Source organism: Haemaphysalis longicornis, unplaced genomic scaffold, assembly GCF_048455015.1.
Source record: "Haemaphysalis longicornis isolate Haplotype H1 unplaced genomic scaffold, Haemaphysalis longicornis Haplotype H1 scaffold_2, whole genome shotgun sequence".
NCBI classification, from domain to species: Eukaryota; Metazoa; Arthropoda; class Arachnida; order Ixodida; family Ixodidae; genus Haemaphysalis; species Haemaphysalis longicornis.
This window is the reverse complement of record NW_027526295.1, coordinates 230,989,971-231,058,829: the sequence shown is the minus strand read 5'-3', so window position 1 is coordinate 231,058,829 and position 68,859 is coordinate 230,989,971. Positions and strand designations below refer to the sequence as shown.

The 68,859-nt window shown below is 46.2% G+C and overlaps 3 protein-coding genes and 1 long non-coding RNA gene across 5 annotated transcripts; 1 reads left to right on the top strand and 3 right to left on the bottom strand.

The window, feature by feature from the left end:
* Nucleotides 1-11,091: 11,091 nt before the first annotated feature.
* Nucleotides 11,092-26,865, bottom strand: LOC144170087 (DNA polymerase kappa-like). 2 transcript variants are annotated; one of them, XM_077699647.1, is made up of 12 exons: nt 26,645-26,865; nt 26,332-26,543; nt 24,238-24,390; nt 22,723-22,854; nt 22,025-22,193; nt 21,819-21,943; nt 20,990-21,156; nt 19,995-20,124; nt 19,698-19,872; nt 19,052-19,259; nt 17,273-17,620; nt 11,092-11,687 (listed from the first exon to the last, which is right to left on the bottom strand). In XM_077699647.1, exons 1-12 carry the CDS (start codon nt 26,655-26,657, stop codon nt 11,573-11,575), a joined length of 1,947 nt encoding a protein of 648 aa, XP_077555773.1. In that variant the 5' UTR covers nt 26,658-26,865; the 3' UTR covers nt 11,092-11,572. The 2 variants fall into 2 exon arrangements, with proteins under 2 accessions (XP_077555773.1, XP_077555774.1); XM_077699648.1 differs by having other exon boundaries at nt 17,273-17,617.
* An 85-nt stretch (nt 26,866-26,950) lies between these two features.
* On the top strand, nt 26,951-40,520 carry LOC144170093 (ankyrin repeat family A protein 2-like). Its single transcript, XM_077699659.1, has 7 exons — nt 26,951-27,122; nt 27,581-27,711; nt 33,240-33,306; nt 33,655-33,708; nt 37,069-37,295; nt 39,420-39,567; nt 40,382-40,520. The coding sequence occupies exons 2-7, from the start codon at nt 27,610-27,612 to the stop codon at nt 40,423-40,425; spliced, it is 642 nt and encodes a 213-aa protein (XP_077555785.1). The 5' UTR covers nt 26,951-27,122; nt 27,581-27,609; the 3' UTR covers nt 40,426-40,520.
* On the bottom strand, nt 40,353-47,771 carry LOC144170097 (U6 snRNA-associated Sm-like protein LSm6). The gene is made up of 4 exons (XM_077699663.1): nt 47,665-47,771; nt 47,452-47,561; nt 47,264-47,377; nt 40,353-41,443 (listed from the first exon to the last, which is right to left on the bottom strand). The coding sequence occupies exons 2-4, from the start codon at nt 47,540-47,542 to the stop codon at nt 41,409-41,411; spliced, it is 240 nt and encodes a 79-aa protein (XP_077555789.1). The 5' UTR covers nt 47,543-47,561; nt 47,665-47,771; the 3' UTR covers nt 40,353-41,408.
* A 5,851-nt stretch (nt 47,772-53,622) lies between these two features.
* Nucleotides 53,623-54,930, bottom strand: LOC144167677 (uncharacterized). The gene is made up of 3 exons (XR_013322088.1): nt 54,626-54,930; nt 54,448-54,526; nt 53,623-54,339 (listed from the first exon to the last, which is right to left on the bottom strand). It is a non-coding gene; the product is annotated as an uncharacterized LOC144167677 (long non-coding RNA).
* Nucleotides 54,931-68,859: the final 13,929 nt, after the last annotated feature.

The following is a 68,859-nucleotide window of genomic DNA, read 5'->3' as shown; positions in this document are numbered from 1 at the left end:
AGGGGAAAGAAAATACAAGTTGCCCTACACCGCACTCAAAAAGCATTACACTCACCATTTTACTGGACATTGCAAAAATTGAAGCCAGGTGTGATGATAATTCTAATGGCTAATCTAATTAATCTAATATGAATTTTATCTAATGCTGGCTGCAAAATTTTTTTGTACAAACTAATGACAAAAGAAATTAATTAATCTGTTGAAGTCTAGGCACTCCTGAAATGGCTGCACTGTGCACGAAGAGAATGCCTAGTGCCCTTAGCGGATGCTGCCATACACAATGCCGCTGCAATGTCCCACTGGTTTGCAACACAGCCTCAAAAATTTCAATTTCCACCATGAGAACTGCTGCCTTCTTGCTTGTACAAATGCTCGTTAACTCGTGAAGCTAAGCCTCATAACTAGCAAGTGTGTCATCATGACAAAAGTAAGTGAATCAGCGGGGAGGACGGTGAAAACTTCTGTGCACTTTTTTTTTTCAGAAATCAAAAAATTTATTTAGGTCAGCCGAAAGAACTCACTGGCCTATGCGTCTTTGACTTCAATCTCGTAAGGTCTTTAGACAATGTTTCCAGCTCACTTCAGCATCCCTCTAAGCTCAGTGTGACGGTTGTTTCTATTGTACAAAGAGCACGTTGTGTAAGCCATGTTGTGCAAGCCATTCATCCGCCTGGATGCAGGTGTCCCATGACCCTGCCATCACGGATGATTGACCTGAACAACTCGTGACGACAGCCAGGGTGAACGATAATCGTGCGGGCTGGCAAACATTTTGCCAAACCAGCAGCTTTTGGGACGTGCCCGCTAGGAAATGAAGCAGCGGGCTCAGACCCCCGACTGCAACTATATCTCTTTAAAATTGCACCAGGGCCCGTTTGCCCGTACGCATAAGTTCCTGATAACAAATAAGACGCCAATAAGTTGAATTCGCCACGGCAAATAAGCCGGTTGCCAGAAAACCCAACAGAAACGCTACCTTAACCGAGCGTTTGTATCAGTTTCGGGCAAACGACTTATTACCTATACAGCGGTAAAGTCGTAGTTGAGAACTTATTCCTCCACTTATCGCGTTCGGGCAAACGGGCCCAGGAGTCACAGCTGGAAGTAGAATAAATTTCCTACAATTTTCACCTCAAGTGACATTTATTTGCATCAGGCTAAACACAACCTTTTCACTGAAAATTTCCCAAAAAACAAAAATATTTGACCGCATAATAAGGCTGCAGCATGAAACAACTCTACTCTCTCTGGCTGATTACAAAACGGTTGGCAGTGGTTTCAGGTGCAGAGAAAAAGATGCACCCCTGCATAATTGTTTGATGATTATAATCGGACAATTGTTTGAAACGCTACGAAAATTGGTACAGATGCGAACTACAGCTGCGCATCCATGAAGTTGAACTTGGAGTAAATGAGCAGATGCTTCCACCTCAGCCTACAACAAAGGCCACCGGAATGTCGGCAGGTAAAATGTAAGCCTTAACCTCATTTTTGTGCTGTTGATGGCAAGACAAAGGTTACTTAAAGAAGTACTGACCCGAAATTTTTATGTTACGTTTTTTTCGCTGCTATGCGTGCCTACCAGCCCACTAATCATAGAATGACAGATTAGGCGGTCGAGCGCAGCGTAAACATTCATTTACGGCGTCGTTTATTCGTGCCAGTTTCGGTTTCGACAAAAAAACGCCGAGCGGCCGCCATGACAGCATGTATCACATGGCGTCACCATTCTTGCCGTATCGCTGCCTCTCTGGAAGCGCGCGCGAGCAAGCGCACGCGCGCGCCCAGACCGGCCGAGGTTTTCGCCGTCCCCACAGGCCCGGGCAGCATGACGTCAGTCCCAAAACCATGACGTGTACACACTCCCGAGCAGCGCGCGCCAACCACAGCCAGCGCATCGGCTTCGTCACGGAAGCCCCGACGTCGGCAGTTTGGGGCACGTAGCAGATGATGTCACGTCGGCCCGCTCTGGGCTTTCTCGTGCGGGTGAAGATTAAACTGGATTTTAAATATGTTTCGCTGAACGGTTGCTGTTGAAACTTGCTGGGAGATATCTCCTGATAAAAAGGAAGCGTTTCACATAGTTATCTCAGCTTTGAAATTTCGTGTCAGTACTCCTTTAAGTAAAATGCTTCTTGCATCTCAAACCGTACTAATGCTCCTCATTAGGGGCAAAGCCCCTTAGCGGCTCGGGCAGTTGGAGTCTCCTGTCGTCGTCGTTTCATGTAGCTACGGTACTAAAACACCGAGACACTGGTTTTCCAACGCCTCGCGCTAGAACACTTCGTGATTCAAAGACACGAGACTTTCACAGAAAAGCTGTATACCTCTACCTCCCAACGGTTTCATCTCGGTTGGAAAAAAAACGCCAAGGCGCCATGCTTCGTTCCTACCCAGGTTTCATGTAGTGGAGATGGCCCGGGATTTTTTCTTACAAAAATCAAATCAGACTGACAGCCAAATACGACCCAACTTCACAAATTTACAAGCATGAAATAGGCTATATTCAGTAATTATTTTCATTTCTGTGGGTGGTCTATTCAACTATGCAGACAGTAAAAGAAGTGTTAACTACCAATCAGTCCCAAAAATTTTTTGATAACTGGATACATGTCACATGTTTTTCGAGAAACTGGCCCGTCGTTAGTTGGATAGTAGGCCATGCATAGGACTCCATTTTTCAGTGCGTACCAACACTGAAAGTAACCCTCTGGGTGGTTTTCAGGACTAAGTGAATACTGAAAACCCTGATTTCACTGAAAAAACTGATTCAGTGAAATCAAGCACCTCTTACAGCAGAATTCTGGTAGCAGACGTTCCTTTAGAGCATTTGTAGCACAAAATATTTTCTGCTCAAGTTTGGCTTGGCAGCTTCTGGAGTGGCCAGTCTTGTAAAAAATATTCCCTTTATTTTCTTGCTATTCTCAAAATTACAAAAACCGCCTTTTCTGCCATCAGTTTCCCGCGCGCGCAAGCAGCATGAACGTACAGAACATTCATCGCTAGCAGGTTAAATAATTCCTGCACGCCATTTCGACAGAATTTTTTTCTTGGTATATTACTGAATTAAGAGGTTTATGTGTTCCATAAATCTGCATGACGTCAGTTACGACATGGTTTATGCAATAACTAATTGAAAACGTAGATACGCAGTTCCATTGCACGCAAGGCCGGATGAACGCCGATTTACTTCAGGCGCTGAAATGAGGTACCGAAAAACATCCATTCCATGGGACAGCACAAACACCGAAAACACGGTACCATTCATATATTCTCGCCACACGAACAGTTCAATGATGACTGAGATCATTGAACTTCTCAGTGTTCGTTCCTTCTAAATACCTCGATAGCCGGTTAGGCGATAAATCTCTCGGGTGACAGGGGCACAATCACATCGCTTATCAAACAGCGACCTTTCCGCTGTCTCTCGACAGACGTTCAAAAGTATTTGACTGTTCCCTATCGAACGTTTACCGCCTCCACACGTCACACCGCGCTTCACGCTCAAGCGTCACGCCTTCCAGCTAGTTTCGATATGAGGCAACTCTGAAATGCTCCTCCCACACGACGGCGTTACGTAGCGGCGGAAGCCACGTTGGTTTCATTTCCGGGCCGGCTTTTCCGACTCCTGCCGCCGAAGCGCTGGATCAGCGCTGCCTGAAAGAATGTGCGCGCTGCCCGGAAAGGACTGGACGATGCCCAACGCCCATCCAAGCGTGCCCGCTTCAAAATAGACCGGACGCCAACTGTACGCAGTCAAAACGATACTAAGCGGTTAAAGATGGCGCAGAAACCGACCCACTTGGAGGCATCCCAAAATAACATAATAAAGCACACACAAAAAAAGAGACCACACATGGTCGAGACGCTGAGCGGCAACTTACTTGGCCTGCAATGTCTCGGCTTCGGTCTGCCATTGCTTAGCCTCAAGTTGGAGCTTGGCTTTTTCGCCCGCTGTGAAGTCGACGGCGCGCCGAGCATCGGCCAGCTCCCGCTCGTAGAGGTTCTTGACGCTGGTAATTTCACGCGTCCTCGTCTCCTGGCTCGTCTCGATCTGCTGCGTGAGCCTGCTGTTCTCCGTCTCCAACTCACGCACCCGATCGATGTAGGTGGCAAGCCGGTCGTTCAGGTGTGCCAGCTCGTTCTTCTCCTGAATTCTGGTCACGCGAGACTGACTCAACGGCGAGCGCGAGCGCCTGTCGTGCCGTCCGCTACTGCGGCCACCATCCGGCGGCGTCTGATACCCGGCGCCCGCCGGGTTCTCATCGTTGTCGCCACGGTCTTGCGACGCCGACGAGCTGTGCGATGTAGTCGTGGTGACAATGGTCTTGCGGACGCTTCTCGTCGCCATCTTCGAACGCCGGTGTCACGGCTGGGATTCGTCCGGCTCCGCGTTGTGAAAAGAAACTGTCCACAACGATCTAGCGCCTCGCCCAACAACCGGCACCGCCAAACACAATATGGCGAACTGCCGCCACTGCCGCCACCCGTACACTTTACAGGGTCATGTATTATTTGGCCTTTGCCAGCGAATCCATAGCGGGCGGCATAGTTTCGGATCCATTCACAGGGGGCGCGCCTGGTACACCAAAATTACTAGACGGCTCTGACAAAAAGGCGGCCTTGACAAAATTTAGGTAATGCAATCCTTGTTTTATCGCCTAGAAAATAAAGCTTTATTTGCAAATGTCTTAAGTTTATTAAATTACTGTGACTTAAAGTGATGTAAATTTAGGCAATTTAGGCTTCTGCGTTAGATATGAACACGGTGAATGACCAGCAGACGACGCGTCACGGAGGTAATTTGCAACGCTTGTACAACTTGGCACCGGCTGCCTTCCCTTGTTCTCTGTGTCATACGCATTCCTAAAAATACCGGTATTTTACCGTTTTCGTCGTGCTTATCTTCATACCAAGCGTTTTAAACTGGCCACAAGAATTTGTAACCCGCCATTCCAGCACACCGCTCTCTCTAGAGCAGAAATTTCCTAGGGGCTGCCTGGGGCGCCCTTACGCGGCAGCTTGACTTAGCAGCATTATGGCTGCATTGCGAAAACCATTCTCTGAAATGCAGGCATGGCTGGAGAGTAGGGTGGTAGTGTCACGATTCTGCGGGGGTTCCTCAATCACAGTACGGATACTAGCACAACGTGCGAATTAAAAACCTCGCTGAAGAAATTCAGGGGTTTAGCGCGCTGTTTTATGAGCTACCAGAGAAGGGGAGTAAAATTCGCAAATCCCCTTTTTTGATGCAAACTCGAAGAGAAGCTTTGTTTTACTGTTTGTCATAAATACTGCAATGGGTTGACTTCACATAAGTGCTTTTTAACATGACTACTGCTACGTTTTTGTAGTTGCGTCATTTTGCGCAAATGCGGCGAGGAATGCGGCGGTACAGCACGTGCGGTGCATGTGACCTAGTAAGTTCTCAGCGGGAGCGCCGAATAAAGATGCCGTTTGACCTTACGCACTCAGTTCAACCGTTCAACAGTGTTCGCACCAGGCTGAGACTTCTCGCCCTGACAGTGTGCCCGGGCTATTAGTGTACGCCTACTAATGAGGACATACGCCAACGAACATGCAAATACGTGCTGCTATAAAAGTGTAGCCACGCCACGCTGTCTGCCTTCGTGCGTGATGTCATCTGAATGCATGACATCAGAAACGGCGCTACGATCGATGCAAGCGTAGAGAAAGGAGGCGAGAGAGACAGAGGGAAGCAGAAAGCTGCGGAGGTGTGGCACTCGAAGGTTGCGCTCAACGTCGGCCGCATTGGCTGCGTCGGCATCGTCGGACAAATATAAAGATACAAAGTAATTCCTGCGTGGAGTGGCATAGGGGGAGCAAGGAGGCCAGCGTTTCGCAAGCCGCCGAGACCCGACGTCCCAGGCTGAACCCGGCAAATATTTGTCAAAAAAGTGCTGTAGACCAGCTCCCGGAGCTTACGTTCACAACACTTTGTAGACGTTTGCTTGATTTCGTGGCCGCTGGCAACCGGCTTGTATCTTGAGCAATACGCATACATCTTCGCGCGAGGCGGTTAATGTTTTGTATATCATGCGTTTCTTCTAGCGTGACAAGCCAAGGCCAAGCAGATGGTCGGAAAACGGTGCTTACCACGAGGTCTGCTCGCGGAAGGCTCTGAAGGTTCTAGCGTGCCTAGACACAATACATCGTTATCGCTTCCACGCAGCCGTAGAATAGTCGACTGATTTTAATGAGATAAAATTTATTGGTTTGGGAGGTACATTTAATTGTACAAAAGAAAATGGTCAAAACCGCAGGAGAACGCACACGCTGTCATGCCCCTTCATCTTTAACTCGCTTGTTTCAATGGAAAATGCTCAACTGAAACGGCACATTCCGATAGGGAAGCGAGTTCTAAAAGCAGCGCGATTTCAAGGTTGCCCTCTTGCGCAATCATGCATTCGCACACAGCACGAACGTTCGCGCACTTGCGCAAGAATTAATCAACTGAGCTTTTTCTGCTTCGTAAACCTTTTAAGCAAGAACACTTTATCGATCCGCCGCAAAGGGGTTTGTAATTAACATCACTTACAACGCTGGAGGCAAGGAACATTAATCCGCAAGGAAAACACTATTTCCTGGAACCGTTAAGAGAGAAGGAGAATAGTTGTTCCTTCTGCTCACAGCTTTTCCTGTGCTGACAGAGAGTGCCTGATTTTTTAGGAATCTAATTTATTCCCAGGTACCACAACATAATTAATTTTTACAAGTGATGTAAATTTTTTGCACAATAATTTAAAGAACCTTATAACGGTACGGGACTAGTTGGGGCCCACCATTATAATTTGATAGCATATTCCGCTGTGCACCTGGTTGATCAGTGGTTCACGAAATAAGACCCACACAAGTGCATAAGAACGACACATGCATGCACTCCCTTCCTGACCAAAAAGAGCTTCGATCTCACGGAATCTGTGCTTAACAAGGAACTACATTTCAACTGTTGCTACAACAGGAAAATTAATAGGTGTGACAAAGACAAAGAAATAAAAATGTTTGTTGCATACAAAAGGTTAGGAACTGCAAAGTACTATTTCCAAATTTCTCCATGTAGACCGCATTGAAAATTAGACAGTCCATACAGCAGAGTTGCGAAGGAGAAGCTTCACTATAGGATTCATGGAATGGGGTTTTAAATGGGTCGGATGGACACAAAAATGAGAATACAATCATGAGGGGAACGATCGCTGCTGCGAAGGATGAGCTACAGCCTGACCAAGAAATACTGGACAAAAGTACAAGGGGGGAACAGGTACAAAACAGACATAGGCAAAAAATATCTGCTGACTTTAGTATCAAAACTATGCATGACACTGCCTATAGGCTCCGTGCGCTGGTATGGTGGCGACACCAGCGCCTGAACAACTAGCGCCATCTACAGCCACTGGAGGCATTTATCGGATGTTGTCATCGCTTGCGCCCTTCCCCGCACTGCCCGTGCTACGCTGCGATGACTGCTCAAACCAGCGCGCTCGCTTTAACGGTTTTAGAGAGATGGGATATATTGGCTCGTTTTCTTTTTCATATAAGAAAATTTCAAAACGTGGTCGCCAGCTACACGCCGCAAACGATGTTTACTGCATCCGGGAGGAGCTAGCGAACGCAACGGAGCTGTTCGATGTTCCCAGCATTGGCGTTGGGCACATGACAGACGTGACCCTGGGCTGCGACTTTTAGTTAGAGGCGGCTACAGTGAATGGTTGTGAGTTCTGTTGTAAACACGCAGCTCACGCATCTCTGCACTTTATTATGAGTTCAGTGAGTCTAAGCGGTAGGCGGGAGAAGCTGCACGCGCAAGGCCGGGTGCCACGGCTCGCGTAAACATGCCGATGCAGTTGCTATGTTCGTCAACTCATAACTGTGAGCACCGGACAGCTATTGCCAAATTTTAGCGCCGGTATCAAAGCCGGTGTTCCAGCTCTGTCCGAATCAACGAAATGTTAGTCGTATGGAGTTGGCCGCGATATCTGCGTCAAAGCAGCCGCTGAGGCCGCACGGTCAGAACCTCCGCAAGTACACCTATATAGGAAGGGGTAAGCAGCGATGAGCACCATAATACAGAAGAGGAATAACCGATACAGATTGGTAAAGCATAAGCAACACGTAATGCTAAAATGCCGGGGAAGCATAAGCTCAGCGACAAAAAGAAAACGACCGACACCGTCACTGCTTCAAGATGATTGACGCGCATGTTAATGGCCCATTCGTTTAGCTGCGGTGGTTGCCTGTTGGATCACTGCAGTTTCGTGTTAACCGTTACTGTGCGTCATATTGCGTAGCACTCAGGTGAGATGCTGGCGCGCTGTTTTTGTTCCCGACGAAGCTCGCGTTGCCGATGCAAGTTTCGCCGGCTGTCGCATGAAGTTGATGGCGGGTGTGCACAGGAACAAGGTCCCCCCAGAGCGTAAACCACATTCACACAAAACAGCAAAACGAACGCTTATGGCCAGAAGTCGATCGGTGTTGTTTACATTGCCTGTCGCACTGCGCGGGTTCAGCGCTGTCGCCTTTCCGCTTCATTTCAAGGGAACCGAGATAAACTATTTTTTCGTCAGCCTCCTCGTGATCTTTTAAAAATGTTGCGGAGCCGTAGACCCAGAAATACGTACAGAAATGCGCACTACTAGCTCGACTTTTTCACGACTGCGGAATCTCCGCCCGGTAAGCCGCTCTTTCGGGGTGACCAACATCCGATTTTCGACGGCGCCGCTGTTCGGCAGCGCTGCGGTCGCGCTCGAAACACCAGCGCACGGAGCCTATAGCAGCATACGTACTCATACCGTGAAGTTCCAAAAGAGCGCCACCCAAACTACAGACATATCAAGTGAAAAATACGGGATGGGCCAACTTTCGGGTCTGGTGCGATAAACGACACAGAAGTGGCCTCACCACAAACCAAGCTGCGGAGACATCATGTATAAAGAAGCTGGACAGGCTCTGTTTCTTTCGTACGAAATCAAGACATCTGCGGTGTTCGCGGCCGCTGGACATTTTCCTGGAGGGAGCTCCCAGGGCTTTCGAAGGTGTTGTCACAGGGTGGGCGATCTTTGAGGTCTTGTAGTAAATTGATCATTTCAACCCTAAAAATTGGTGGGCGATGTTTCGGGGGAGGGCGTTCTCTCGGAGCTTTTACGGCAATCGGAAAATGTGGGTAGTACCAATTTCACAAAGCTGCGATGGCTTTGGGGAATATGCTGTTTCTTCAGTTTCAACTGCAGTGATCTTCAGCCTGTGGTAGCACCTGACCGTTTTAGCAAGGATTGATAAATTGGACAAATGTCTACCGAAGTGCGTAAACGCTTTGAACAAATGTTTGCAGCACATGGTGTTGTCAAAGGTTGTGGTCATCTTTCTTCATATTTTTACGAAATTGACAGCACAATAACAGAGGCACAACAAACTACATAATGCACAATTAGGGATTGGCAGAGACACTCCAGAGGACACCAAAGGGACACTAAATGGTTAACAATGCTTTAACTCAAAAATTACAACTTCCGTAGCTCTTTCGTCTTTTGCTTGACAACAAATGATGCCTTGTTTGTCTAGGAATAAATAATTAAAGCTGGAATTTCTCTCTCTCTCATATTTTTTTTTTCATTTCTTTGAGGTGTAAATTCTTCAATTTCTTGAGCTTGCTTGTTTTAATTTCTTTGTGCTGCATGTTCTGTGGCACTTCACTTTTGTAACCCCCCCTTACTTAATGCCCTGCAAAGGTGTCTGTAAAATATTTTAAATAAATAAATAAATATATAAGAGCATTCCACAAGGTGACACTTGTGAGAGGAGGCTTGTCACTCTGTGCTTTAAGAAGGCCCTGGAAGAATCCTGTCCACGCCTTACTAGCTGCCGCTGGCGTGTACAGCTAGGTACAGCAACTGCAGAGCGCTGGCTACTTCACATCTGTGCTTGTCACTGTGGCAGAGGAATTACTTAGAAGATTGTGCGTGAAGGCTCAGCCATGTGCAGAAGCTATGCAGAGCAGGCAGAACGTTGCGGTTATCCCATACATGTACACATTGTACCACAAGCTAAAAGAAGTGGCCCACTGCTCCGAAGTGAAAGTAGTCTTTTCTGCACCGAATAAGCAATCCAGAAACCATTGGGGGAACAAAAACTGTGGTAACAAGCACAGAAAGCGCTTTTGAAAGAAATGTGCGCGGCGAATTTCTTGCCCTACATTGGTGCTCCCCATAAGAGCATTACTAGAACAGCTTCCGCATTCAGAAGCATGCCTCTTTTTGAAAAGACAGCTGCTGTCGGAAGGTGTGCTGACCGTATCACGCAAAAATAACTGAAGCTGAGCTGATAAACAGGCTGCCCCACACACGCGTAAGTTATCCATTCATTGCACAAGCAAAGAACGAATTGAACTTTTTTGCATGTGCCGCTGATTCACAACTGGTAGGCTGTGTTGTGGCTGCTGCTCATTTATACATGTGTTCAGGTACTTCTTTCCAATAAACCACTGGTCAAGCGATCGTATGTGTCAAGTCTTTGTTTAGTCTATGTCCCAGTTGCGCTGTCTTTTTTTTTGGACGCTGGCGGTGTAAGTGACACCAAAAAAGCCAACACTGCTTTTTTTTCTTCAGTTAGTATGTTCACCAGCTTTGTGGTTAGTACCTCTGTAAAGTAACACTCTAACATAAAAAAATAAGGAAAAAGAAAAAGGAAATCAAAATTACATGTCACTACCATTTAACAGTGAAGAAAGCTCAGGTTTACATTTTGTAAACAACGCAATTGTGATGCATCGCGAAATAGAAGTGACGTGAAAACAAGCACAAGGTCTTTTTTTTTCTTTATTGCCTGTACAACGGCAGGCAAAAGGGACATTGTTTATTAAATTTTAGAGCGTGATAAGGTTTGTAAACTCTACGAACATGAATAGAAAAAATAAAAAATAAAAATGGAGGCGTAGATACGTTCAAAGGCGAGGTGAGGAGTTCCACCCTTGGCTTTCAGTCTTATCCCTTGTTGAAAGAATCACAATACTGCACAACTCTTAACGTTCTTTTCCACGACTGCAGGCCAATCACCCCAAAATGTTCACAACACCATTCATTGAGGAAGCCAGAAAGCACACAGTTTTTTTAATCCCTTTAGGTTGATACACATCAATGGGCAAAATAAACTACCATTCACTTGTTACAAAAGCTTTATACATTTTACACTGCGTCTGCACCGCAATGTTCTACTTGTAAAGAAATGCTACAGTACCATTTGGTGCTTTTGAAAATAAAGTCAATTCATTCTAAATTTCCCCTCGGAAAAACCTTCCATACCTTTGCAAAGTTAACTTACCAGTATAATTTCTTGATAAAAGAAAAAATAAACATGCTAGCCGTGCAGTTCACGTGGCTCAGGTTTATGGTTCCAGGTGATAGAAGTGACTGCAAGGGCCTACAAGCAAGTCAGGACAGTCAGGATGATGCAAAGCTGACCACCACTTTTTGAAATTGTAACACGATTACTCTGACATATGATTTACAAATTATGTACACGTATATCATGTGTTTCATATGATGACGTACTGATGCTGGTCTCAGGTTTTTGAGCAAGAAGGAGAAAGGTAGTTTGTAATGGAGTTCTTTTGCTGACGTGGTTGACTGCACTTCAAACGCTTTTGTGATCGCTGGCTCTTGGGTGTTTCAAATTTTCTGGAAAAGGAAAAGAAGAAACATGGCGCGATCACTGTAATTGCTCTAGTGTACAGTTGCGAGCTCATACACACACACACAACTGGACATGTGAATCTGACACTCCTCGACAGTAAACCAACAACAATTTTTGTAGCAACAGTATCTGCAAATGTAGAATTGACAGTTCCCCTATAGAATACAAAGACTCAGAGATGAGGTTAGTGTACAGTTATATGTTTGTAAGGCCTTTCAGATGACCTTTAAAATGAGGGCGAATGCACCATGCATTAGTTATCAATGTAGAAGTCACAATGGCCACACTTATCCATTCTCTAGCAAAAAAAAAAAAAACTTTGTTACCTGAGAGCCTAGAAACTTGTGAAGAAAAATGCAAGTTCAGCAACGTTTCAAGATAACTGAACCAATGCCATTTTCAATGCGCTAATGGCATATATGAAAATATGCAGTTAATACAAAAAGCATTTGTTTCAAACTAGTGAAATATAATGAGTAGTAAAGGCAGAAAGTTGGGCTAGGTGGTAACAATATTAAGACATGATTACTACCGACCTAGAAATAAGGGCAAAAAGAGGGTACGCTGGACGTGTAGTAATTTTTTAAGTTCCTTATTTCTACTGAGCTTCTTAAAGTAAAAGTAGGAACCCAGCCTGTTTTCATAAATATTGTGGCTTCTGTCATTACTAAGGCACTAAGCCACTTGTCCCAGAGAGGAAAGAGTCCTACCCACTCGAACACGGCTATATCAAACCCGTTTACATCGAATTATCCTTTACATCGAACTATTTCTGGACACGGGACATTTACAATGAGAATATATAGCAAAAACTACGCTTATATCGAACAAAAGTACCAGCGACAACCGATGTATCGAATGCCAAATGCCGCAGAAGTACCCCCCCAGGTTGGCTTTCCCTTGGGGTGGAGGAGAAATTCCACTGGCACACCCCTCAAAGTGGTCTAGCCCGGCCGCTCATGGGCAGCAGGTGGTTCTTTTCCCTCCCTCACCTCACTCTCCCTATCGCAACTGTGCCATCGCGTCGTGTAGGGCGAGCCGTCGACACCCCCCATTTTGCAAAAAATGATCCCAGCCCGCCCACCATGCTTTTTTTACCATTCGCTGCGCTTGCATAGTTCCTGCTTTGTGGGCTATTTCGAAAGTGTAGCTGTGGTGGCTAGCCCTTGTGTCGCTAAAGAAAGGCGTATTTAGTGACTCTAGCTAGAGTGAAGTGGCCAAATTTGCCATTCACCGTGAAGCGGGCAATCGTAAATCGAGTTGAACTTGGCGAGAAGTCGACGTCTCCTCAGGCACGAGATTTTCGAGCACACCTTGTCAATGTAGGTTCTGGGCAGACGTTATTAAAGAAACCACACGCTTCAAGTCTACTGGCTTGTGCCTGCCAGTGATGAACATCATAAGGGGTGCAACAAAGTCACTGCCGGTGTTTCTGAAGTGTGGAGCGAGCTGTTGGAATTTCTGGACGCCGTTGCTGGAACGTTCGGCAAGTATGTGTGTGGATGATGGTGTCACAACCATGGGAGAGTTTGGATGACTGCGTTGCCGACACCATACCGAGTGCGTGAAAGCGGGCACAGCGAGGAAAGCAACAACAATCCTTCGCCCACAACCTCCGAAGTGATTGGTGCACTCGCACTAGTCCGGCGCTTCTTTGTAAATGTGAAAGACTGCAGCCTCAGCTGCTCCGACCCTTTAGACAATGTGAAGTGGGTACTGTCTCGGGCAGCGATGTTGTTCAAGCACAAGATACAGGACTACTACGCAAGAAAGTGAGGCAATTTCACCAATAAAATGTTTTTATAAAGCTATGTGCTTTTAGGACGTCCAATTCCTTGGCTTTCTTATATCGGATTATCCCCCATATCGAAGTGATAGGTATTTTTTTGCGAGTTCAATATAACCAGGTTTGATTATTTGTGGCATAATTTCCCCATGTACAGTCGCCAGCAAAAGTTTGCGGGATGTGCAGCGCGTGGCCGAGCGGCGCAAAACTGCATTGTTGCGCCATCTGCAGTAAGCGAGCGCCGAGTCGAGGCTCAAGGAACTGGCATGCTAGGCGTGCTTTGCGCATGCCTGTCCGTTATGTGTTACCGGGCATCTCTGATCACTCACTTGCCCGTGATGTGCTTACGATATTCGCGGCAGCAGCGGTGGCGCCGCGTGACCATCGCCGTCGTTCTGCTATCACTGGTACTAAAAAATACGGAGCCCGCGGCGGCTGTTTGCGCGGCGCGCAACATTGAATAAATCTTATCTTCCAAGTTTTGTAATGGCCCACGACTAAATTTATTTTACAGAAGCTATTTAGGCAACTTGTCGGAAGCTGCGGCCGTCGACGGGGTGCATAGAAAAATGTCGCGACGTCAAATTTATTCTTGCAGCAAAGCAAACTCTCTGGTGAATGATCTAGCGCTGAGTCTAATGTAGGTATCATGTAAAACATCATAGTGAAATTGGCCGCAAGGACGACGTTAGCATTACACCGAATCACATTTACTTGACATAGTTCGTTTTTAGGGAAGCTGTAAACGATACAGAATTCCCGTGTGCTGTACATGACAGTCTAAGGAGGAGGTACGGTTACAGAATAAGGCTACTACTCTTGTTTTGTGGGAACTATCCCATAATGAATTTTGTGATAATTAGCCGCTGAGACGACTACAATGGCAATTGTGGGTCAGCTAACAGTTTATCGGTTCTTAGGTTAAAAATAAAATACAAAATATTTTTTGCTCAATCAGTAGGCCCTCTTGGAAGATGAGGCGTGTTCAAACTGTTGCCCCAACTGTCGCAATAATTATAAAGAATGACAACATTTCACGTCTCAGCCCACCGAATTGCGTGACACGTCGTTTTTTTACGCCCATAGATCACGATATGGCTTTTGCGTCGGTAGTCTGAACATAGCCTAAGATTTATTCAACGTTGCGCGCCGCGCAAACGGCGGCCGCGGGCTGCGTATATTGTAGCCCCAGTGATAGCAGAACGACGGCGATGGTCACCCGCCGCCACCGCGGCTGCCACGAATATCAAAAGCGTGTCACGGGCAAGCGAGTGATCAGAGATGCCTGGTAACAAATAAAGGACAGGCATGCGCAAAGCACGCCTAGCACGCCAGTTACTGAACCTCGACCCGGCGCCCCCTGGCTGCAGATGGCACAGCAATGCAGTTTTGCGCCGCTCGGCCACGCGCTGCACATCCCACAGACTTTTGCTGGCGACTGTACCTAAAGCCAAACTTGCCCAGAGTCTTTGACACCTTACTTTTTGAAGAACTGTTAGGTTCAAATTTCATCTTGCCTTATAAACCATGTACAAGCCGTTTGATCCATATCTCGTGTATAGCTTCGTCTGTGGTTACCTTAGTGCCAGCAATGCTTCCAATAAAAAGTTAGCCCCTTTTCAAGCTTAGCAATGTTCATTCATACGCTGTGTTGCACTTGTGGCCTTGCTTATCATGCTACTTCTCTTTTCATGCAGTTAAAGGGACACTGAAGTGAATTAGTCAAGCTCCTGTTTTTGCTTGCACTGCGTACACTGGCTCAAATAAACACACTTTTCATCGTTTATCCCGTCGATAAGGCGGTATTTATTTTATAAAGCCTGAAAGAAGAAAAACTACCATGTGCGGTTTGTGGTGGCCGTACCAACTAAAGCAGTGACATCCATAGAAGGTGCGACGCGATTGGACAATGCACAAGATTGGAATTCAAACCAGTTTCGGTTTTGGTTCTGTGAAATAACATGCTTGGCATCCGACGTTATCCCTGGCTGGGCATTCTCCTCGATATCTCAGTAATCGGCTTACCGCACTTCTGCCGTGTTAGCTCTAAACCTACCAGCACGGCTTGGAATCATAACAATCACTAGCCGAGGTGTACGCATGGATGAACGCCCCCTGCGTCACCGCAGAAGGTCAAATGAGATGCGCTGTTGGAGCTTGCCTGGAGCTTGCCTGGCTCACGCCTGTATCGTAAAAAGCGTGTTCACACCAGGCCAAGGGTCGGCTGGTTTGGGACTGTGCCCCCAAGCAGTCGGTGCTTATGAAAACACCATGCCAACGAGAACTTGCCAGCGTGTCACTCATGGAGCAATAAACGTTACAGCACAAAAATGGTGAATTCAGTATAGAAAACACTGCTCAAAAACAAATAAATGAACTTCACAAAAAAAAAAAAAGCACTATCAGGGATTCAAACATGTGATATACCTAGTGCTCCAGACCAATCGGCCATAAGCCAGTGTTGCCAGGGGCGGAAACAAAGTATATAATGTACAGTCTGTTTACATTTTTATTTAGTTTTAGCATTTCAAGTGGTTTAGATGACGCTTTTTTGAAGGGCGCTCGTGCAGTAAGCGTCCCCCAAATTCCCACAATATCTAATGCCTAGCGACTGCATTCCTTAAGTGTAAAAGATGTGTAGTCAAGCTGCTGACCACTGTGCTATTTCACCCAGTGCAAAAAGTGCTTCCCGCACCTTTGTTTTACGCTGTGCGATAAAAGTTCCGTATGACTTCTTAGTACGTATATTAACTTCGCTGACCCTTCTCTCGCCTTTAATTGGCCTTAGATCTTTCTGCTAGTGCACCAGTCAGCGAAGCGTCGCATGTGTGTCTGCGTGGAGCTACTTGGACTTAGAACTTGATACAGTCTACAAACTACCAAACTAAAGGCATATTTTTCCAGGCACAAACAATTTGCGGCTTAGTTTCAATTTTAAGCGAACGAACTGCGACAACCCACCGGCAGCCGGCCGACTAAATACTGGGCCGACTGATTCTGTTGGAGGGTCGGCGAGCCGTGCAGTACTGCAGTCAAGCCAAGCCATCTTATTTTGACATCATACGAAATGTCATAGAAAATCTGCAAGGAGGATGCAGAGAGGCGGACAGCAATTTTGAATTGATTTTTCTACTGAACAAAGTCGCATAAACGCAGCAAGAGTGGTCGAAACATGGCCTACAGACTCCAGACTACAATTTGCGCTAGTAATCCGGCAATGTTTACAAACCACTTCAGTGTCCCTTTAACATGACTAATTAGGACTTCGTGACAAGTGCACCAAAAACTGGGAACCATTTTCTGGTGCACCCTCATCCCTCACTATGCTTGTCATGAAAATCCAATGAATCAGTAATTTGCCACAATGTGACGGCTTTTTAAGATTAATCAATGCAACAGCGCCTACAAAGCCAGCATTTGTGCTTTCAAAATGTCAATCCATTCCTCTATTTGTAGCCCCACAGTCTCTCCATGCTGCTTCTAGCACTGCAGCATTTTGTGAGCCACCAAATGGAGTTCTGCAATTTAAACAGAGAATGAGGAGCACCACACTCCTTGCTTAGCACGCATTTCCATAATGCAAAGCATTACAACTTCGGAAAAAAAAAGAGCTAAGTAAACAAATAAATCAAAGCAAAAGGAAGAAAAAGAAGCATCTACATTTTGGTCCCAATGCCGTTCAAGGCCCCCCTCCCCCCCTTTCAATGAATGGACATCCAACCATCTTTCACTAACTACTGCTGCAAATGCAAATCGCTTATGTTGGCAGTGAGACATGCGCACCTCTTTTCCGGTGTGGGGCTGCAGAGAAACTCCTGGGATGAGAGCATCTCCCGGATCACGGGCTTGTTGAGGCACGTGTCAATGTGCTCGTTCACTTTGGACCAATCCGTCTCCCTGATCACACGGCCACACACAGGGCACTCGGCAAACGTCGGCCCCTCCTCCTCCTCCTCCTCCTCCTCCTCCTCCTCATCCTTTTGAATTCCAGATCGCTCATCCTTAGAAGGGATGCTGCTGCTGCCGGCCGCTACTGAGCTGCCTTCCTCCCTGGGAACACAAATGGGTGGCTGGGGCACCGACGACTCATCAGGCGCTCTTGAAGGGCCCGCAGAATCTGCTCTGTGGCTGCTGAAAAAAGAAAGGCACTGTAAGGACACACTGTGGTAACCTCAAAATCCAGTCTATGCACTTCACTGTACTTGCTGACTGGATGTAGCTACTACCATTGTGATAGCAAGGGAAAGATCCAGAGAAGACCTATGGCGGTGCTTCCTAGCAACAGCCCATTACAAAAACGAGGGGAGCTGGGAACAGCTTTACGCTCATTTCACACAGCTGGGCCTAGGGTTTACAATTTTCACAAGACATTTCACGTTATTGATGCATTGCAGGGCATTAGAATTTGAGAAGCACTGACTGCAAGAAGCACAGATGGCTGCAAGCAATCCCAAAACTGCGCAGAAAAAATGCATCGTATTTCGTGTACATACAAAATTTCTGCCACTTGCTGCTTCGACTGAGATTACTGTTGCTAACTTCAGTATATTGATTTCTTGCTGGCAATGTTACGGATAAAGTGCTAGCATAATTACCATACAGATGTCCTGTTTCTTGATGCTTAATTTTGATTTTTTGTAGTTAACAGCGCAACTCTGCCCCATTTTTTTAACGTTAGATTTGCATGCATAGCCACCGAGGCCCCAAACGCAATAACTAAACAAGGGGAAGTCTCAAAATCTTCAGTTCAGACAAAAGGGCTTGGCACCTCTGCTCCATTTTGGAGTTGACTTCCCAAAGAAGCAAAAAAGTGCACGAGACAGACCAATATTGTTGTCACTTTCTTGATAGTTTAATAGCTAGGTACAAAAAACATGTGAGGAACATGACAGAAATGAATAGGGTTAAACAGTGTAAAACTTAACAAGCTTGCTTTGTTCTAGCCTGCTAAGAATAATTTGCCCATAAGAATGCTCACTTCTTTGCTGAACCTTTCCACCCTACGAAAAAAAATCCCGGGCCATCTCCCTTAACGTGAAACCTGGGGAGGGGTGAAGCATGCAGTGAACAAGAGTATCCTTGGCGCCTTGGCATTTTTGCCCACGGAGATGAAACCATTGGGGGGTACAGGTATACAGCTTTGCTGTAAGTCTCGTGTCTGAAGCACCAAGCGCTCCAAAACGAGGTGTTAGAAAACGAGTGTCCTGGTGTGTTCTTTTAGTACGCGTTTTTGCCCACGGGGATGAAACGTTCTAGTGTGAGACGGAAAACGAGTGTCCAGGTGTGTTCTTTTAGTACGCATTATGTTCTAGCGCGAGGCTTTTGAAAACGAGTGTCCCAGTGTTTTAGTACCACGACTACATGACACTACAACGACATGAGATGCCGACAGCTTGAGCCCCTAAGAGGCTTCGCCCCTAAAAATATTGCTTTTTCACTGACTGCGGCGTCACCCCTTGTATGCCCAAGAAAAGACTAGAACATAAGTTGAGTGCTGGCCTGGTCAATTTCGCTTTTGCTGATAATCACAGCACCAGCGTCAATGACAGCAGGGTGCCTTACACTTGGGCCTTGTCCGGAGAGTCCGCGCACACCGCCTGTTCGCCCAGGCAGCTGTCGATGTGCGCGTTCACAACACTGGAGGACATGGTGCCCAGTGCCTTCTGGCAAATGGGGCACTCGGCTGTCTTCTTGCCGGACAAGAACTCCGACAACGTCGGTTGGGATGATGAGAGGGGGGCACCGTCGTCCAAGCCTGACAGCCGCACTCCTAGAAACATGCATATAAGTCTTAAATGCGTATGCCAGCTCTGCATGCTGCATTGCTTTCTCTACATGTAATAGCTCTACATGTGCTAGCTCTACATGCTACATGCCGTCACATGCAAAGAAATTTATACAGAAACACAGATCAAGTCAAACGGGCAGCCAGAAGAAGATGCAAGAAAGGTTACACCTTCAAGGATGCAAGTATCACCTAGTTTTACAGAGAATCCACCACTGAATTCTGCGTGAAACTTGAGGCATGAGGTTGAGTGAGGCCCCAAACACAAATTACCACACGACATACAAATGCCATATGTATGTAACATCAATTTTGCCAAATTTATAATATGCTTGAAAAAGTTTATACATGAGCACTTAATAGTAGTAGCGTCAAACCTGCCACTGGCATTTCTTTCCCTTAGAGAACTAAAGCACAGCCCACCCATGAGTCGCAGCCGGAGGGGCTGGCCCGGCTTGGCTGCGGCTATCTCCTGGTGCAAAAGTCGCAAGGCCGCCTGCTTGATTGTCTCCAGCTTGCAGGTGGCGCTCTCCAAGGTGACGCTACGGGTCATCACGTCGAACATCACCGTCTTCATCTTCACAGTCACCACCCTGCCCTGGATGGTGAGAGCCACGAGAGGAAGAGTGCTTCGGTCAATGTGCTCGTGCGCTGCCGCACGTACAGTAGAATGCGAACAGTCACAACAACAAAACGAGTGCTTCTGTGAATGGCACTTACTGATATGCCTTTCGCTTCCACCTGCAGCCAGAGTTCTTCGCACAGCTCTTCACACTTGGAGGAGAGCTCCTCTGGCGCACTGATTTCGGGAAACGTTTCTTCAACGCTTTTCGACTTCCGACTTGAGTCACTGCAGATCAACATGCACAAACACAGTTCGCATCAGGCTAAGTTAAGAGAACCTTCCAAGAAAAGTGCACCTTTCCCTGGAAGCTAGAAAGCTTGCAACTAATTGTCTACTCTTGCAGATTTTAGGTTTTACAACTGGTGGTCTATTCAAAACTTGCCTACATTTAACTCAAACAAAGGACGAGGCAGAGAAGTATTAACTCAAAGAATGTGGCACATGCAACGTGCATTCATGCGAAAACACATTCCGCATAAGAACAAAAAAGCGAAAGCTGTCCTAACAAACACAGCTAGAGGTGGAGTGTAGAAAACTAGTCTCCTACAGTCTCAACAGGTGGCAGCGCATTGCGTATGCCTAGTTGGACTTTTGATTGCAAAATTATGGTTATTTGCGTGCAGCCATAGTGAACAAACAGAGTACAGGCTGTCAACGAAAAGAGCTCTCAGTCAATACAAATTTCTGGCAAGTGGGAAAGGTCTGACCACTGTCCTTAGGTACTTTCAATGAGGCCTCTATGCGACAAAAATGCTAAAACTGCCTTCGAGCCTGCGCTGTACAGCCTAGCATAGAAACCACGGCATTGATACGAGCATCGCTGAGGAAGGAGTCCGAGTGGACTTGGGGTCACGCTCAACAGTCAGCCTTTGCCACGCTCAAGGAAATGCTCCGCTCTGACATAAGCATGGCTCTGTACCAACACAGCATACAAGACGACAGTATCAGCGGATGCCAGCTGTTTCGGTCTTGGTGCCATCCTGCTACAGGAGCAACCTTCCAATGAGCGTCGAATTCTTACAGCTCTGTACAAGGCTGCACCCCATCTGTGCATTGTCAAAAGAGTAACACCATGCATGAGAGGACGCACCTTTTGACCTCAGTGCATCCAAGGCCAAGTGCAGCTCGCAGGTAGAAATGTGCACTGGCTTCCCCAAAGAGATGACCAATCTCAGCACGCTTCACCCACAGGTCATGGCAAGTCTGCGCGCCAAGCGCCACCAGCAGCTGTTCCTGTACAGCCCCTATGCCTGGTACCTAGGTTCCAAATAGAGAAGAACCCAATTCTATAGGAACACCACAAGGTTTAAGAAAATGACAATTCACAACAAAATGGGGGAGCTAGTATTACAAACTGAAGTTGCAACAGGGCAATTAGACATGTCCTAGCGGAGAGTTATGGCTTAATTTAGACCCCCTGGAGTTCTTAATATAGGCCTGAATATCGACACTTTTTGCTTACATCACACAAACTTCCACCATGGCCGAGATCAAACCTGTAGCACCACACCTCATCTACCGAGCCACCGTGGCAGGTGCCAGTTTCATAAATAGGTTTCATAAAAAGGCTTAGCAAAAGTTCCTTTTGTCAGGTCTTGCGCTTTTATGCCTTATAGTTTTTTACTTCCATCCAACCTTCGCAGCAACACTGACATTTGTCCTTGCCGCAAAGTACGCAGTCTTTGGGCCTCTTCACACAACCCACATTATTAGGCTGGCTTCTCTTCCCAACACCAAAGCTGCGTAAAACAGTTGTGTAAAGAGGTGAATAAAATGGGCGCTGAGGAGCAAGAGGGTATGTCACATATCTGCACCTACATTCAAATCCTCCCCTCATTCCGTGTGGGGTCTCTGGCCCATCTACAGTTGACGACAAACAAGCTAAGCTGGAATGAAGGAATTAAAAATTACTTGCTTACCTTACGAATCGGGAGAGAAGACACAAACGCTTGGATGGCGTCAACATCATTAGCAAGCCTGAACTGGTTGTTTGGCTTGCGAATGTCCGAGCAGATTTTTGCAAGGAATGTGTTCGCGGCTATCCCTGAAATGGGGAAAGCCCATTTAAACGAGGTAAAACACGGAGCAGCTTAGCTAAGGCAGCCTTACAAGCCTTTGTGCTTACCAGCACTTGCAGTCAGCTGAGTTGCTTCAAAAATTTTTTGCCTCATTTCTTGAACAACATCTTCAGCCTCGGCATCGTGCATGGCCATGTACTCAGTGATGTCTAAGTATGCTTCATCGAGTCCAACTGGGGCAAAGTCTTCATCATACTGTTCTAGCACTTGTCGAACCTTTAGTACAGGGAAATACACAAAAAGAAATCATCTTCCACCATCAAAGAAAAAAAAAACAGACATAATGAAAAGAAAGCCAGTATGCTGTTTTTTATATGTCAGAGAAGGAGTGGCAAGGAAGGGTTGAGTTGGCTCGTCCAAAAGGATTGGATGTTCACTTTGAAAGGTTGTGTACCAGCTATGTGGCGACAGGACAGTGTCAGTTTTAAAAAGAGCTGCAAGCGTTATTTGATCATGGATTTAGCACCTGAAACATTTTATCAGCTGCAGATTTTTCGCATGTTTGAGTTACAAGAGACGCTGTTAAAAGAGGCGCTTGGTTATCAGAGAAATTTGAATGAAGGCAGTTTGGTTGGTTTTCCTATGTTCGCCATGTTAGCAACATTGCATACAAGAGACCTTGGTTACAAGGGACACGCATTTTGGTTCCCTTGAGTGTCTCTTGTAACGAGGTTTTGCTATATGTGATTCAGCTACAAGACTTGGTTAGATTTTGACAGGAATGACACATGGGTTGGGCACGTACCTTTTTGCTCACTGATTTGTACTTGTCAAAGTTTGGGCGGACAATTTTTAACGATGGACAGAGCTTTTTGCCAATGAAGCCAGGCATGGCAGCTCGGACACCAAACTTCCTTGCCTCGTAGTTGGATGTCGACTGCAATGGGGAAAGCACGGGCTGTGTTACAGGCTGCATCTCCTTGGCAAGGAGCACACAATTTGCTCACAGCATTAACATCAAAAGAAACCAGTGCGTGCTATGCTGAGCACTTGGGCTGAATTTCAGTCTTCTCGCGCTTTGCTACTAATGCCAGCCGATCTGGCAGTACCAATTGATGCACCCATGGAAAGAGCATTTCTTAAATATGTTGCAGGCAGGCAGAGCGAAAACAAAGGTGGCTGCCAGAATCAGTTGGCGCTTTTGTAAATTTGTTTTGAGTAATGAATGCAGTCCTTCTGCTTTCGTGAGGAAGCAATATGAAAGTGGTGGAAAGGTGGTTTTGCCAAACAGTTCAGTACACACAGTGTTCGATGAAATGTTTGGACGTGCACAGCTATGCCCCATAGAGGAATTGCGGGTCTCAGTAGCCTAAGCCCTTCCTTTCTACAAGGTGCATTGCAAAAATGTGTTATGATAAGATACTCCTGAAAAACAGTAAAAGTATAGACAAACACCATGGAGTGCAAGCCTGCTGCAGGCAACACTAATAATAAAATGTGCCAGCATTGACGGACAGAACGTAATGCAAGGAAGACGCTTGATGCCAGCAGAGTGCTGGAAAAAAAAAAAAAAAAAAAGGCTGATGATTACTACACTCCCTAATGCGAAATTTGATTTGCGTGCAGCGCGAACTGCAGTCTTATTGGTCATGGCGCATAGCTGCTGCGTCTCACAAAGTGATCGCATGATGAGAAAATGCACGGCGGTGCGTGCTACTCTGCCGTTGTCTCACACCGCGTCACTGCCCTCGAGCATGTTGCAAATCGTGTTTGAACCTCTCATGCAAATGTCAGCAATGGTAAGCTTCTGCACCGGCAGCGTGAACTGCGTCTCGGAAAGTGAACGCATCATCATCGAGCGTACGACGGCACGTGCTGCTATGGCATCATCTCGCAGCGCGTCGCCACCGCCCAACATGTCTCACTATCTCCCCCTCACACTTTTGCCAAACTCCTCTTCCATTTTATTCCTGCCCTCGGTTCTCCCTTCATTCGTTCGGTAACGAGGATAACACCGCCGTCAAACAACGGGGAACTCTGCTTACTGACATGTAAACACGGAAACTGTGAATAAACCAGAACAAAGGGCATTGGGGATATAAAATGAGTGCTGGGAACGGGTGACAAACTTGGCGACATAATTGTGAGCTTCATGATGCTTGTGAAAAAAGCAATACTTGGCTCAGCTGGCCTGTCACTTCATGATTGCGCAAGTTCAGTAAGCACGTTCAAGATGCGTTTCAGGACACCTTTGATCATAGTACACTGAGCTCTCCGATGTCAACAAAATAAAAAGCAAGAGGCAACCATCAACCCTTACCAGCATTCCCATAGATCCGACAGCCATCGGTACGTCTCGCAAAGAAGGGTCGTCAAGCATTTCAACAGCTGCGAAGAAAGCATCCATGTCAACATGAACAATCACTCTGCTTAAGTCACGGGACTGCTCCATCCTTTCGACAAGTATGTCCATCTGCAAAAAAGGAGAGAAAGAGAGAAATTCGTCCGTGACCGAATGCTTTATTTGAATTATAACCAAATGCAAGTTGTTAGGAGCCTTGTTAGAAAATTATTAACATATTGGCATTGCACATAAACAATTGAGACTACATAGCCATACATTTAATTATTCTTTGTGTGGGGGGAAACTACCACTACAATGTTCTTGACGTTTGACTGTGTTATGAAACCACTAGCTACAGTGTTTCTACTAAAATAATCAATGCATGCTCCGTTATTGTCTCCAGAACAGAAAACTTGCAAAATATGAAAAGAAAAAAAATAATACTGGAAACATACCTGCCAACACACCCCAACTGCAGCAGTGTCAAATGCCCTGACAGAAGAATGTCATCCAGGTGTTACTCATGCCACACTTGGCAAGCAGGTTTGCATAAGCAGCTTAGAAAACAAGTCTAACTAGCACTCACCAGGAGTGTGCTAAAGGTAATGCAATTTTATGGGAGCACATATCCACACACAAATTTGCATCACGTGTCGTGCCGTGCTAAGGGCGAGAAGACAAATTTAATCTGGCTCAGTTTCGCCAGAATAAAAATTTGAAGCAAAATTTGGTTTTCCACAATGCACCTTTCAGGCATTTATATTGAAGGGCTCACTTGATTTTAGTAAAAGAAAAAATGTTCATGTTGTGTCCTAGATTTGCAGACTCTCCTGGCCAAGCTGGGGAAAATTTAGTCCCCCAACTCCATGGAAGTACTGAAGTCGTTCTAAAATTCACACTCATATGCTTCGACAATTAAGGTGGTTTGAAGTGCAATATTCGAGAGCGCTGAAAACGAGCCATATGAGGAGCATATACAGGGTGTTGCAACGATAACTGAAACACTTTAAAAAAATTTTCCTGAGCGATCCGCCGCTCTGTTCACGCTCAAACTTCACACAAAGGTCGCATTTTGTGGTCTATTTTGTTTGACACCGGGAACAACAACGGTACTTACCTTTTTATCCTGAAAATAAATAAAAACGATTTTCGCCTATGGGAAAATGGCGGCGATTTGGACGTGCGAGCCCGAAAACCGGGTTTTCTGATCGTCTGTTAGCTCATTTCTAGGTGCATTTTCTGATTGTCTGTTGCACCATTTGGCTCCGTACGTGAATCCCAAACGTGCGTTTCACTCTGCAGGTGGTTCCGTCGTTCCAACATCAACTTGCGCTGGCTCGCACGTTCAAATCAGCGGCCATTTTCCCATAGGCGAAAATCGTTTTCATTTATTTTCAGAATAAACAGGTAAGTACCGTTGTTGTTCCCGGTGTCAAACAAAATAGACCACAAAATGCGACCTTTGTGTGAAGTTTGAGCGCGAACACAGCGGCGGATCGCTCAGGAAAATTTTTTGAAGTGTTCCAGTTATCGTTGCAACACCCTGTATGTATACAGGAGAGTGGTGACAAGTTCAGTGGTGAGCAGCCAATGAATGCAACAGCGCGCTGCGTTACTTCTTACTGCGTCAATACAAAAGTGTGCCATAAGGCATGAACAGGAGGGGTTCACTTTTTCAAATGTTCCAACCTATGATAACTCATCTCCTCCTGCGATTTCCAAATCAAACTTCTATAAAGTTAACCTCATCTGCCAGGGACTGGTACGAGGAGTGTCTAAAAAGCTTAATGTGTCACGGCACTGCAAGCTGACGGGTGCTTGGGTTGGAAGAGTGCATGAACTGCCTGAAACGTAGAAAAAAGAAAGAAAATTGCTTCTCCTCACAACAAGGTCTTCGAATATTCTTATCACGCCTGCAGTTTGCGACTATATATGTTGACGGGGTGATGGTAACAGCACACTGGCTTAAATGACAATGAGCCACCTGCATGACAGAGGTGTTAGTGTTCCACCACGTCAACAAGCAGTACTCGTGCAGCTTGCAATGGTTCTTCGCACCACGATACAAACCTGTTGCTGAGACGCTTGCAGCTGCGTCGGGGTTAAACTATTTAGTTCATCAAACATGGACTTGATCCGTAGGTTTATTCGCCGCTGGCGCTTCTGCTGGTGTTCATAAAACGGTGTCCCCTTAGACGCGTCTTGAATTATCTTGTTCACACGATCTTTGTCGATTCCTTGAAGACCTGCTTTGCTCGCATTCAGCTCCAGTATTTTCACATCTGCAACGTAAATTTGACACACGGTATACTCCCTGACAGCGATCGATTGGGGCACACAAGTCAGTATCCCGTAGCCACAGAGTTGCATTGTTAGCACTCACCAGACCCTGCCATATTCCTTCGTGCAGGGGTGCGATTGTCAAACTTCGACAACAAATAGCGTCATGCTGCTGCTGAAAAAGCGGGCACTACGGGTGTGCTCTAGACATTCCATGCAAGAATCCTAAACGAATTTGTCTGTTCACGGCCGGGCCTGGCACAGAAAGGCGCCTAACTACCGAAACCAAACGCACGCGACAACCGCGCGGAAAACAGAACTAACGGAACCGGAAATGACTTTTCCGTGGCCTTCCATGCGTTCTCCCTCTACCGGAGAGACTTTCCGCACTTCTCTCACAACCATTGCAAGCAAAAGAAAGAAGGGCAAAAGCATGGGCAAAAGCAACGCGACATTACGATGATTTTGATCGATAACAAGACGGTCACTAACGGCACGCAGCTGACGCCGTCGGCACCGTCGCTGTGCGGCAAGGCTCCAGCCCCTCGGGAGCTCAAATGAAAAACGGAGCTTCACACCCAGTAAGACGACCCATTTCATCTGTTCACCGAGTGAATGAACCATTCTCTAAACGAATACGTCGACGGGCATTTTGGCAATCTTTTTGTCGTGGTGTTGTGAAAGCCTAATAAAGTGCTTAGCTGCAGCCCCGTATTTAGAGAAAACTGCCATTTCAGATAGCACCCGAATGCAAATCAGCTGATGGGAGTGTCTGCGCGCGAATTACGGCCAGCTTTGATCCAGAAGCTCGGAAAGCCGTGAACGCGGGCGTCAATGGTGTAATGCGGTGAAGCGAACCATATTCCACTATTGCGCAAAATGTAAACATCTTTAGCAGTGATGCGAACTTTGGTGGAGAGTAAAAGATAAGTGAGCATAAATGTCGGATCCTGCCGGGCCAAGTGCCGTCGGTTCATATTTTCCCATCAGGAAGTACCTAAACTGCAATCCCATTGCTTCCGTTTTGTTTGTTTTTCAGTCGGAGCAATCGCTTGTTGGCAGGAAGACATGCCACATGTCTGTGCAGAGTCCGGTGTTGAGCAGTCAAGGCCTGAAGGTAGCTCTGCTCTCCAAGGAGATACTAACAGAAGTGCTTTCACGCCATACAAGGTGAGCTTATACAGACGCTCATAAGCTTCGGATTGAATTATTATTTTATGGGCTGAGGTGTAGAAGCAAGGCCCATACAGAGGCAAAGAGGTCATGGTACTTTCAGTGAGAACAGAAAAGATCAGTTCAGAGGTGTGCATAATGGCTACAACTCTGACCATGAGACAACCAATACATTTGTTGACTGCACTCGCCATACATTTATGCAATGTTACACGAAGCCATTGAGCGACCGACATTTCCAGTCGATAGTACGTCATGATGCTGATGCAGCAAGAACAGTACTGTACATGCAACACTATACCGCACACTAACTCTTTGGTTTAGGCTGTACCCATATATCACTCTCTTTTGCACCAGCTCACCTAGAATAAGATTCTTCGTATCTAGTGCCTTTGGTGCAAAACTTTTGGACGCCTGTGCAGACTCCAGCTCGAGTTGCTGTGAGTTCACGAGTGTAAAGACAATACAAGTGCACCATTCGCCCCAGAAAACTCTTGTGAAAGATGCACAGATTGCCTTGATATGTAGAGGAAGCATTTTATTTTTTAGGTGGAAGCCTTAAGTGCCAGGGGCGTAGCCAAGGGGGGCACACCAGGCCCGTGCAACCCCCCCCCCCCCCCCCCCTTCCCCCCGTTGAATCATTTCATGCCAGGTTTGTGTGCTGTTCAAGTCGCCTGAAGAACCGCCTGAAGTCGCCTGCAGGTGCAAAACCTGCAGTTTTAAGGACATGGTGGTTCATGCCAAACTGAAAACAAAGGCTAAAGCCCCAACCACATGGAGCGATTTTGCGAGCGACTTGGGGCGCGACGCGACTAGCGACGAACTACTTTTCGCCGCGCACCAAGTCGCTCATCGAATCGCTCGGTTCTGGGTCGCCAGAAACAGTCGCTCGCCTCCCGGAAGTAGCCTCAGCGACTAGCCAATAGGAGAGCCCCTACGTAAGCACGCAACCTCCGGTTTTGAAAGAGAACGGGGGGAAGATTTTGCAAATCCACGCAGACGACGTTTGCGGTGCAGCAGCAAAGAAAGCTTTGCGTGGCAAAGCTTGTGTACACGCTGAAGCAGAAGCAAGAAGGCTCCCGCTCACACTGGGTGAGACCCGTGTGGAAAAAACGACGTCAAGAAAGCGAATTCTTCACGGCGTTCATGTTGGAGCCGAGAAACGAGGCGCAGAAGGAAAAGCGTGCGCTATCGCTAACCCATGGCAAACCAGTTTTAGAGATGCAATGAAGTGCAAAAAGCAAGGTAGAAAGGCGTAATACTTTTTAGTCATGCTTTTTATGACAAATGAACAAAAAAAATGTTTGCAAACATCCAGCGTACCAAGCGCGTTACTATGCGCAGTGCGGAAACATTGAAATCGCCATCCTCAGTCGCATGCTCAGTCGCTCGAGCCGTCGCTGTCATGTGGCTGCCTCGGCGAGCGACTTCGGTTCGGCGACTGCGGATCCTAGTCGCGTCGCTCGTCGCGTCGCTGGAAAAATCGCTCCATGTGGTTAGCGCTTAAGCCAACGTTTGACCCCTGTGGCCGCTGCAGATGCTGTACACGTAAACATACAGCCGGCCGACCCATGGATGTCACCTGGCTCCGAATAGCTCCTACTGCATTTCGCACCAAATGCGCCGAGAAGCCGCTGCGAGCTGATCGAGGCGGTCGTGCTGTTTTGCTGGCAGAACAGCACAGCTGCGAAATGGCAAAACAGGAGGAAAAGCCTCATATGCTCATACATGTGGCCTGGATTTAAGCGTTACATTTTGTCATTTATTCTCTTTATACTATGGTACAAAGTATAATAACATGACAGAGCATGTCAATGTATTTTGCTGGGTCAACTACCAATCCTTGATGTGTGTATTTGCCTACCAACATCGCCTTTCATTGACTACTTTAGTGCAATAAAATCTGCTGTATGAAAAGCATTGCTTTCTGCCCATCTTGTATTGCCTCCACATCAACAAAACTGCACAATTCTCTTTATTGCGGAGCTTTGTCTTTTTAAAGCGAAAGCTTTTTACCTCTACCTCCCAAGGGTTCTGCCGTGACCGTTGGTGTCAACAAAAAACTCTAGCAAACAAATAAAAGAAGTTACTGGCACTGCCAGGAATCGAACTTGAAACGAATAGAGAAACGGAGCGAGAGCCTGTTGTCTTGCCAATTTAGCTACGAACCCAATTCTCGCTTGTGCAAGCGTGTGCACTGACAGTTCACAAGTCGCAGAGAGCAACCTTGTGGGGACCCTTGTTTCCTTACGCCTCGCCTGCACATGTTTCCGCGAGCTGGGTGCCGCCATTTTGGGTAGCCGGCGCGTCACGTAGGTCGTGTCCTCTTCATGACCCCGCGCGACGTGCCGAACCGGCTTGCCGCGAACGTGTGCGCGAGGGCGAGTGGGAAGGAGGACCGGTCGTCGCCTTCTCCCTTGCCGCCCTCTCCTCGAGCGCCGGGGGAGACCTCCTCTCTCCCCTAGCCGACCTGCGGGACGCGCGAATGTTCCGCGGGGACTCTGCCGAGAGATTCTGCCCTGATCGGTCGCCTCGGGATGCCTCCCCTGCTCCCGCGGCCGTGATGACGGATATCAAGGTCTGAGCCCAAAGGCTTGAGCGAGCGACAGGAGCCACTGTCTCCCCGCGAGCGATAGTCGTGTTGTCTGGTGTATGCACTGTATCTGCCAGGCAATAAAGCCTCACTTTGGATTGCCGGAGCCTGTCTACCGCATGTGAGTACTCGAACCCGTGCGTGAGTCTTCGGATTCCGCAGAGCTAGTGTACGACGCGTAGCGTTCTCTAGCAAAGCTAGCCGGGGTCCTCTGCTATCCCGTACGTTAGCCCACAACCTACACGGACGTCGTGTACGAGTATGACAAGAAGCACCTGCAAAAGTTGGTGTATGTCGCTCTCAGTCGCTGCACAGATTCTACCACAGCCACAAAAACATCTACCGACAACTGCAAGACGAGTTTAGGCGACTCGAAAATCACCATCTCCAGACTGTGGTGAAAGCGTGCAGGGAATTGCTTCTGGAACCACACTCCATTGCACTTGCCGCTCTCAATGTCAGATCACTGGGCCTGCATTCAGAGTTAATACTGGTCAGCCTAAATTTAACTGGGTACGCAGACAATGACAAGAAACGAAGCACAAGCGCTGACACTACCAACTGAATTTTATTGCGCCTCCCCTTGTACATTTGTACCCTCTAGCCACGTGGTCCCGGAGCAACATTGTGCAGAAATAGTCCGGGACCACATGGCTAGAGGGTATAAATGTACAAGGGGAGGCGCAATAAAATTAAGTTGGTAGTGTCAGCGCTTGTGCTTCGTTTCTTGTCATTGTCTGCGTACCCAGTTAAATTTAGGCTGACCAGTATTAATTCAAGTATGATCCAACTAGCTCAGATTCTGCCTATTCTGCATTCAGAGGATCTGAGGCACGACTTCCTCCTCAACCAAGTGCCGGTGCTGTGTCTGTGTCTGTGAACTTGTTCAAATGAAGCAGCCGAAACACCAGCTATCTGCGTTTATCACAACAAATGCAAAGCTTGAAACAGACAGGGTGGCAAGTTGGTTGAGGTGGCCATTGTTGTAGCAGGGGACAGCCGACAAGGAAAAAGAGAGTGCGGAATTCATTTTCATGGTTCCAAAACAAACCGCAGGCCACTGGCACTCTTAACCGGACGATGCTCGCACGATAACCTTCAAATTGTGCTCGACTGAACTTCATAGCTGCATAGAAAAACTGTTCGTCCCTTTCCGAAAGCAAAAGGTTAAACGCGCGAATCTTGATGGCAAACATGCAATGCACAACTACAACTGAGGCCTTCATCGTTTGTTGGCCTCCACTTCCACGTTACGAACTTTCAGGGTCAGCACGCTTCTCACGAGCGCACTCACAACTATGCTTACGAGCGTGTGCCCGCATAACTGCCTGCTCTTCGGCCAAACGAATCAACCGTGGCCTGCCGATAGTCCTGCGGACGGGAATTCAGGTCATCGTCGTAGTTATCATCATCACCATTATCATCATTTATGCTCTTTAAGGTGGGATTTATTTTTAGCATACACATATCGCATGTTTATTTCAGTTATTTTAAGTTTCGTTTGAAAACAAACATGCAAGATCCCCCCTTCCCCCCCCCCCCCCTTCCAAAAAAAAAGTTGAAGTGCCCCACACACAAAATTCGGCTCCAATCCACACTGTGAAAGTGGTTCAACTGCAAAGCTGTAAACGACACCCACAACAATTACCCATGCGATGTCACTTGAATTCACACACGTGGCTCTTCAAAGAGTGAAACCAGAGACTCTGGCAGCCGTTACCTGAGTTTCGCGGGGGCGGTGTCAGCGTAACCGAGAGAGTGAACGCAGTAGCGACGTAAGGAAGAAAACGGAGAGGATTGTCTGGCGAAGGGTGACGAGGAGGGCGGCATGTTCGGCTATGGCATCATCTCTCTCACTGCCTCCCTCTCACTCTTGCTTCATGCGTTGCTGCCAAGGAGTGCCCTCCCCACCGTCCCCCTCCTCAGACGCTGTTCGTTCGCCGCTAATCTGAACCACGTGAACGCCGTTATCATACATTATGTGGTTACACAAGGGCTCTGAATGAACGCAGGTAATGCACTGCTGCGCTCGTTGAGTACACCGTCCGTCTCCTCATGCGGGCGTAGCTTAGTCGGTGAAACAACGGGCTGTCGCTCCGTTTCTCTATTCGGGCCCAGGTTCGGTTCCTGTCTGTGTCAGTAATTTCTTTCATCTAACCTGGTGTTTTCTGCTGACGTGGACATGAAAATTTCCTTGGCGGCTCTTATAGGTACTCTGCTTCGCAGTAAAAGCATTATCATTGTTGTACAGCCAAGTAAGTGGCCACTTCTGTAAAGAGTAAAAAAACGTGTGACCCAGTAGGATTTGATGCCGCGTCTCCACAGGAGCAGCCCAGTGCTCTACCACTGCACTATCTCCCCCCCTTTTTTTTTTCTTTTTCACATTGCCATGTAGAACAAAAATTGTCGCTGTTGTTCCTTTCTTCGTGGCGCATACATTCTTGTGGGATTGGCTAGGAATGGGGAGCTCTGAGGGGCAATGCGACCGCTTCACAAAATTCACAAAACAATGAATTGGAAACAAAAGTTGTGGGGTCGTGTAGGCCGAGTGACACCTAAACATGAAGACCCATGAGCATAACAGGAGCACACCAGCCACACACAACCCTGATTCTGGGGAACCTGTGGTGGGGGCCTGTCTGCTTGCAACGAAAGCAAAGATGAGACACAAATACAATGTTGCAGAAAGGAACCCGGTTGAAGTAGCCATACCGAAAGACAAGTAAGCGAAAGCGAAGAAAGAGATGCAAAAGTATTGCCAGGTTTTCTCTTTTAAATCAGGCTTAAGTTCCCCAAAGCGTTCTTTTATTGCTGATATAATGATGCCACAGTAGAACATTACAGGCGTTGTTTTGTGGTGTTTATTGTGCTGTACAACGCTGCCCTTATTTAACAGTTTCGAATGTGCCTGACGGTCAGTTCTGCCTTACAGTCGTCAACAGTCCTGACAAACCTTCAGCGTGGGAATGTGCCCACTCAGACCCAGGCCGTCCCTCTCCGTGAGTGTCTGTTGATAAATACCCGTACCTGTGAGTATTTGGAGCATGCCTTTTAGACAGCACAGTAACTCGCGCACATTGTTGGAACTGTGGTTGGGGTGGGGTGAAATCGTTCGCATTGCAGAATACGGGAAAAGTCAGCTATGATAGCAATAGATGAATCAAACAAACAACTGTAGAGCATGTGGTTTTTAGTGGCATGCACACTGCAGTGCCAGTCTTAAACTTTGTACTCGTTTCAAATTGTTCACAAGCCATGAAAAAGAAGTACTTCAGGAGGAAAGCGCACTGACAGTGACATTGATGCATGGCGATTTCTCAGAGTGGAAAATGTTTTCTTTTTTGCAGGGCGTTGCATTCATCAACTATCCGCCCAGGGAGAAATTTCACCGGATCAGATAAGTAAGTAATAGCTCAGTTCATATTTTAAAAATATAGTTAGCTGATTTGATAACAGTTAAACCTCATTTTTATGGACACGTAAAGTTTTAAGGAAACTTTTCAGATTTGCGAACTTTGTTTAGATCTCATGCTGACAACCTTTAGTTACGATGCAAGAAAAAATATTTCAATATTACGAATTTAAGAATGCCAATCTTTTTGAAATTATGTTAGTTATTTGATTCTCCCCTGCTTCGCTAAAAACACCTAATCACAACAAATTCTTGTTTCGGAACCCACGGATTTATTAATTTTGCTTGCGTGCACTATGGCCTGGCAGGTATTCTATATGCAACGCACAAATTGGCTTGGAAGATGTACTTATCTTGGATGTGCCGTGAATGCGTTAAATTTGGGGATTGAAATCATGTCACCAGTTATTGATTTGGGTAGGCGCGGTAAGGGAAGAGGAGAGGTGCACTAATATCCTGTGGGGATAAATGCTTTCGCATTTCACCTCGGTGGAATAGGGTTGCTGCGATGCGGATTGAAGTAGTTGCCTTGCCAGCACGTATAGCCAGACTAATTTGCCTACATCGAGGCCCACAGAATTCAAGCCATGAATGGCATCTGCTCACTGCTGAACAAAACTTCATTGAGAAAAAAGGGCAAAAAAGGAAAGGCCAGCAGGAGGCGTAGTTTGTAGCACCTTGGGGGGGACACCGAAACGTTGAGACTCAACCAGTTTCTTTAATTTTCTCACCCCATTGGGACCTTTTAGCGAGATGGCGCTAGGTGCCTCCCCTCATAAAATTGCATCTGTTGGTGCAAAGCCAGTCAATCAAGGTCACAGAGGGAAAAAATGCCATGCAAGCAAAAAGAATTATTGCTAGGCAATGCTTCAAACGTGTTTCAAGTTTGTTGCCTACTGCCGTTCTTTACATGGTCATTGCCATTTTACTCGGCACTGTGACTGTTTCGAAATAACGGAGTTGACTAGTGACCATGCTAGGCACGGTAGCTGCTCAGGATGCACAGAGCACAGCGGTATAGAGAAGAGGTTAGCCTATATATGACCAGGTTTCAGCTTATGTGGTCCAATGTCCTTATTTGTGCAGTGTATTGCCCCTATTGCCTTTATCATCTCGCTGCAGTTTAAGAGAGTGGCTGGGCCAAGCACTTCGATCGAAATTGATGCCTAGTGTTGCACTTGTCGAACTGAACAGCAGCATTAACAGCGCCAAGCGCAACACGTGTCCGTTGAGTTGCGAAACTAGCCAAAAAAACATGGTAACCATGAAGTGGTGGTTCTCTCAATAGAGAGCTAGAGCTTGCGTTCACCTTAGTGAAACACTTTCAATTTTCTATTGGATTTAGACAAAATACTTGCATGCACAGATTGTTTTTTCATGACTTTTGACTTTATTTTTTAAAGACGATAGTCTTTCTTGGGCTACTTAAACCCAGAAATTTCGGTCTGTCTGTATGTCTGTATGTCTGTCCGTCTGTCTGTCTGTGACTCGATTCAGCCACCCGGCCAAAGTAATTCAATGCCTGCGCAATAGTCTTATAGTATAGTCACAGCTAAATGCGCCCGTCTAAGTCCGGTGTAATGTTCATACTTGTCAATGTTGTTGAAGAACAACAAGACATTACGCATATATAAGACAGCAAATTGATACAGAAGTGATATTTGCAGCGTTCCTTTATAAAAAATCGTACATGTTTGATATTGGCGAGATTAAATACTTCATCAACTGAAGAAGAAAATATCACTCCGCCGTCGCCTGCTGTCGCCCGCGCCATATAGCTTCTGGCGGTATTTGGAGAAATCAAGTGGCAAGAGTTACGCAAGGTTCCACTAGATAGGTTCCACGTTCTGCTTGCAACGCACGTGGAGTAGGGAAACGCGGTTCTATAAACGTTGAAGTAGAGCGCCTCGATTAACGCGCGTCTTCGCCGTACGGCAGCGTTCGCATCGAGACACCCGGTTTGGAGCAGTGGAACGTGGGATATTTAAAGTGATTTAAGCAAACCTTTGGCGTATTTACCTTGGGAGGAGCGCTACGCAAGAGGAACAACATGAGAGGTGAGCAGGAAAGCAAAGGGAGGCATTTACTTCGCAAAAGCCGATAAAGACTATCGTCTTTTGACGGCATTTGCAACGAAAGGAGCAGATACGCGGCCAATTTTTTTTTCCTAGGCCCTATAACCTTTACTTTTTTTCCTCGAGATCAGACTTTGCCTTAGCATAATATGTAACTTGTAGATAGGCCTATGTGTAAATGAACTGCCTTGTGCATTGAAGACATGTGCCTCAACTTTTGTGTTATCATGATGACTGATATGCTGTGACTTTGAGAAATTGCTCAATTAGAGATTTGTGATCTTGGTTCTGTGTTCATGGAACTGGTCACAGATGAATTGAAGGAAGAACTGCACAAAACACTACTTTTGAAGCTTTGCATCCTGGTGAACCACTTGTTTTGCCAGAACTAAAATTTTTTTTGTAATTGTTTCCCAAGGCTACTGAGGAATGGAACTCATTACCAGGGTGAATTGTTAGTAATATCGGTGAAGGCTTTCTCAGTGCTCTGTCACGTTACAGCAAGAATTTGGCCTAGCATTAAAAAATAGAATTATACTTCTTTAATTGCCCATTGAGTATTCCTAAGCGTAACACAACACATTACATGTAATAATAACTCACTGTAATTGTGGTTGCATTTTTTTGCCTGCTTTTCTCTGGGTATATAAAAGGTGAGTTTGATAAAAAAAAAAGTGGTTTTGTCTTGTCACCTGCACCTGACTCAAGCATTAAGCAACAAGCAGTTCTTGGGGGAACTTGTTGCTCTAAGAGTCGGTGAATGCTTGACATGATTTTAACACTAAAAAAAACCTAGAGGAGGACAGGACAAATACTGCTTGTCCCTTTCCATGTGTTTCCCTTTTTCAGGTCTGAAATCACGTCATCAAGCTCTTTCTAAAGTTGTGTCTATTACCATATTGTGTTTTCTTACAAATGTCGCTAGTAGCCTCATCTCTTTATTTCTTTTGTTTTATTTTTCATTACACCAGTAAATATGGGATGGTTTGCAATAAATTTCTCATGCAACAATAACTTGCAAGCAATGAATGGTTGCAGTAGGCTATTTTCAGGGGCTGAAAATTGAGAACGTCTAGCCCGGGAAGACAGATTTTCCAAATGTGTATCAAACTTTTAAGAGGTTACACTGGCACGGCGCTTCCACACTGCAAATGGTGAGAAAACGCAGCTTGGAACGCATCGATGTGGTTCTGCTATGTTTTGTTACTACATTATGAATAAACGCGACAGTGTGTGCCCCGAAAAGTGCGAGCTGTGCCTTCCCCACTGGGCAGCGCCAGAGCGGCTGGAGCTGAGCGACGAGGCCGGCCTGACGCCGCTGCTGTGGGCGAGTGCACACGGGCAGCTGACGACTGTGCGGCAGCTGCTGGGCAAGGGTGCCCAGGTGGGGGCCAGGGGCCACCGGGGGGAGACGGCCCTGCTGCTGGCCGCCGCCAAGGGCCACTCGCACGTGGTGCGCCTCCTGCTGCAGCACGGCGCCAGCCCCAACCAGGCTGACCAGGTGGGAGGAGTGCTCGAACCTCTGGCCTCCATTCCTCCCCCCTTAGCAGTGCGAACGAAACTGTGTGTGCCTCTAAAGAGCCACTGAAGGCAAGTGGAGTAAAAGTTTTAAGGCGGAAGTTTTGCCGAAGAAAATTGCCACCGCTGTAAAGAGTTCTTAAAAAGCATATTTGATTCGTGCAAGATTTAAGCCTGGGTATCGGGCAGGTCGACGAAACCTTTAAGCACGTGCCGCTAGCGTGCATCCTACAACAGACAGAACGGTGCTCTGCACTCAAAACCAAGTCGCAGGGACGTGACGACAACTGCCGTTCTCGGGAGGAAACCCAGCAGCCTCAGCTGGTCGTGCTAATGATTAGAGTGACGACAACTTTTTGTTGGGCTGCCTGGAAGCTGTCTGGAAGTTAGAAGTTGTCTTCAGTGAAACACAAGAAAACTAGTGGGGGCTTGCAGCCATTGAGGAGCTTACGTGTAGGCGGCACAAAAGCGTGTCTCCGCATTGCATGGTCATATCGACAGCAGCACAGCAAGTGTCCACTGGACACCACACTCAAACTAGAAATGGACAGTGGTTTGCCAAGGTACCTCGTCTACGATCCGTATGAAGCGCACTCTCTTTGTGCCTTGCGTAGTTTCATTGGTGGAGTTCACTGTTAGTGGAGCCAGCATTATCACGACTTCTGTTCTCTGAATAAAATTATAGCTAATTTTTTCCCGATAGAGGCACATATTGTGCCACATTTTCCAGTCTTCAAACCGGCTGGGAATTTCCGGTTGGTGGTCACCCTCCACCCACTCCAAAATCTCACCCCACCGAGTGCCACCATTCACTTCACAGAGTGGCCAAGGGAAGGCACCAAAATCAGTTGCCATCCCCTCTTTTCCGAAAATGCAACCACTGTGCAAGATATATCGTGAAGGCAAGTTGGTAAAGGTTGCTCGGCACAAAGGATGTCAAGGCAACGACATGCCCTTCCAACTCCTTCCTGCCTTGTCCCTACTATAAGCATATCAGAATCTTCTGGTCAGATCCTCCTCGCCCATTCATGCATAGAAACAGCTTGCAAGGGGAAGTCATACTTGGGCTCCTTAACTTAGTCTCAGACTTGTAGCGGGTAATCCAAGGATTTTTTTCACCATAGAAATATATGCGAGAAGTGGTAGTTGGGTTGCTTCTCAGGGAGCCTGTAGTGAGCCCGGGACTGATGTTGGAACAGCCACGGGTAGTCCCAACGTACGGATGATGAAGCACACACTTCATCGGAACACTGGAAATCTGCCACCAATCTCCGCTAGATGCCTAGGCAGTGTCACGAGGATATACCATAGAATATACCATATAACCCGCATCAAAAATGCGAAAATTTCAGTGGCAGAGTAGGGGTGCAGATAATACGCGGGGTTTTCCCTTTAGTGCAGCTTCATGGCAATGCGCATTGTGCCGTGAAGCTCCTGTGCAGTAACACTGACTAAAGCCTTCCATGGCAGCAATTTTGCAAAACATACAAGGCCAAAAAAAAAAAAACAAGGATGAGCGCACTCTAACTGAATTTATTAGTGAATTGTGACTTTCACCTTGCAGTCAGTGTATTCTACTTGCTAAATATTGCACACTTTTTCTGTCTACAGAGTATGTGATGTGTTGCTTGAGCAGTAGCTTTGGTGCAACCTTTCCTGTATAAAATGTGCAGGCAGTACGCGAGGATTTTTTTTTCTTTTCCGGCGGGCTGAAAGTGGGGGTGCGGAATATTTGCAGGGGTGGGTTATACGCGTGAAAATAGGGTATATAAAGTGAGCATTTCTTTTTTTTTTTCATTGAGAGTTGAAACATTCCTTCTTGGCTACTGAGTTTATGGTCAGTGCCGTGGCCTTTTATGCTGAAAAATGCATTCCAATCAGACCAACCTTTGTCATACTATTGATTTGGAATGGAAGAGACCTACTCTTCACACTGAGAATGCAAGAGTCCTTTCTTCACTTGAAGAAAAACTTAATATACCACGTGCAGATACTTAGTCATTCTAGCAGACTGATTTTTAAGAGTGCATTCTTGATACATGAAAATGCATTGTGGCACTCAAATCCTCGAAATGCCTTTTTTTTTTTATATACCTGCTTGGCCCAGGATGGAAACACTGCCCTGATGTACGCTGCCCTTGGAAACCATGCTGCCACAGCCCAGGAACTGCTTTCGAGTGGTGCCGACATGTGCGCTCAAAACAATGTGTTCGACACTGCATACGACCTTTCGGTCACCACAAGCTCGCGGCAAGGTGAGGTCCTTGCTACACCTGGCAAGCTTGCATGTACTACTGCAGCAAGTCTCTCTAGCAAAGAAAACTGACCGTTGTCTTGAGTTCTCGCAGGGGTGGAATTCCGAGTTCAGTAGTCTATTTCAAAATGTCCACTTTGAGCAAGCCTCGATGCAGACAATATGGGTGTGATGCAAAATAAGCGTGCTGGGCATGCATGGCAACTGGAAATGCATCGTGGCTTGGAACATACACAACTCAGATTTCTGCACCAGGTGTTTTTCGGCTTAAATATTAGTAGCACTGTTTTGCCAAAGCTGGTGCAAGCATTGTGAGCTGCACTCGACTTAAAATACGTTACCCACCATGCGGCAAAAGGAGCATTTCTTGCTGCTGCGAACCGCATTGCTGTTGTGTTGGCCGTGTCCCTCGTTACTCTGGTGCTGGCAGAGCTAATGAACAGCTTGTGAAATGGGTTTTGCACAGGGAAAGGGGGCCCAAATGCTGGTACAATTCAGCGACTTTGGGCAGTTTCTGCAGGTCATGTAGTGTTGCCTCTGGCCACCCATGCTTTAGAAGTGTAACTTGCTGAAGTCTTCAAAAGAATTCCCAAACACAGTGAATGTTTTCAGCAATAACATCTTAAATGTCATAAGCCAATTGTCCCACTTATAAAGCTTGGATTAATTAAGCGACCAGCAGTCGAATAAAAAGTTTGTCATACCTTGCCTGAATATTTAGCTGCATTCTTTTATTACACAATACTGTCACTGTTATAGTACCTTGCAAATGTGACATACACGAGATTAATTTGTTTTTACTGCTTTATTTTTAGTGCAACAAGTGCTGGACAACTACGTTCTCAAGCTGCTTCAATGAAGACTTCAAGCTTTCTACCGCCACAGGGTTTGCTGTGGCGTTTGCTGTGCACTTACCAGGAAAGCCTGGAGGCAGTAGGCATAAAGATTGAACAGGGCACTGCAGCAACCTGTGGGCACGATGTTCTTGCTATACCTGAAGTTTTTATTTAAAGTTGTACAATTGTAGCTCTCGCAGCACAGCTCATGTGGTTTGAGTGCAGGACTGCTTCGGACGCCTTATCTGCCAAATGTATGTAACATAATGTGCGATGAATGGTGAAGGTTGATCACACTTTCAGTTTTTATTCCAATTGAATGCCATGCCCAGTCTATGCTGTACTCATTGTTTTGCAACAACAGATCGCAAGTCAGAAGATTTTAAATGTGACCAATACATCAAGAATGCATTAGATTTTTTCACGTGACAGCACTGAAGCTGTCTCGAAGAAGAGTGTGTGGCATGTACTTGTTTTTAATTTTACCATAGCAATTTTTACACCTTGACAACTGTGTTTTGGACAAAGGCAGTCAGTCAACATAGTCTTTGCGGACCCTTCAGAATGTATTGGGCAAGACATACGATGTAAACTGCCATATGAGTAACACTATTTAAGACTGCTCGTGTCTGCATACATTTTGTGCAGCCACAGAAGTGTTCTATGACATTAAGACTGGCATATTCAAATGCACGAAAATAAAAGTGCAAATATCAAGAAACGTTTTACTTGCTTTAGTACACGTCACTCACATCTAGCACCAGCTGTGCGACAACACATTGCTGAACCAGTGAAAATGAAACTGCCATTGCAGTGACTAAGAAACTACTACCATTGAATTATAACTCAGCGAATCTTGTTAATGACAATGATGTGAAAATTCACACGCACACAAAAAGTACACTTCAAATACAGTGCCACCGTGTTTTGAGAGTACAGCCCTTCGCATCGTCCTTGAGAACTGTGCGGCAATCACTCCAGATGGCCCGGGTCGTGCGTTTTCCTTTCATATCCTCCTCTTCTGAGTGCTGATGTACAAAACTGGAAGAGACAAATGTTGGGAAATGCAGATTACGAAAAGCAGTGCATAAAAATTTAGCCCTGAACCAAAGCATATCAAATTCCACGACCACCACATCAACTCTGGAATGCTCACAAAAATGACAATGATTGATTTCTCACATGAGTGTTCCATAGAATGCAGTCAGCTCAATGTAAATAACACACCAACGAATGCCCTTGCTCAGTTTGCAACATGAGTGCGTGAAATAGTGTGCTGCCAGAGCAGCTCGACGATGTCTTGTAGCAGCTATGTGTGAGCCCAGTGCACATGCAGAGATTATTTCTAGGGATGGGTGAATATTCGGTGTTGTCAAATATTTGATTGAATTGCTCTGTATTCGTTATTCGCTTCAATCCGAATGCAGGTATTCGATATTTTCGAATTATTCGAGGCTCCAGAATGGGCAGCCAAAAGCCAAGCTTTTTGGTCAAACCTTCCAAGGTGTCACCCCAGGCTTGCCACAAACCCCGCCAACGCGGACATTTCTATCATCAGTGCCAAATTATTGCCTTGCCTGGAGGTTCGACGACCTCTTGGCCGCCACCACACTTTCCGTTCAAAGGCGGCATTGAAACAACACCGCTGCCGACACATCGGCACCAGGCCGGCGCACACTGTACTCTTGCTGCCGATTCCATAAAGTATTAGAGGAACTGTTTAAAATGGCGGCCTGCGCCTTGCACTTTGGTTGGCTGCAGCCACGGATACTAGTGGCTACAGTTCTCTTTTTTTAGTGGAGCATCTAGGCAGTGGTAAAAGCTCTGGAGCCAACTGCATGCCACTTTTCTTTTTTGGCGACTACTTATTTTCGTGTTGGCATTTTCGCTGTTGCAAGGTGGCACGAAAGTACCTTTTAATTCCTGTCACGCAGACGGGGAGTGAGATGACATTCTCTCAGCAGCACGAAATGTCAGAAGCCGGCTGGAGCTGCTTCTCCCAAAGCATGTGGAGCAACTAGTATTTCTTTATGAATACTGGTGAATACAGTAAAGGAAAGCTGCGCACGTGATTTCTGAATAAATACTCAACTGGTAATAGTTCCACAAAATTCTGTACCTACATTAGTTCTAATTCTTATACCCCTGCTACACTAGCGGCCGAATGTCATTTGAACCAAATGTCATTTGACTCAAATGCCAAGTTGTGCTGCTACACTAGGTTTTGAAATGCCATTCGGCTCAAATGACATTCGAGCCAAATGAGCACCGAGGGAGACATTTGGGATTTCAAATGCCATTTCTAGCACTCTCGCGCACAGCGTTCCAAGTCAGCATAAACAAATACATTACTGGCATACTTAAAACGAGGAAAATATTCTTAATTGTGGGACTTTGTTTACTTCCCATTCACTTAAATCGTGATATCAAGATGTAATAATTCTGTACTTTCAGCACCAGTGCGAGCAAGCAACGAACCAGCGTGGCCAGACAGCACAAAAAAACCTCAATTGCGATTCAGAATTAAGCAAAAAAACCGAGTCAAAGTTTACGTTATTGATAATTTCATATCATTTTAATACGAAAGACTGCCACTAAATTTGATTGTTGCATTATTGTGTAAAAACAGAACTCGACAGCAGCAGCGCCATGCAGCACGGCGAGCGAATGCTAAAGCTTTTAAATGCCATTGAAATTGTAGTGTAGCACGGCGGATTTTGAATGGCATTCGAAGCACCCCATTTGAGTCAAATGACATTCGGACCCTAGTGTAGCTGGGGTATTAGTCGGGTCACAATTTCCTCATTTTTCTTTGTAATTTGTGATGATTCGAACTATTCAATTCAAAATTATTCGACCACATGACTATTTGCTTTGAACCTTAAATTAGCTATTCGCCCATGATCATCCCTAAATTATTTCCCAATGCCTATAAAAATTCTGGTTTTGTGCAGATTTTGCAGGTGCTAGTTTATCCTAGTGGGGCTACCCTTCTCGGGTAGTATTTATGAATTCCATGAACTTCCACCTTCATGCTTCAAGGAAATTAATATCGCGGACAGCAAACTTCCCAGCAATGAAACTAGTGTTGCTGGATTATGACATTGCCACAACATGCTCAAAGCAAGGTGACTCAAAAACTGGTTGCAAAGCTACTTTTTGTGGGTCTCTGCTAAAGTTCACTGAGCCACACGCTTTTAATCGGTTTGAGGCACACATCCCAATTACGAAATGTTTACTCAGAACTGCTGTGGTGCGAGGTTGCTTGAGAACTGTGGATATAAAAGCTACGCCTGTTATGTGGCAGCAAAACTGACACTAGCGAAGAACTGCCATGCCTTAACTACAGCAAGCTAGCTTGAGCACTCGTTCCAGTCAGCACAATGTGGAGCCTGCCAGCAGACCTTGCTAGAGAAGTCGGCCGTGTTCTCCTGTTTTAGTAAAATCTTCAGATGTGCAACCAGAGTCGGCTCCCCATTGATTGGAAACACAACAGTGCGTCATGGAGTTCCACACCAAGTAAGTGCAGGCATGTCTCGCCCTGTTTGGCCTTACACCCCAGCATTCCCTTATTAAAATGGCCATGCAGAAAAAACATAAGTTTGGTTCATTTGCAAGACTGCCTCGTTTTGCAAGACTGCCTCGCCACTTTTAATGTAAACTTCGCTCAAGTAAGCTACATAATTAGGAAAAAAGGGAATGGCCATGCAACCCACCATCTCATTTCCTGCAACAGAACCTATGATGTCATTATGCTTAGCTGTGCGATTGGCTGAGGCCAGCAAAAGCAAACGAAAATTACGCAGGGATTATAAGCTTGCCAAATGAGCCATTTGCGCTTAAATTTAGGACATTATTTTTATAGCAGTAAGAATTGTGGGGTGAACAATTAAAGTTGCGAACAAACACGTAAACACCGAAGCAGTTGGTGCGGCACTTTGCCGGCTGACACTGCCTAACACAGCCGTCGGACGCGACACTGACCAACTTGCATAAGCGGCACGGTCACTTACAAGACCTTGTTTGTCAAGGCATAGCTTACGTCAGAGTCCCTGAAGGACTCTGCCTACGTTATAGGAAACGATTAGTATGAACTGCAATAAAAATACAGCAGGCATAGAGGTCCGGCCAGAAGCAAAGGGCAAACACTGGCACTTCAGCGGTATTGCAGCGCCTGCAGCGCAGAAGTGTTTTCACACCTCGATGCGCATGCCACCTTATTTTGTTCCCCCAGCGCACATCTCTCAACGCACTGGTCATCCCCTTCAAGTCACACGCCCACGTGCATGCACCGTTACTTTTTCTACATCATTTGTACCTCGCACAGCAGCTGCCTAGAATGGCCTTCTGGGCGACATTCCTGCCATTACTTGTACTTCCACCTTTACTAGCAGTATCACTAATCACCTTTCACCGTAGGACAAGCGATTGTTTTCTGCTCAGTTTTTTATGTACCCGCTCCTTATGTAATACCCCGCGAGGGGTCTTTCAGGAAATAAAATGAAATGAAATCTAAGACTGATTGTAGGGTTTAACGCGTCGACGCAACGCAGGCGATGAGGTGCGCCGTAGTGGAGGGCTCCCTCCGGATTAATTTTGACCACCTGGGGATCTTTAATGTGCGCCGAAATCTCGTACACACGGGTGTTTTTGCTTTTCGCCTCCATCAGAAAGCGGCCGCCGCAGCCTGGAATCGAACCTCCGACCTCATGCTCAGCAGCGCAATGCCTTAGCCACTGAGCCACCGCAACGGGTGAAATGAAATCTATGAAAGTGGGCAATAAACAAAGTAATCAAACGCTTGTCTGTGAGATGGTAGCAGTGCTGCTCTGGATATGTCATTGCCGGGGTCACGAAAACACGATTTAGCAAAAGACTTGAAATTTTAGCTTGAAATGTTTCATTTCTCAGTGAATAAAGCATCATTTGCACAAACAAGTACAAGCGCTGAGAGCATTATGAAACACCAAATTATTCGAATAAAACAAATTTGCATTTTGTCTGCATGGCTTCTTTAAAGAGGCCCTAAAACACCATTCGCTGATACATGAATGTACATATAACGAAATAAATAATGTATTATTAATCACGTCCTCCAAGAATTAGTTAAAGCTGTGAGTATTAGCCGAAAAACTAAACCAATAACAGCGCATTGTCACTGCGGTGTGTTTCCTCCTCTTTTCACTGTTATCCTTATTCTTCATGGCCCACAAGCGTTCCCTCACACGACACTTCGCTCCTCAGTGGTGACACCTCCAACCATTTCCAGTTTCATGCTCCACTGACTGCACCTTGTGGTGGCTGCTCTTGGCAGCAGGTCATTGTTGACATCATTTTTGACGTGCACTGTTTATCCGAAAAGCCTTGTCTCGCATACCGCCCCACCAGTGCAGGGCCTTGTTTCGCGGTGTTGGAGTAATTCCTGACAGCCGCATGTCAAAAATACATTTTAAAGCAGCAGAGAACCCATCCATGAAACGCCTTGGCTTGGACTGCTTTATCAGTCGAGATTAATAGCACTTCCTGTGCACAGAGCAAACCAGTGGCACACTCAAGCAGGGTGTACACGTGCTTTGACAAGCTGCACCAATGTCTTGTAATGAGAAGCATGGTAATAGTAAATGTAGACGAACACGACAGCGTGTAAGTGTGTTGCAGGAAGTGCTAATTAACCAAAGGTGCCGCCGCAACCCACCGACGTTGAGCAGACAAAGCTTCTTTTTGCTGGCTGAGAGTGCGAGAAAAAAAAGCCATCCATTGCAGGATCTCTGCTTCATGACACACATGGGAGAATCGACGACGTACACCCGCCCAATTTTTTACCAATATCACCCGAGCGTCGACCGTTCGGTCGATCAGCGCCTCGTGATGGAGTGATACGGCAAACTTGGTGAGAGTAGCCGCATGCGCATTAAGCGAAGGCCGCTGCTGCTGTCGTCTGCTAGGCTGTTCCAAGAGCAGACGGCCGCCCCCGATTTTTGTTATTTGCTTATCACACTGCCTGCCATACTCGAAAGTTTTCGAGACCGAGCACGTAGCGCCAACTGAAAACAGAGTAATCAGCGTTGCCGAATGAACTTTGCGCTGAACGAACTTTGCGTTTGGCAAAACTGATTACTCTGGTTTCAGTTGGCGCCACGTGCCCGGTCTTGAAGAAAAATTTCGAGTATGGCAGGCAGTGTGATAAGCGAATAACAAAAAATGGGGCGGCAGTCTGCTCTTGGAACAACCTAGCAAACGACGGCAGCAGCGGTCTTTGCTTATAGTGCGCATGCGGCTACTATCGCCGAGTTTGCCGTATCACTCCATGACGGGGCGCTGATCGACCGAACGGTCGCCGCTCCGGTGATGTTGGTAAAAAATTGGGCGGGTGTACATGCATTAAAACGGTGGTGTCTAAAAACACGCAGGAAAGGGTGGGAAAGGGGCGATAAACTTTGCAACAAAAGTGTGAGCTCTCCGCTGCACTTAGAAGATAAGTTACACTTGGCACAGATGGCATGGACACCGAACCTAATTTAGTGTGCCCGAAATGCCTTTCAGGGCCCCTTAAACAACAAATCACAAACCGTACCGCAGTGAGCTGACCTGACGAAAATTCTTCATCTTGAGGGAGACCGATGGCGGCCTTGCCTAAATAGCCTTCACAATGACGTCAGTCAACGACCGCACAGTTCGTCTTTTTTACCACAAAACTGAATCAGAAATGATTGTAGGAATTACCCGTAATATCGGTTTACCTAAAAGTCTGTGAAGGCAACTTAGCGGTATGTGCACATGCGAGCATCGGGCCAATTGACAACGCAAGGAAGATTTAAGCCGCAGGGGGATCATTAGCGCTGCGTCATCAGCGAGGCTCACCGTTATTTCCTCGAATGAAGGCGTCGCCGTACTTGTTTTTGAGCTGCCCGTTGACGTACTCCTCAGTCTGCTCGAGAGCAATGTTCATGTAGCCGTCAAGGCATGCCAGTACACCTGGATGGAGAGGAAAGCAGTGATAGTCGACTCACCGCGGCCGTGAACCGCCACTCAATAGGGAGCGCTCTTACCTCGGTAATCCAGACCCGAGTTCAACTTTACTACAACGGGACGTCCGATGATTTGCTTCAAAAACTCGCTGGGTGTTTGGCGTCGACTCATGGTTCAGATCCGCTGTAACCTGGAGAAGAGCGTCATGCGTAAGAAAAGTGCGGCGACTATCCCTTATGCAGGAGAAAACCCACAAACGTAAAAGAATACGTGTTGCACACTCGCATACTTACACAGCGCAAGATTCCCTAGTAATGTACCGTCGGTAACCGTCACGTCCAAAAGTCCAAAACGAACGACAAACGCACGAAATTTACCGGCGCCTGGCTATATTTTGGCTGCGCAGAAGTACTTGGCTTGGATTGCGTATATGCTTTAAATAAGAATATAAAAACAATAATAGGATCACACACAGGCTGGTAATTGCGTTATATAACGTTTAAAAGTATTTAAAAAGAACCCTACGAATGAAAGTCACAATCAATAAAAAAGTTGTACCACACGTACGAGTTTCATTTTCTGTTTCGTTTTCTGGAGCGCTTATGACCAGCGGCATTCTTTTGAAAACGAAGACGTGTACGAACGAACGCATGCACGCGAGCACACATACATACATACGCACACTTAAAGCGCAGCCAGAAATTTTGCTGGGGGGGATTCGCACCTCAACATCTTCCATATGACTTTTCAAGGGATTAAAAATATGTATAGTAAATACGTAACTATTAACTGAAAATAAATAACTATTAACTGTCAAGAATAAGGAAAATAAAATATTTCATAAAGGAAAATTTATTCGCATGTTTTAAGAACTGCGGCAGAATTGCTATCACTGCTTGCAATTTTCTGGTTCGTCTACATAAGAAGAATTAGCATATAAATAAATATAGACATGCAAAACAAACATAAATATACATGCTTAACAAATATGGAAGCAAAACATGGAAGTAAAGAACTAATTCAACTAAAACTAACAAAGCACGGGGCGGACATTACAAACGTGAAAAGTGCGAAAAAGACAAGTTATGGATCACAGTGAACGTAAGCACGTCTTACGTAGAAGTCTCAAACTTATCTTGTGTAGCTATCCGAGACACCTTGATCTGCACATTAGGACAACTACCACACTTCTATACGACATCTTGGCAAGACCTCCAAGATGTCTACGTAACACCTGATCAAGATTTTTATAGACATTACCAAGACGGGAGATAGCCATCCTGTAGCTCGGTTAACGTGACGCATGCCTGAGCTACAAGACGTCTTGCAAGATATTCTTGATGGTATCTCAGAGATTGCTAAAATTTCCAATAAGACGTCTACAGGACGAATACTAAACGCCTCATAGCTATCTGGATTGAAAGCAACAAAACGCTTATTCTCTGTTTTGACGACGTTCTCAAAAATCTTGAATAGCAATCTACGAGACGACTTCTAAGCATGCCAGATAGAAACATAATGTCTTGTGAAGATGTTTTCTAGTAGTTGTGGAGACATAAAGGAAAACCTCGCACAGCAGTTTACGCTAGCGTCATTGTAGTCATCTTACTATCATCTTATTCAGATGTCATCAAGACGACTCTTATAGCTCTCTTCGTGTTTTACGCCCAGGGGTATATAGAAATGCAGTTATCAGAATAAGAGTGCACATATATAACTGATTTCATCTAAAACAACTTTGATATTGCATGGATGGGACAGCATAACCACATTTCACTGCATTTCGTGTGGCCTGACAAATTTGACTGAGGTACTAGACACACCTTAAATGCAGCAATAAGCACACTGAGCAACTTTTGCAAGACTAGCAATTTTATTATTCAAAATAAACATGACAAGTCAAAATAGAATAAAAGGTGACCAAAAGATGTGGGAGTAGATAAAAACTTGATATGCATAAAAGGCAAAAATTAGAAACAACCCGTCCTATTTGGTTGCCATAGCAATTAAAACACGCTTATAAAAAATGACTAGATACTGAATGCATTTCAGCCTTTCAATGTTAAAGCGGAAAAAAAAGTCAACTGCAAGAACTAAAAAGAATGATCATAAAAAATAAGTTAGGGATCACAGAAAATGTATCAAAACATGTGCATTACAGTGAAAACCTATTTAAAGTGGCCGAGTCTTGATGATGTTTGAAGTGCTGGAAATCCAGGTAGGCTGATCCAATGACGGAGGGTTAACTTTCCTGCGATGAGATAAACCAACGCCGCCTGTATAAACAGTGCCTAACGCGTGAGCGAAAAATGGCCAAACAGCCACTCTCCTGTTGTTCTCTCCTACCCTTCCCCGCTCCGTAGCCTTCCAGCGTGCTTTCGTGTCCGCCAGACAGCGCCGCTTCTCGGAAACTATGGAAAATAGTGGAAAGTTTGTTTAGCGTTCCCGAGGCGGCGCTCCTACGCCTTCTTGTTTTTCACCATGCCTGTCTGTCTTGGTCTGTCACTGATAAAACTTCCTTTGTCACGAAGCAAAATCCCTTGCGCTGCCACAGTCTGATGCCCCAGCTGAAAAAAACCATTGGCCGACCAATTGGAATGCCAATGGGTCGGCCAATTGGTCAGCCAATGATGTATTAGGCACCCATTGGCGTTCCCATTGGCCGGCCAATTGGGCGACCTATAGGGACCGGGCAGCTGGACGGGTGGCGCCACCACTCGGCGCTCCCCTCGTCAGTGGAATGAGCCGGTGCATTGGACTACACAGCCTCCTGTTGTTTTTGTCGTATTTGCTTCGGTGCTTAGTATGTTTTGGTGGCGTTGTGAGCAGACATGTGAGATGAAACGAAGTCTAAACAGATGTGTTGAGTTCTTAGATGCAGTAATGACTACGTAAACTTGTCGGACGCGTCTAAAGTTGGGTATCGGCTGCAATGGCATGTGCGCTTTTTGCAGCGATCTGCGCTTGGCTCCACCCGTTCTGAGTACGAATAAAACTACTATTATTAGTATTATTTTCTTCTTAAATGCACTCACGGCTGCGCAAAATTATTGGATGCTTGTAAGGTTGGGGAAGGGCTACATTGACACGAGCGCTTTTTGCAGCGCTCTGCGGCTGGCTGCGCGCGATCTGAGTAGGAATAAAACTATTAGCAATATTAGAATTCTTTTCTACCACTTTAAATTATCTTCACTGGTTTCAATGACTACGGTTTCCACGCCAGCCTTAGCGCTGGGATACCTCGATACGGGTGCTTTAAATAGAAAGGCACCTGCATACGAGATGGATTACCGTGTAGCCGTAGAAATGTTGCGGTAGTTTACACTTTCTGTAGCCGTGATCTTTGTACCTTCGGTTTTGGTGAGCGACACTGTGACAGCATGGGAGCCTGAAAGCCGAAGTGGAAATCCCACGTTTGTGGTGGTCATTTTATCAAGAGCCAAAGTTATTCACCAACTCAACAGCCCAAGCTACAAACCATCCCTCCTCCCCTTCCCGTTTTACCCCCTGCGTAGAATAAAGGCTGGCACCGATAGTTAAAAAATGTGGCAGTGTTAACGTCAGCCGGTGTTTTTTAATGCTTAAGTATTCTTTACAGAGTACCTATAAAAATCGTGTAATGCCTGGTGAAGACACCAAGAACGCGCGATTAGTTGCCTCAAATATAGGTGCATGAGCCCGAGTCCTCCACCACAGACACATTTCCGACACTCTGGAAAAAGTTTAGATTTGGAGAGGGAGCATGGAAGTTCAAAATTAAACAGCAAAATCATCTAGCCCTCGGTCTAATGATTATGGTGGTTGAACACAAAGCTTTCTTCGTGCGAAATCGAATGGGAAATGGTCAAAGTCAAAGACGCTGCGATCAAAAGTCCAAACTGCGTGCTGGTCAAATTCGACGCTTAACTAATCAAAGTTTAAATCCAGAAGGCAACCAAGGAAACCCATACGATAGAGCTTTGCGATAAACCATCATCGTCGTTAGACGGAGGTGTGCATGATTTTTCAAGCATAGGTGGCAGCTTGTAAACCGACCGCAGCATTCAGTTGTGAAGCTGAGTACAGGTTTTGGGCACCCTCTTGTCTTACGTCCTTCAGCCACGCAGGAATTGGTTTTTGAAAAACCATTTACCAACTAGCCAGCAACCATTGCAATTCTTGTAAAGCAATGCTTCTCCACGACAAGCAATAACATTCTACTATCATGCGGTATTTATTCTATCAATGATTCCCGATGACTGTAGTAAGAGCATTTCTGTGAAATTAAACACGTTTCAGCCGTAGGTAATGAAGATACGGAAGCGTCACAATTTCTGTTTGAGGTAAATCTTCGAAGACACCCTCCAACTTTGTCTTTCGCTTGTGCACGACGTCGGCGCCGTTTCGTCATCAACTGCGAAAGGCCAGCGCCGCAGCATTCCTAGATCGGTTGCACACACCGGCTTTGTGGGAGCATTTAGCGGCAATATACTCCTCGATTCGCGAAACTGCATGCAGGCATGAAAAAATTGCATGAAGCAACGAACTCTCACTTCCAGCTTGACTTCCAGCTTGGCGCATTGAGCGTCGTCTGCTATTTGTAAATACTGAGTATGGGCGTATGGCATGCCGAGCCCATCGCATGGAATGCCTTGTAAACATCACATCCACACTCAAAGTTTACCGATCTGAAAAATGCACGCGGGGTTACGTTCGCTTTGCAAGCCGCACCGCTAAACAACGAAAGAAAACCATGCACAACTACGCTGCGCTGACCGCCACCGTCATTCCACTGACGAGCGGTTCGCCACGGGCGGCGCTGTTCGCTGAAACGACGGTGGTGCCATACAACGGCCGCCCGGTCCCTATTGGGCGGCCCATTGGGTGACCTATTGGCCGACCAATTGGAACGCCAATAGGTCTTGCCATTGGCCGCCAACTTGTTGCACTTTTAGTTGGTTCTATCTCATTGCTGCAGCCACTCCATCTGAGCTGCCGCTTGCAGTGCGTTGGTTACCTGTATCACAAATAGAACTCTTGGAATGGATGAATATTTTTATTGCTCTGTTTGTATACACAGCATGCAGACAGTTCGTCCTTTAGGCCTCCTGCGCTGGAGTTTTGGCGACAGGCAGCGCCCCTAGCGGCCAACGCCCCTGGGTAGTACAAAAGCAGACGACTCTCGCCGCTCTCCATGTGTTTTCAATTACAAGCCAGAGTGAAAGATGATTGTGGCGCTTTGTGGCGAGTTTAAATGACTGCATATTGCATGAAATAGCCCTTAAAGTAGTTGCAGAGGCTAAACAAAATAATATCCGCTAAAAGAAGCCGATTTGTCGGCTTTCTTTTAGCGAGCTTTCGCGATGGTCGCGGCGTGGGACAGTATCGCCAGGTCGGGTGGTTTAACTGTTTCACGACAGTTACAGTTTTTTCTTCTTGCGTTCGGTCGACAAAGGAAAGTTCACGAGTAGCATAAACACGTAACGCTGCTCATCCTATATCCTGAGGTAACTGCAAAAGGTTGCTTCAGCGGGAGCATGCAAGCGAACGCAAGAATTGCGAAGCCGACTCAGCTGACACTGCTGGCTTGGCACCGCCTTTGAAACGAGTGGAAATTTTGTTTCGTATTTTCGCAAACCAAATGATTCTTGCGTAACGTTTTACGCCGCACGATTTACGAACGGGAGGGTACATGTATGCTAGCGAGTAGGTGGGGCAATAGCGCCAAATAAACAAATTAAGCGCTATTAAAGGACGCAAAACATGCACCAAATCACACGCCCGCTGCCTGCAGAGATGTGTACTTCTATAACACCACATAACATAGCATAACATAACACAGCCGCATACACGGCGCGGGGCCCCGAATATTTACATACGATCATCACTGACTGTGTTGGTTTTCTAGTGCAGGGGTCGTCGAATCTGAACGCCGACACGCCAGTTTTGACTTCAAATGGAGTTAGACAGCGAGGCAAGAACAGAGAATTGGCGTCCTCCAGTTGAATTGCACCCCCATCTTCACACTTCGCCAGATTATTGTCAAATATTATTAGAAATTCGCTGAATTTTTTCTCTTTGCATTCAAAGCCCCCCTCCTCCCCCCCCCCCTTCCGATTTGCCGTCCAGCCCTCCACCGTGTCGGCTGCATGGAACTCGGCCGTTGCTGACCCTCATTCTATAGGCTATTAAGTGCGAACTGGGAATGTATACTGCAAGAGCGTAATTAAGTAAAACGAGAGCAAACAAGGAAAGCGAGCGGCCTCTCAGTTCGCCCGACCACTTTGTTTTACGGCCACTAATTTCGGAATCGCAAAACAGATTTCACGCTTCTGACGGTCGCGGCATTTTGTCACTGAGACACGCAACAAAACGGCAAGCTAACGCTGCACCGTGTATTCGTAACGGCGACGCAAACGAGCACTGTTTAATGAAAGTGCACGCATAGTGTGCAGGTACGCAAATGAGCGGCGCACCGCAGCAGGCGAGCCTGCGGTCCGCCGGACTCGCTGGCTTTTTAAAGCGCGATCATCACCGATTGCGTCACTCTTCTTGGCTGTTTTTGAGAAGTCTCTGTCACCTAGAGTATAAGTTTAAACTAGAAATTTCACTTAAAATTTCACTTCGTACGACCATCGATCGGTGAACCTGCGAGTAGCAGACGCCGTCACGGTCCCGGCACTTTCGTCGGCGCTGTAAACGTGTTAAGCGCTGCAAAGCTTTTTCCCCTAATGCCAAGTTGATCGCTGAAATAGATCGGACGCGTCGGGGATGAACTGGTGACCACGTCGCAAAATAATCGGGAGCGTCGAGCTCATTTTGCTTCTGTCAACACGGGATCCTATGGGACCCGCGCAGCTTTGTACTACCCGGAAGTACTGCCCGGAAGCCGCTTGCGCAGCGCCCCCTGGGCAGCGCAGGAGGCCTTTAAGCAATTTTCCACAGGCCATTGTCCATGCCGTGCTCCGCTCGCCGCAGGCTGGCTGGACCTTCACAAAGTGAGTGGCAAAAACGAACAATGGGTTAAGTTTATAATAAACCGCAGTTTTGCGCATTAAAAGAACAAGGCACTGAAATGTTGAGTGGCGTGAGCTCACCTCTTCAACAACGTCCCATGCATGGCGAACTCCGTTGCGTGGCGACGTCGTGAACCCGTCAATCGTAACATGAACAGCCCTGAAATACATTTAGGCAGACAAATTAATTCTTAATAATACCGCTCACGCTATGAGGAGTGAAAATGGCAAGGAAAACTGAACCAGCTATGTTACTCACATAAACAGAGGCACTCTTCCTTCGGTGCGAGGCTTAGCGGCGTTCAGCGTAAAGATGCATCTTGAAACACACTGCTATGCGACATCATCGTCGCCACTTGTCACACTCTTGCAGACCACTTTACATTTCCAATGCAATGCACAGTCAGAGAAGACTGCGTGTGCAACCGACCAACACGCCTAAACTACCTACACCGCCAGCACCACGTTGAATACCACTTATCCACTGTACGTCTATGGATTGGATTCGATTGGATTGGATCGTGGTTTTATTTCAAAACAATTTTGATACTACTCGTGTCGGAAAGTTTTCTTTAGTGTTTGCTTGTTGTTTTTTTTTCAGAACTTTATCTTGAATTGCTGATTGTAATATCAAAATTATTTGCCTCATAAATATACATTTGTAAAGGTTGAAGTTTTGAACATTTCTGAAGGTTTCAAATTAAGGGTGAGAGAGAGAATTACATTTCAGCAAATGGTTGTCGTAATTGAATACTATCCAAATACTATCCAAAATGGCTCCCCGATTGGGTCATCATGTTGGAGCAGTCAGTAGTATTAACTTTATGGTTGGAGCTAATGGGTCCAATTGGGCCAACTGGCCATCCTAATCGAGCCAATGGGCCCAATTCGGATCGCTCCAATAGGCCAATTGGACCCATTGGGTTTCCATTTGGACCCATTGGGATTCCCTTTGGACCCATTGGGTGGCAAATTGGACCAATTGGTCGGCCAATGGTTTTTTTCGGCTGGGGCCGGCTTTGCGCGCTTATCTACTCGGATCACAGGCCCTGAAATTTTTCTGAGTGGGGCATCCCCCCTCTATCCCCTCCGCATTTAGGTATTGTTTTGACCCCCCTGTTCGCACTCCGCATCGGTACGCACTTCTAAAATTGAGGACTGTACTGTAGAAGCGCCCGGACAGCGTGGCGGGATCGCAGCTGCTTATCCTTTTGTTTCCTATAATTTTCTGAAGTTTACAAGCACGTGATATTATTGGAAAGTAATCGTAGAAGTAATCGCCTGAACAAAAAATGTGCACGCATTTTTTTCGTCTCTAAATACTCCAGAAAGGAAAATATCAGTAAAATAATGGCTGTCCCATCCGAAAATATCGTTTTTCTGTAAGCTATATGTCTACCCGACAATCAGTATGTTCTTACACTATTTCAGTCCGCCTCCTTCTTTATCTTTGGAAAAATGCAGCAAGTATGAAGCGAGCGACACGTTGAACGAGATCCCCAGCATAGAGAAATAAAAGTGCGCCACAGAACTAGCGCCCCGTCACGGCTAAGATGTAAGCGAAACGGCCCTTGAAGCCCAACAGGCAAGCTGACAGACACACGTTGTAGAAGTGGGTGCAGCGTTCGCGACTCGCGAGCAGTGACGTAAGGCGAAATGTCCGCCGGCACGCGCCACATAGCGGATCAGTGCCTGAACTAAGCGTCCCTACCCTTCCCATTGAAAAGCGCGCGACGCGTCAGGCAATATTAATACAGGCGGCGTTGGATAAACACACTAATCTGAGTATACACAGGCACGGACCCAAATGAAACACCAGATGGACACATTTTTGTGTAAGGAGACTTTTTAAGACCACAAGGCAGGGCAAAGGCAAATGCTTAAGGTAGCTACTATTTTACAGGTAACGAGTGAACTCTTGCTGAGAATTTTTTTTATGAACCATTCTCTCCTTCAGACACCTGGAAGGCCATTGGTAGGGGAAGTCAACAGCGACTGATAATAGGGGAGGGGGGAAGTGGGTATACATTTCAGTGGTTTCAGAGTGCCACTTATGCAAGATGCCAATAATATGCCCAATATGACAACGTCAAATTAATAATGCAAATTAGTTGCAGGAAATAGTAAAACGTTGCTTGACAACTATTTTAGGCAATATAAAGCAGCATACAATCATTTCATCAATTTCCACAATATTAAAGCAAATTTAGAAGAGGGGCAACACAAACACAGGGGGTGTGGAATATTGGGTGCATTCCCTTCCAGGCTACTACCCCCAATGGAACATTTTTTTGTGGTGGACACCTGACCATTTGGCAAAATTGTGCATCTTGCAATGACAAAATATGCCATTTCAACCCAACTTTGAATTATACTTGGGATTGTTTTTTTGTTTTTGTTTTTTCAGGTAAAACCCGAATTTACTGTATTTTTACCCTCAAAGTGTGTCAGGAGAATCGAGTTTGAACCTGCTTTCTCCCCCGAATAGACTTTTTCAAAGTAGTGATCTGCACAATCATGGGCTGATGGTCCGCCGTTCTCAACCAGCACTTACTGGAATTCCAGCAAGCCCCAGAAGAACAACTTCCAATTGAGTATTGACATGACTCTACTGGTCACTACGCCAGGTCGGCAAACGCTGCACTGACAATCTTGTGCCTTGCTGATGGAAACTTTGGTACCGAGACAGCCTTTTCCCAGCTCAGATACGTTCAACGATCAGAGAGATCTTGAATAGAGACCGACATGTTGCGCATGCAGATGATGTGTGCATAAACAAAGACATGTAAAAAACGTTGACTAAGCCGGCGAGAGCGGTAACTCGCTCTCCTTGGGTATTCAAAACATTCAAGCATCCGGAGGCTGCCTTCACCGATTTACGGCACGACATGGATTGTCGTACAAGGCAGATTCTGCCAAAGCAACAAATACCGCAGTTTCGTTTTGAACGTTTTAGATGAATTTACTCCTGGACATTTAAAAGAAGAAAGGGTATACAAACTGAGCAGTTACTTCAATGTTGCTCCATAAAAGGGAGTAGCTGAAGCAGCATGGATATTCTTCTTTTTTTGACCTATTTGGATAATACGACTTCCGGATAATACGTTTTATTTTCCGGTCCCCCTGATAAACGTATCAACGAGATTTCACGGTATTAGGTTTTATGCGCACGATGAAGCTGGCAGCTACTGGCAGTAAAGCGCCGCAGGCTACCCTTCGTAGGTGGGCTAGGCAGGAGCGGCGTGAGCACGATGCCTGATCGCTACTTGCTTTTGCAGTTCGCTTTTTGGTCCACCGCCCTGCTGCCGTATTCTGCTGAGCCAAGGATCGTGCCTGACACATCACCCTGGCCTGCGCATGCGAACTTCGCGGTCCCTCCGGAATCTCTTATCGACGACGTGCCCGGCAGACTGGTGATGCTAGATAGCCCTATCTTGGGCTGTCTGCCTCGCTCACCTTGCCGGGATGCCTGCAGCGACCCCTGGAAGACGACCAACTCCTGGCCAGTGACGTCACACTCGACCCGTTTAAAAGGACTTCATCCCGGCATCTTCTTCAGTGGGCTAGGCAGGAGCGGCGTGAGCACGATGCCTGATCGCTGCTTGCTTTTGCAGGTATGTTACCTCACAGATGCTGCGTGCTTTAGAAGCGATGATCGTTTTCTGCTGCTCTGTGCCTGCCCACGAAGTGTTGTTTCCTGTTATTCACACATTGCGTTTTGCTTACATCGTCTTATCCTAAGCGGTGACGTTGAACTGAACCCGGGCCCTCCCAAGGAATCCCGTCCTAAGGTTACTAATAACACAAGTGATTCTGTCAAACGACCATCGACTCGCGCCAAATCAGCTTCTGATGTATCGGTATCCACTCCTTTTCCGGGCGTTTCTGATTCATTCGCGGAAACTTTCGCAGATACTGGCTGGTCAAAAGCAAATCGCGCGCGATATCTCTGATATTAAGCAGTCCTTCAACGCCCGTCGTGAGTCTCTTGAAGCGCGTGTGTCTTCACTCGAATCAAAGCCGGCGTCTTCCGTGAACAGTTTGTCTGAGCCAGAACGTTCCGAGATTTTGCACTTATCACAAACAGTTTCAAAACTTGTTTCTAAAAACGACGAACTAGAAAATCGCTCTCGAAGGAACAACATTATCATCCATGGTTTGCCCGAAGAATCAGAAGAAACAAATGTTTCTTTACTCGCTACCTTTGCGAAATTTATGTCCGAGCATTTGGAAATGGTGTGCCCTCGCACTGAGCGCTGTCACCGAATCGGTACGGCGCACAATGGTCTTCCACGTCCAGTCATTCTCAAACTGTTGGATTTCAGAGATAAAATGGATATTCTGAGCAATGCTCCAAAGCTAAAAGGTACTGATTTCCGCATTGCTGAAGATTATTCTGCACGACTACGTTCGTTACGTAGGAAACTTTGGGAGCCACCTCATCTTATCGTAGCAATGGTTCCACAGTTAAAATACGTTTCGACCATGTTTACATTGACGACACTCATCATGACTGGGACACTAACCTCAATATGCTAGTTAAAAGTCGGGTTAAAGTAAACCGCCCCCCTTCTGTGCCCGCATCCGTTCAGTCAAGTTGTTCGTCGCCTTCCTGACCTGCACGTAAGCTACCAGATAACCTCACCCTCCTTAATCTAAACGCCAGAAGTATCACTAATAAATTTCCAGACCTTCTTGCTCTTGTCTCCTCGTATTCCCCCCATGTGATTGGGATCACCGAAACATGGTTACATGATGGCATACTTGATTCAGAATTTACCCCACCAGGATTCATCGCAGTTAGGTCTGATCGCTCTAATATGAAAGGTGGTGGTGTTGCTTTGCTACTGCGTTCTGACCAGTGGCGTAGCCAGGGGGGGGGGGGGGGGGGGGGCTGACCGGGCTTCAGCCCCCCCCCCGAAATTTTTCCGGCCGTCGCCGGGCTGCCTGTATGTCTGGTACGTCGCCTGTGAACAAAGCTGCATATCCTTTGAAAGTGCCACTAATAGAAGCATTCACGACTCAATGTCTGCCCTACGCAAGGGTGTTTACACAAAACCACGGCCGGACTCGACGGGACGACAAAGGCATGCGTTGTGTCCCTTTGTACGAGACATGTGGCAACACAGAGAATAATAGGCCGGCTGAGTCGTTCTCAGCAGAGGAGATTGACTGGTCCGCACTAAGGAGTGGTCCGCACTAACTCGCGGCGAAAAAAAAGAGGGACCGCCGGTCATTGATGGTTGAAGACTGGTACGATGCAGGCCCGAAAGGGAACAGACGATCTTTGTATGTTAAGCAGAACAACCTGCAAGCGGCGGTGGCTGACCACGGCCGCTCCCTCTCCTAGAAAAGGGGAGATCAAGCGGCCGTGGGCACACATTCAAGACTCGTGCAAGGTAACTGAAGAATGCGATGGGGCTACGTAATGGATGAAACATGCAGTTTAGCTGGATGAATGTCGTGCGCGGGCAGAGGGCCTTTGCGAATGAGACACAGCAAGGTATGCCCCTCTTCCTCGCGTCAGCCCTTCATTCTTCCTTTTTCACGTTTCTGTCGAGCCCGGGAGGGTTTTGTTGGAGTGGGCTCAGATTGCGCGCACTGAGTGTCCCCTTGTTGCGACAATGTCCCCTTGTTGCGATGTTGCGACAATGTCCCCTTGTTGCGATGTTGCGACAATCAATTTCACCCCTGCGATTAGGCAGCTTTGTTCGGCGGTATTCTCCTCTAACCTAGGAAACTGGAGAACAGGGGTTCGACAAAAAAGGCGCGCTGCAGCTCCCCGAGCCAGTCCCAGACTTTATCCTAAATGTGAAGGCACGGCGGTCACCAGCCCTGCCACAGGCAGACGACGTCGCGACAGTAACAACGATCACGTGGTCATATTCTACCTCGATCTCAACTAAAGCCCCTCCATTGCGTCCACGGCCGCTTTTTCCCTGGACGGCGGCTGCCCAGAGACGCCCAGATTAAGGGCCTGAAACACAACGGCAATGTCGCGAGGATAGAAGCGCCCCTGGTTTTGAGAAGCTCATGTTCCAAGTGCCAACACCCAAAAGAGGCCTCGAATTGTAAGTCATTTCCTTCCAGTGATTAATCCTCCCATGATCACTAATTAATGTCTTTTGGCGATGGAGGTTGCATTGTACGTTAAGTTGTGCAGTGCAGATCAGTTATGCATTCTCTGATATTTAAATAATAATTTATTTATATTTACACGATGCCCCAGTATCTTGCGTCTGCGAGCTAAAATTGTGTATTTCGTTTTATTTCGAATGCTGTATTTGCGTTTGAATTGGTCGTTAAAAGCGCCCACGGTGGAGCTGATAGGTGATTTTTAATGAGGGAAAACGTAAATTCAACTCCTGTAAATGCCTAAATATTTTATTATGCACGAAGTTGGAGAGGATTACTCAGAGTGTATCGGGACAGCGTTAGTATCAGTACATGAAGAGTGAAAAATATATTTGTTCTGGCTGCAGTTTCAATAGCTTGCTTTTACTAGAACGAAACTCCATGTGATGTAGCCGCTGTTGCATTGTGTGCGCGTTATCGGGACTTTTGTTACCGCGTTTATTATCTACGCGTGCATCGACTGCTACACCCAATTTGAAACCCATAGCTGCGTGCACTGCGCAAGTGAAGGACCTTCATACTGGTGGCGAAGAAACGAACGTGCCTTTCTGGTAGAATTTTCGTTTAACTCTTCCTGACCTTCTTTGAAGTTCTGTGGACGCAGGAGTATCGTTCTTGCAAGGCTCAATCGGTCGTGCAAGACAACAGAATTTCCTAATTAAATAAACGGGCTACAGACAGCAGGTCCCCTCAAGAGCACCAGCACACCTCCGCCCTCCTCCTCCGCTCACCTCCCCCCCCCCCCCCCCCCGCACACACACATACGGGTGCGCGCTGTTGTCTTTCTTCCTGAATGCACAACTGCTACGTATACATTCTAAAATGTTGCATGAAGGACATTTTGAGCAATCTTAAGTAACCGAAATGACTGAGTAATTATCACGGTAAACAACTTTGCAACTTTTAGCCAATCTATCCTGTCGTAGCCTGAAACCATGCTTCAGTTTCAACATAACGCTCGCTGTCAACCAAGGAAATAGTTTAACTATGTCATTACTGTCCGCTTCATGCTGAAGCATGGTAGTCTTTGGTCTTTCTGTATACGGGGCCATGCCAATACGCATGGTTTCTTGGTGCACTCCGGAAAACGAAATGCTGACTTGTTTCGGGCATCGCACCACGCCCGAAGGTCATGCTGGCTCTGCACAGCTGCCCAATCCTCCGTTTTCTGGTGGACCAAGGATATTCCCAACATAATTTCCATTTCCCGCGTCTCTAACGAAAACTACAAAACTCCTGTGCGCCCTATACATTCCAGAGCCGCCCATGCTCATGCACTGATACTTTTTATCGTTTAGCTTTAAAACCGGCAGTGTGTACTCGGCTGAAAAATGGCAGTGCACGCGTCAGCTAAAAAAGTATCTCCTTTCATTAAAGTTAGAAACCAAAATGGTAGGACCGCATTATAACTCTTTCCTCAGATCTCACGACAAAATTCAAAACGCAGCAATATTTTGCTCAGATTGCAGAGAACATGCCTAACCGCAAGAGTATGGTCAGACATCGTCGTCTTTGCGTTACTATTTTTTCTTGCTAAATATAAAGTTCGATACAGCATCGAATATTGAACTTTGCAGTGACTTGCTCTACCTCATCTAGGAGTGGTAACTAAATGGGGTGGCTGCTCCAGAAAAGTTACTGGATAGTACACGCCTTCAGGCAGACTATAGGGAATTTATGCACGAAGCATTGAAAACTTGACAGGTAATAATGCAACTATTTGACAATACCAAGCTCATTACAGCAGACTCTACATTTGGGTAGTGCCGAAATGTAAACCAGATCCATTATGTTACAAAGCACAAGCTTCTCATGTCCGCCCGGAGACCTGATAGAAGCTACGAAATGGATTGTGTTGAGACTCAAAACAGAAGCGCAAATTTAAACTGGCATGACTTAACAAATACCAATGGCTGAATTATTCCGCTTTGGTGTGGACTAATCTTGCCATGTTTATGTAATTTTCGCCCTTAAGAGCACTGTTATTGCGCATGATGTCTGTGTGTTTAGGGTTGATATTTGTTAAAATTATTGCTAGAGATATAACGCTTCTTGTATGTATAATTCATAGCCTCTCATTTTTTAAAGATAAGATCTGCGCTACACATAACGCAAGTGCATAGATTCGATGTATACTGCACAGAATGAGCTCCATTGGCCTGACACTGGCCGCTACTGTGCAGGCGTATGCAAAACATTTTATTTTGCATTTTGGACAAGGACAACCAAATAAAAAAAATCTAATTCTTACGGCCTACGTCATTTCATTGCGGATGTCACACTCATCATTCTCCACACGTTGAAATAAAGCAAGTAATTGCATGAAACTATGGCCGTTTAATGCAATGCCTGCACTAGGTTCCTGTGCGTGCAATGTACGCCCCGTATCACGGGCAGAGATTTGTACCACGTGGTCTGCGGATTTCCGCCCAGTTTACAACTTCAGCTGGCACAAATACAATCATAATCAACACCGATATCATGAGAGAACCTTAAAGGGCCTTTTAAAGACAAAATACAACCTTGTTCAATTGAATAGCAACTAGCCTTTGGTAACTCGCACAGCTCCATTCCAATCACAGGCGTTTTTTAAACCGAAGCAATGCAACAAATGTCAATTTTTTTTTTAATTTAGCGCTGCAGTGAAGTGATATCGGCAGGAGTGGTATATATATATAGGCTAGCACTAAACGTAGTTATGAGTGTGTTAACTGCACGTTCTACAATCGCGCAATCATGTTCCTTGGCGGTGACTTAAGTCGTTGGGCGCCAATCGTACCAACAAGATCCTGAACTGTCATAGTGAAATCGCCGCCGGAAAGTGGGCGGGGATTCGCCATTGCTTCAAACGTTTAATTTTATATTTTGATTATTCTTTGAAGATTGCGATAAAACTGGTATCATTGATATCGTGACAAGGCAGACTTTTTAATGAACCAAACATGTATTTTATCTTCATAGCCTTTAAGGGTGCTTGCAAACTACCGCACTTTTTTTCCTTCGGGGGGGGGGGGGGGGCAGGGGGGGGGGGCGAGAACAACCTTAGCCCCCCCCGAACAAAAATCCTGGCTACGCGCCTGGTTCTGACCTTAAGTTTTCGGTGTTGCCTTCTCCAGCTGCGACTGAATCAGTATGGTGCAAGCTGCGTCTTCCTAAAAAGTCAATTGTAATCGGTGTATTTTATCGCCCTCCTGGGTGTTCGGTTGAAAGCATTCACTCCCTCGGCCAATTCATTCTTGAACATAACTTTTCTGCGGCACATTTCGTTTGCATGGGTGATTCCAATGCACCTGGGGTTAACTGGTCGGTAATGACCTGCAGCGGTCGCGATACCATTATTAACAAAGCACTCCTAAATTTGTCACTCTCTGCTGGGAGATCTCCAGATCGTTACCGGCACCACAAGGTCCAACGCCCTACTGGATTTAGTTTTTCTTAGTGCTCGTGCTGCGCATAATGGCTTCACTCATGAGATAATTAAAGGAATATCTGACCACAGTGCAGTTGTTGTTAACCTTCCTTCTTCATTGCCTAAACCTGGTTCGCTGTTCACAACTTTCCCTGACTTCAATAACGCTGATGATAATTCTATTATCGAGGAATTGTTCGATAGCTTTGAGGCGTTCAACGAGCTCAGTCTCAGTGGTGACACTAACGCCCTTGTAGAATTCTTCGAGCGGCTTGTCAACTCCTGCATACGGCAGTTTATCCCACTAAAGACGAAGAAGACTAATCCCAGTGTTCCATGGATGAATCGCGACATTCTACACTTATCACGCCGTGTGAATCGCCTCAGGCGATCTAAACGTAACAATAACCCTGACACTATCACCAAGTTCAAACTCGCGAAAGAAGAACTTCGACGGATAACAAACTCGGCTAGGGATTTTTATTATCGTGTACAGCTTCAAACTTTGCTTAAAAGTAATCCCAAAAAGTTTTGGCGGTCTATCCTTCCCAAATCCACTTTACCATCTTCATTCACTTCTGATGGCGAAACATTATGTGACGCAGCTGACATATCAAATGCCTTCAATGACTATTTTAGTTCCAATTTTTCTGTTGACAATAACGTTCTCCCTCCCTTCCAAAATCGCCTTTCTAATATCTCCATTGGGAATATCACAATTACCGCAGAGGGCATTCTGAACCTTATATTGAATCTGGACGCAAAAAAATGCAGTGGTCCTGATTGCATTCCCAATGCATTTCTACTCCGGTATTCCCAGTGGTGTGCTCAGTACCTTGAAATTATTTTTAACACATCCATCCGCACCGGTACCGTCCCCTCGTCCTGGAAAATAGGTAAAGTTCTTCCTCTGTTCAAATCCGGCGATAAGCACTCTTTTTCCAATTATAGACCTATTTCATTAACCTCATACTCTTGTAAAATGCTTGAACACATAATCTTTAAACATATCATGAACTTCCTCGAGTCTAATAACATTCTGTCCAATTTTCAACATGGGTTTCGACGCGGGTTCAGCACGGTGACGCAACTTATTGCCTTTTCACATGACATTTCCATGAACCTTGACGCAGGACATCAGATTGACGCCATCTTTATCGATTTTTCTAAAGCCTTTGACACTGTTATTCATTCAAAACTCTTGCACAAATTAAATAAGATCCTCAATAACCCACAATTAGTTCACTGGATTTCTTGCTTTCTTTCGAACCGATCTCAATTTGTGTACTTTGATTCCGTTGCTTCTTCCCCGGCCAAAATGACTTCTGGTGTTCCGCAGGGCTCAGTCCACGGGCCTCTGTTATTTTTGCTTTATGTTAATGACTTGCCTGATATTTTTCACTCTAAGATTCGTTTGTACGCTGATGATTGTGTTTTATATCATGTAATTCACTCGCCCAATGATCACATCCTTCTCAACGATTCATTTGCATCTGTCTGCAACTGGTGCCGTTCCTGGCAAATGAATATTAACTACAAAAAAACTGTGTTCATGTTCTTTACTAATAAATTAGTTCTTTCAGATTTCAACTACTCATTTAATGGACTGTCCCTGCTGAGAGTTTACCAATATAAATACCTTGGCGTGCTTTTTACTCCTAACCTGTCCTGGTCCCTCCATATTGATTACATTACTTCTAAAGCCCTAAAAAAAACTTGGTTACCTCCGGCGTACACTATCTGCGGCCCCTAGCGATACAAAACTAACTGTGTACAAGACCCTTATCCGCCCAGTGCTCGAATACGCGTCACCTGTATGGAACCCCTACAACCAGTGCGAAGTAAAACAAATAGAATCGGTACAGAAAAAGGCCATTAGATTCATCTTCAGGCGATATGACTCTGCTTTTTCACCTACGTCAGCATTACCATCTTTAAACCTATCTCTACTTTCATCGCGAAGGAACATTGAGTCTCTCAAGTTATTACATTCTACAATTTTTTCGACGTGCAAACTTTCAAAAGATCTGTACTTAACATGTTCCCGACCTTCTTAAACACGCCACTACCATCCTTTGAATATGTCACCATTCTACGCCCGTACTAACACGTTTAAATTTAGCTTCTTTCCACGAACTGTTGAACTTTGTAATAACTTATCTGGTGACATACGTTCTTTGCCCTTAAACGAATTCTTGTTATCCATAAATACCCTTTGACAGTTTGCTGTGCTGTGCACAGTATGCACAGTATACACAGTATGCACAGTTTTGCACAGTATGTTTGCTGTGTTTTGTTCCTTGCCACCATGTCTTCATTATGCCACCATGTGATGCCATGTCTTGCCACTTTGTATTTTACTTTCCTTCGCAAAGTATTACACCATGTTTGTTTTGTACCGCCCGGTTCCCCACTCCTGCCATAGCCCTTACGGGTTGCAGTATGTATAAATAAATAAATAAACAAATTTGTCCAAGAGCAACGCGTAACTTGTCAGTGTTTTTCTTTCGTAGCCAGAGTTCACATTTGCGTATACGCAGGATGTATAGTTAGATTTTCAAGACACTTAACTACTGCAACTGACTGTAAATTACTCTAGAATGTTGTGAAGCTGAGTACTTCGAACAACAAGTTGTTCTTGTTTTTGGATTAACATCACTCAAAACAAAGAGCGGCTTCCCAAGCGGTGATAAGTTACACTTTTTTATCCGTCTAAACACACGCAACACGGGGTAGTTGAACCCTCCTCGAGATTATAAATACCTCCTTCTGTTGTGAACGTGGTATATTTTATCTCAAACTCCATCGTGCAAAATTACCATGTCTTTTCTTTACATCTATATAAACTGTATTGGTTTATTGGAGCGCAAAACATCCGGTATTTCCCGCCTTATACACTTGGCGACGCAGTAATATTGTCGAGACAACGTCAATTTGCAACAAATTTGTAGAGCTTGAAATAATAATAAATTGCTGTGACCAGATAGTCCGAAGTTTTACCTAGTTTTTCCCAAGCGCGTGCGCGCGCGCGCGCGCGAGAGAGAGAGAGAGAGAGAGAGAGAGAGAGAGAGAGAGAGAGAGAGAGAGAGAGAGAGAGAGAGAGAGAGAGAGAGAGAGAGAGAGAACTTTATTGTTTTGTCTGGTTTTTTAAAGGAGGGCTTGTCCTCCTCTTTAAACTGCGGCCAGCAGCCCTTTCCCTGTTTTATGTATGAACGCAGACAATGATATTTTTGCGCCCTCGAAGCTAACTGGGAGGGCTTCTCCTCATTTAAAGTCTAGCTGCAGTGAAGCACGCTTTCAAGGACTCAAAACGGCAGGTTTGACGCACTAATATTTTCTTGGCTTTTTCATTCCATAACAAGGGGAACAGACATATAGCGGAACTTAATTTGTGGCGTAGACCATAGCTTAGTTCAAGGGTGTGGTTCGGGAAGTTCTTTGAAGCCGCATAGTCTCCATCTCCCCCTATTTTTTAAAAAAACTTCTCACGTGTAAAGTGACGTTTACCAGATGACAACTTACACGAAGTTACAGTGTACAGCGGTCACCACCAGGTCAGTGAATCTAATATTGCATGCTAGTGATAGCTGCTTCACCTCCATTGTTAGGACCACTTCAGTGACCCATCATCATCTAACAAAAACGGCGACAACCGTCAATCTTGCTCCATCAAAATCTACGACCATACTATTGCTTTTACGAGACTCAAATACCTTCTAAAACTACAAGCTGTCAAGCTCTCTGAACTTCTGGAAGAAAATCTTCCGTTAAATCAGTATCGTTAACCTCGTTCACGTGACCTGCGTGTCACTTTCCCCGGTCTGAGCGGGCGGCGACCGTAAAGCCGCGCAGCATGGAACAAGACACGGCGGAAGAGGGCTGTTGTTCCGGCGAAAGCGTTAGCGAACGCCGACGGAGCCTCACTCCCTCCGCTGCACGCACGCGAAGGGAGTTGGAGAGGAACCATTCACGAAGCCCCCCTAGCGGGAGTTTTATTAACTACCCCCCACGGCGCGGAACAATAGCCACCCGCGCCAGCGTGTACGTACAGTGCAGGCCCGCGTGTCGCTCCCTGACGAGACAAAGGCTGTCGTTGGCGACCGGCGAGGCGCTTCTCGATCCGCGATCGCCCGGTGATGCGCGCTCCCCGCTGCGGTTCCACCGAGAGCTGCAGCTCCCCGCGCCACACGATCCCGAGCTCCCGTTTCGGCGCACCCGCGCTGCTTCGCCATCGGCCCGTGTCGCTCGAACGGCACCCAGTGAGAGTCGCATTGCACAGACCTTTTCCTTTCGCCGCGCCGGATAAAACGGGGCCTTCTACACGGCACCTCAGGAATCCTCTGCCCCAGTATACTGCTCCCAGTTTTCTCGCAATACGAGTGGTAGATTTCACCTGTCTGTAGTGAAGATTTTAATGCTGAGCCACCGAAAAACCCGAAAGCCCCTTCTTTATTCTGTGAATTAAAAACGTGGTGTGGAGGTTGTCAGGTTATATAGCAGGCATGGGAACAACAGCGATAATTTTAGTATAGCTTGCGTGATTACAGCTGTACGTAGTAACAAAAGAAATGAAGGAAACAACTAAGAAGTGGTGTCCGTGCACGTGAAGTTTGATTGGTAATTCATCGGGGGTCGCCCCCGTGTACGATGCGAATCGTTTTGCTCAAGTAGAGGGATTCTGCGCATGCGCGTACCATAAAGGCACCACGAGGGTAGGTCAGGCCTTATTCTACTCCCCACCAACAAAGGGTTATAGTAGCAGCAAATGATACACAGCGTTGCCGCCCTCAGGACAAAAAAAAAAGTGCATTGCACGTGTGGAAGTCTCTACGTGGTAGGACATAACTCACACACGCACCACAAAATAACAAAAATCACGGCGCTATCACCTTACTAATGGGGAGTTGTAGTTTACAGAGGAAGTTTAAAACTGGCTCCGCGTTGCGAAA

Excerpts from the sequence above, each read along its gene's own strand:
- LOC144170097 (XM_077699663.1), bottom strand. The coding sequence starts at position 47,542 with ATGAGTCGACGCCAAACACCCAGCGAGTTTTTGAAGCAAATCATCGGA. Across the intron at positions 47,378-47,451 it reads CTCGGGTCTGGATTACCGAG|GTGTACTGGCATGCCTTGAC; the intron begins GTAAGAGCGCTC and ends CTCTCCATCCAG. Across the intron at positions 41,444-47,263 it reads CTTCATTCGAGGAAATAACG|TTTTGTACATCAGCACTCAG; the intron begins GTGAGCCTCGCT and ends TGTCTCTTCCAG.
- LOC144170093 (XM_077699659.1), top strand. The coding sequence starts at position 27,610 with ATGCCACATGTCTGTGCAGAGTCCGGTGTTGAGCAGTCAAGGCCTGAA. Across the intron at positions 37,296-39,419 it reads GCCCCAACCAGGCTGACCAG|GATGGAAACACTGCCCTGAT; the intron begins GTGGGAGGAGTG and ends TGCTTGGCCCAG. Across the intron at positions 39,568-40,381 it reads CACCACAAGCTCGCGGCAAG|TGCAACAAGTGCTGGACAAC; the intron begins GTGAGGTCCTTG and ends CTTTATTTTTAG.
- LOC144170087 (XM_077699647.1), bottom strand. Across the intron at positions 21,157-21,818 it reads CTTCTCTCCCGATTCGTAAG|GTACCAGGCATAGGGGCTGT; the intron begins GTAAGCAAGTAA and ends TTTGGAACCTAG. Across the intron at positions 19,260-19,697 it reads CCTCCGGCTGCGACTCATGG|GAGTGCGGCTGTCAGGCTTG; the intron begins GTGGGCTGTGCT and ends GCATGTTTCTAG.